Source organism: Parasteatoda tepidariorum, chromosome 7 (genome assembly GCF_982258835.1).
Source record: "Parasteatoda tepidariorum strain Cologne lab strain chromosome 7, Ptep-v5.0, whole genome shotgun sequence".
Taxonomy (NCBI): Eukaryota; Metazoa; Arthropoda; class Arachnida; order Araneae; family Theridiidae; genus Parasteatoda; species Parasteatoda tepidariorum.
This window is the reverse complement of record NC_141761.1, coordinates 61,286,619-61,349,150: the sequence shown is the minus strand read 5'-3', so window position 1 is coordinate 61,349,150 and position 62,532 is coordinate 61,286,619. Positions and strand designations below refer to the sequence as shown.

General features: G+C 29.5%; 2 protein-coding genes across 3 annotated transcripts in view; one reads left to right on the top strand and one right to left on the bottom strand.

The window, feature by feature from the left end:
- Nucleotides 1-1,819: 1,819 nt before the first annotated feature.
- On the top strand, nt 1,820-51,767 carry LOC147807178 (uncharacterized). 2 transcript variants are annotated; one of them, XM_087167905.1, is made up of 3 exons: nt 1,820-1,946; nt 50,061-50,217; nt 51,442-51,767. In XM_087167905.1, coding segments are annotated over exons 1-3 (378 nt in total). In that variant the 5' UTR covers nt 1,820-1,944; the 3' UTR covers nt 51,661-51,767. The 2 variants fall into 2 exon arrangements, with proteins under 2 accessions (XP_087024031.1, XP_087024030.1); XM_087167904.1 differs by lacking the exon at nt 1,820-1,946 and adding an exon at nt 46,864-46,923.
- An 8,603-nt stretch (nt 51,768-60,370) lies between these two features.
- Nucleotides 60,371-62,532, bottom strand: part of LOC147807177 (uncharacterized) — a 4,344-nt gene continuing 2,182 nt past the window's right edge. The window contains exons 2-4 of the mRNA XM_087168805.1: nt 62,338-62,532; nt 61,771-62,166; nt 60,371-61,671 (exon numbers count right to left, since the gene is read on the bottom strand). The exon at nt 62,338-62,532 is cut by the window's right edge and continues 780 nt beyond it. Of these exons, the coding sequence (XP_087024931.1) occupies nt 60,371-61,671; nt 61,771-62,166; nt 62,338-62,532 (1,892 nt within the window). The remainder of the gene's footprint in view (nt 61,672-61,770; nt 62,167-62,337) is intronic.

Genomic DNA, 62,532 nt, shown 5'->3' with positions numbered 1-62,532 from the left:
TTTTTTAATATTTTGACTGCTTTTTAAAATTGTACAACTATTTTACGATTCAAGATGCTTATTTTATGACTCAAGTAGTTTTGAAAAAAAAAGCAACAATTATCTCAATTTTTTCAAGTTTCGCGTCACTTACGGTCGTGGCTAATCAACATAATTTTTTAGTTTTAGTTTTAAGTTCTTATACCAGGATTTTTCTAGGGATCATTAAAGAATATCGGAAAATTTTTCCCGAAGCATTTGGAAAATTTAAATTTTTTAATTTCACACTGATTTGGGTTTTCAGTTCAAGAGTTTAATTTGAAATTGCTTAATTTGTTTTCCATTAATTTGAAATTATATTTTAGGTGATATAATCTCTGATTTTTTTACCATTTCCAAAAATCTCACAGCCTGTGTTGGTTAGTAGTGAAGTGCAATTTATATATTTGATACCTTCTTGCTTACTTTGTCCTTCATAGCAATGCAAACAAAAGTTGCTTAATCGGCCCCATAGGTAGATCCTATATATTTTTTTAGAGCAAACTACTGATGCACTAAAGTTTACTTTAATCCTGCTTTCAATAGTCATTCAAATTGCTAAAGTGAAATAAATAACAATTGCAAAGGAACTGTTTTTGAAGAAACTAGAACTGTAGACAAAACATTAAAATGGTCGTACGAAAACGCACGTATCCCTAGTCTAAAAAAACAGATTAACAAGTTATCGTTTATCAAATTTCATTTTTTGTGGTCAAAACTTCAAGCAACTGTCATAAAGACACATTAATATAGGCAAAACCAGACGTGTTATAATAACGAATTATTTTACTCTGTATGCCGCTGATTATAAATGGGTTATCGTTATAAAGTGTAATTGCAAAATAGTTATAATTTAAATTGTATGCGTGGACAGTTTCAATAAATTGCTTATTCGACAAAATAATTTTAAACTCATATGCTGTAATGCGGTCAATTGAGAGTTATAGGTCAAACCTTCATGTACTTTTAAAAAAACAACTGCATTAACTTTAAAATGATACACGCATGCATATTTTAACAAAAGAAGGAATAAATATTTTAATGACGACCAAAAGTAATGTGTACTTCAAGGTATTTGACAATTTAAACTTCAAAATGTGAAATCATTGAGCAAAATATGTTTTATTTTATTTCATTTATTTATCTTTTTTCACACTTAAAATACAAAACTTCGTAATAATATTAAAATAGACTTCTCAGTATCGAAAATTTCGTAAACGATAGAAAACATCGTAAACTCAGGTATAGGAAAATGTTTTTAGCCCGACAAGATATTTTTTAATAACCTCTGAATGAAAAGTTATAAAATACTTCTTTTCCCTTAAAATAATCTTTGATTTGCTACATATTAAACTGAAATGAGAATGTTGTTGATATTATATCATTTAATAAATCAAAAGGCTTACACTTGAGTTTGGAAGCGACAGAAGTTAAGCAGCTCTTTTTTTAAATACATTCTGGCTTCTGCTTTGATGAATTATTGTCTTTATCACAATTGTGCAACTTCCTGGGAATTACGATAAAAATATTGTTTGAGCTATTCTATAATTGCACGGTAAAAACTGTTTCGTAATATCTCTTCAAACATAATGTTGAACAATCCAAAAAATTGGTCATTCCGTAATTGTATATTGTATTCCGGGTTAACCCAAAATCGAGTTTTAATAATCAATTTAAGGAGTGAAATTTAAATCTGAGAACTTAAAATTGAATAATCTTACATCAAACTTTCAAGCTCTTATACCATGTAAAGAATATTTTCACTTCTGAGAACACCAAATTAGGCATTTGGCGTGCTTTGAGTATCAAGAAACGCCAAGTAGAATGTAGCGAGTAGTTAGTTTACTGACTGGAATAAGTTAACAAGAGTTTGTTGTTATTGTCAACGCTGATATTCATTAACAGAAACACAAATCGCTGTTTAATATGTAAGTGTGCTTTTAGCTGTGCAATAAGGATAATTATATTTCAATTTTTAAATCACTGTTAAATGATTTTATAATGTATTATTTCGATCCATTCCCGTTTAGTTAAACCTAATTCGAATCGTCTGAGGATTCTCGTTGTGTTACGCGGATGTTTGATTTGCAAGCTATTTCTTTTTTTGAGAATCAGTATGCCTACGCATTCTAAATTAATGTTTCTTATTATATTGTATTGTAAAAAAAATTAATAATTGCTATGTGTATCATGTCTTTCCGTAAGTATAAATTTTAATATTTTTGAATGAAAAAAAATGTGGTTAATTTACACCATGTCGCGTAAAGGAACTTTGGTGAGGTGTACTAGATCAAGAGTTATGCATAGAGTTTCACTACTCCACTTTGGTGCCAGGTAGTTGCCACCATTTTTGGAGCGACTTTTTTTACAGTGTAGATGCTATAGAGATGAATGCTTTTTTTTACAATAATTTTCTTTCTTTTTTTACTGTCTTGATTCATTGTCTGGTAGATGATTAACCATGATAGTACATGGCAAGAAACTGGATAAAATGAAATATTTCGCGTCACTTAAACACATCACACGACAAGTATACAGTGACGCAATGATGATATTTTATCTTATTTCACTTTATTAAAACCATAAAATAGGTAGAAAAATGCATAGCATGATGGCAGTAAAAGTTTAAGTGATAATAAAAAATTTAAGAAAAATGTTTAGTTTTGCCAGTTTTCAGTATATAACGCAACCGGATTATAGTAACCAGTTTTAAAAATTTATAAATAAATTTTTATAAGGCATCTTTTTTACTCTATAGAGTTTTGAAAATTAAAACTTTGTTTTTTTACTACCCTTGTCTATGTCCTTAATAAACTTACAATACCGCAAAAAATAAATTCTAGAGAAAAGGAAAAAAAAATTGCGGGAAATAGAAACTTCTGATCTGAAATTATATCTGCTCCATTCTGTGAAAAAGCAACTATCAAAGGCTTATTTTGAAGACTTTCAAAGACAGTTCGATTTAAAGTTTCATTATTTCTTAAGAAAGTTTGGTTCTTAATTGAAATATTTCTGTTATTGTTGGGATTTTTCTTATCGATTTCATCCCCCACAAAAAAAGTATAAAACTAATTTCAGTTATAAGAATTATTTAGTTATGTATTATTTTATATAAAAATATATAAAAATCACTTTAAGCTTATAAAAATCTTTTAAAAACTATTCAGTATAATAAATTTGTTAATACAGATAGATTTATTTTTAAATTTTGATAGACTCTAAATATTTTGCATCATTTGCAGACTTTTCAACAAATTTGATTTTACTCATTATAATTTACTATGTTAACATTAAATAACTCTCGAGTTTATTGTTAGTTACTTAATGATAAAGCAAAGTTGATTAATGAGGGTTATTTATTGATTCATTCGAAAGAACTCTTAAGGTCGTTCTTTTACGAAATGGTAACTTATATATATCTTTCACCAATAGGTCAGTTTTTTCCATTCTCAGAAAAATTAGTTTACTGCTGGACCATACTCTTGAACTATAATTTGGTAAAAATATGCTGCGATATCAATAAAAAATTCATTTGTACTATGGTTCCATACAAGCTGAACCATTTTAATGTGCATTAAAGTTATAGAAGTAGGATAATATGGTTCACCTTGGAATCATACTAAAACTTTGCATACATGAACGATATTATGGTTCAATACACTCAAAAATTTCTTACTGTGTGCAGTAAAGCAACAAAGCAGTGTACAACAAAGCACCCTGATTAAATGTTGATCTAATAGTCGGATTTTCATGATCTAGGTCTTCATTTTAATGGTTCAAGAGGGTAATATGAAATTTGCTAATTAATTAATGCAGACAATATTAAACACAACAACGACACAAAATCAGATACGAAATATACTTTCTCTGAATAAGCATACTTTTTTTGACGGATTATGATTTGTAAACTCTTCCCAAATATAGGGAGTTGCCACAATTAGGGGAATATTGTCCCAATAGTTTGGCCATGGTAGCGTTCCAAAGTTCGTACCTCTTAATAATAATTTTACTTTTTGTGTATTTCACCATTTCTCAGGAAATTTTTGAGCGAATTCGAAAATAATTGCACGAAAGTTATAAAATTTATTTATTTAACAATGCAACACCAAAAATAACTTTTAATAATTGTTTATTTTTATTTTTTAATATTTAGTTTAAAATAAGTCGAAAATATTTTGAACTGAAAGGAATAAAATTTTTTACAATATTTTAAGGAATGTAATTTTACGTGATAAAAAAAAATTTGAACATAATCGGTCAAATAGTTAAAAAATTAAATTCAAAAAAAATTTTTTCACCCTTTTTTAAAATTGCTTTTTCAGAAACTATTCTATCAATTTTGTAAAAATTTTTTCATTTAGCCATATAAAATTAAGTTATTTATGATGATGCAAAAATTTTTATGCGTCACTTTTCAAAATTTTTAAAAATATTGATAAATAATATAAAAAAATAGTAGGCATTAAAATTTAATTTTGGCGTTGAATTATATTTTGATAATAGAATTTCATAATTGGAGGCAGATAATTTTCAATTCACTTAAAAATACCTCAAGATATTCAAAAAGTAAAATTAACACTATGAGGTTCAAACTTTGGACCGTTCTCCTGACCAAGATATTGGGACCATATTTCCTAGATTGCAGCTACCCCATATTAAACTATGTTTTTCATTCACTAATTAGTACATTTGAAAACATAATTATTAGGTCCTAGTATGTAAATATCCGATCATTTGATAAAATTTTTTGAAGGTTTTTCGTTTATTTATTTGTGCTCTGTACAACTCTAAGCAAGTTATAAAAATAGGGAGTTTGCGCTTTTATATATAAAACAACATTCAACATAGTGAGTATATTTTCAGATAAAACCGTTCCGATGTTTCTCGACTTGAATCTAATTTTTGGAATCAGCCTCCCAAATTTTCACAAAACCACCATAAAAATTTTTAAAGTTTAGCAATACAACATAAATACAAACATAAATTTTTCTGTCCTATGTAAATATTAAAATGTATCACTTTATTTTACTATATGAATTCAATTCAGGTCTGAAAAATACTGTGCTGAGAATTAAATTTCTTTTTTAATACTAAATAACTTTTTTGGTTTTGACATAAAGATGGGTTTTAACGAAACCTGATCTCTACCTCTGATATCTGGCTCAGATTTTTCCTAATCATATTAAGGCCTCACATACCTTTTAATAGGTAAAAAATGAGAGAAAACGAGCAATTTTCAATCATCTGCCAATTTTATAATAATTATTCTAAAAATACCAAATTTTGAAATATGACACTATACATAGTCTACATTTTGAAAACAATGCAAAAATTTTTTTCAAAAATTAAGAAATTTCTTAATTGAAATTTTAATTCAATAAAATTTTTCTGTTTCTGGAAAAAGTTTACATAATATTTGCTTGATTTTTTTTGTGAGTATAGAAATATATGGTAAAACTAAAATGACGAAGAATGAACAAATAATTTTACTTTTTTCTCTATGCAAAAATTTTTTTAAAATTTATTAAAAAATTTTAACAAAAAAAATTGCTATTTCATTTTTTTAAATGTCAATACATTAATCCCACCTTCAAATGGCTTCGTTAATTTATAGAAACAGGTATTTGAGACCTGCTGTAAAAATTTTGTGCAATTCTAATCAATAGTTTTCGAGATATTGTGCGCGCAAGGTGTAAAAATAGCATTTTGAGATAAATGAGTTTAAACACAAAACAGGACATATTTTATTAAAGAAAATGTATGACTTATTTTTTCGATAACTTTTGATCTAATGTAAATTTTTTTATGCTTTTTTTTCCCAAATTTTCAGAAAGATCCATATAATAGAATAAAATATTATTAAAAAAATCGATTTTTTGAAGTATTAAAAGGTATGTGAGGCTTTAAAAAGCCATCCTAGTTATTTATTTTTCTATTTTTTTATGTATATATTTTCCCATTTAAATCACGGGCATTCTATTGAGTATCATGCATTTTTTTGCAAACTATGAAAATTATTATATACACCGAGGAGCCATTTCACTATGACCACCCTCCATCTATAACAATGGGCTCGCCCAGGTTTTCATGGTTTATCGCCCAGGATCAATGTTTTCATGGGACACATTAGGACCCATAATTCTCACAGAACAATGCCTGACGTCTGTTAGCTACTTGAACATAGTTGCAGACCAGGTTCACCCATTCATGGCAACAGTTTTTCCAGCGGGGGATGGTTTTTACCAACAGGATAATGCATCATGTCATAAGCACCATGTCATACGAGGTAATGCACCATGTCGAATCGTCATGGATTGGTTCGAGGAATATTCCAATGACTTTCAAGTCATGTCTTGGCTTCAAAATTCACCTGACCTTAATCCAATAGTGCATTTGTGGTCCTACTTGGAAAACCAAATTCGTGCTGCCACGCTACCCAGTTGGTGAGCGCTTGGTACCAGATACCTCAGACTACCTATCAGCACCTTGTGGAATCAATGCCAGGGTGGATGCTAGCAGTTTTGAGGGCTAAAGGTGGTCCTACATGTTATTAGCAAGGTGGTCATAATGTAATGGCTCTTCGGTGTATGTTGCTTTAGTCATAGGGTATTATCTCTATTTTTTTCTGAAAGTCATTCTATAGAATGCCTAGGGAAAAATTGCAATCTTGATTGTTTCACGCATAATTGGTTTGCCAGTAGTTAGTTTTTGTTTAGAATGCTGAAGCTATACATAAAATATTAGTCATTCCGTACTTTGCCTGCTGATTTTAGAAATTTATATCGATGGTAAGATGTACTCAGATTAATACTGCGTCTGCATAAATTGACAACAAATCTATATAAGATTGTTACTTATCATTAAATAGCATAACCGGTCAAAAGACTGGTTATTGTATTTTGCATTGTATTGTACAGTGCTGGTATGTATAGTATTAAGGGGCTTCTACCCGTGCAATCTTGGATTTAGGCTAAATTTATGAATTTACGTCTTATTTATGTTCGTTTGTACTTAATGAACTTCTAAACTTTTGATGCATCAGCATCACAATAACTTTCAAAAAAATAAAAATTAAAAGGGTCGTTTTTTTTAGGTTAAGATAAATGGAGCTTGATATTTCTTAGAGCTTCCATGAAATTCTCCTTACAACTTTAAGGCATTAAAAAACTGCGATGTGTGGTTTTAAATCAGTAACTTGAAACTGCATATTTGTTAGTCTTTAGATTCATTTAAAATGTATTTTTATTACAGTATGAACTGATGAAAACCGATTTGGGTCATTCTTAAACCGTAAATTGCTCGAAAACAAAGAAATTTATCAAAAATTTAACTGCTATTTAACTACCTTTCAAAAACTACTAATCGCAAAACTGTACTGGTATAATTTTGTCATAAATAATTAAAATGGTATCTAAATTCAAGTTAAATTCATGTATTTTACATGTATCGAAAGATACTGCTGAATAAATTAAATATTCACAATCAGTTTATTTGTGCAAATCACTAAAAACTACTGCTACTTTGAAAACTACTTCGATTAAAAGAGTACTTAAAATTTTCACTCGCAGTCTTTACCCCCTGGGCAATTTAGTTCAATCTAAAGGAAAGGCAGCTTAAATTTAAATTTTTGTCAAAGTTGACTGATTGAGAAAAACATCAACAAACATGTATTACGTGATTTTACTGTTTTTTAAATAATTGTAGTACATTATCTAGATTATAAAATGAATTTTTATGAGTGTAAGTAAAGGTATAATGATAATTAGACCAGTTTTAGTCCTTTTTCTGCAATTTTGAAAAATTTACGGTTTAACCAGATCAACTTACATTTATTTTTACCGTAGCGAGATTTCTCAACGGATGCGAGGACAAACTGCAGCTTTGCGATGACCTTTGCCATATTTTTAATCACGATTTTAATTTTTAAACACCTAAAAGCTACACATTTAATTATGTACAAATGCAGAAGTTAACGATAATTTATTGCACCACATTTTAAGCTTTATCTCCGGATTTATGGGCTTAACGCATTTAATTTAAATTATAACGGAAACAAAATAGCCGAATTCTTTGTCCTCTGAAGAATTAGTCGCTCTCGAAATAATTAAAAGATGTTGAATATTTTCCCCAGTAATATTCTTCAAGGAGACTGAAATCCCGATGGAATTTCTAATTATTGAAGTGCAAAATAAAGTTCCTGTTAATTAAAATAAATTCATGACATTTTCAATTGATTTTAACAACTGATAATCTGAAACTTTACTGGAAATATAATTTAAGAAGAATGCAAATATGGAAATATAATTACATCTTGACCAATTTAAGCTTTCATTTTATTAACTTCTTAAAAATGTAAGCTCATTTTTTTTATTCGTTGGGATTTATTTGGTGATTTGTGTTATCCTTTGAAAGGAAAATACAAAAGAAATTTTAATGTCATGGGCAATTTATAAATTATCTATCAGATAAGTATTTTGATTTTCATGATAGTAATTAAAATTCGTACGTAAAGATGGAAAAGAATGAAATATTTGAATTAGATTTTTATCCAACGAAATTTAATGTAGAAACGAAGTTTTAATTACAGTTACTAATTACCAGCCCTTCTAAAAAAAATAATTGCTTCAGAAATTACTCGTACGTTTATATTTATCAACGGACTGCTACTGAAGAAAAAATTACTTAATTAAAGAAATAATTGGAGAAAAAATTACTCATGCATACAAGTATTTTGTAGAGGTATATGTGGTGTGTAACTCTTAAAAATATGCTGTATTTTTAATTTTATAAGAAATATCCTATAACTCAAATTCAATATTTGCATATTAACTTTAATGTAGAAACTGTGAAGAAATATCTATCTGATTTGGCGTTGAAAAACTTTTAAACATTGTGTGGATGATTACTTTATTTCAAGTTTATAATAAATGAAGCATTTCTACATTCTTCAATGGGTGCAGTTACATCTTAACATCATGAATTGAAGAAGTTTGCACTGGTCTTAGATGCTTTTTTTACTCTTTTCACGGGCGACAGCTTGCTGGTAATTGTGAAATCCGTGAATTAGGAGAATAATTATTGTACTGAATTGTTCAAAAAACAATTTATTTTTTTCACCAACCGAGGGCGTAATTATATTTTCTCACCGCCAACTTTACACTTAAGTCACATAATCATTATATACTTTGACAGCTCACATAGCTTACGCTTGCTGGTGAAAATGTTCGATTGATTCTATGAAATAGTTTTTTATTGGTATTCTTTGAAATAGGAAGAGTAAAAGCAACATTTTTGACATATTTTTTTTATGCTATTAAAAAGGTAAAATTACTGATCAAGTAAGAAAAATTTTGCAGTGTATCTGTAAACCGTTTCTTTGAAGTTTTCTATTGTCTGCTATAGTCTCTGAGATCACCAAGAGTCACTGTCTTGAACAGGCAATTTGTTTTCTCTCTACTTGTTCCAAAACCAATATTTTAATACAATTTTCCTTTTACTAAACAAGGAACAGTCATGGTTAAAGCTAATGACCTACCAACAACTTCGAAATAGTCGGTAATCTGGAATAAGTATCTCAGAAGTACCATGCAATAACGGCATCTCGATTATCATCATATTATAGGTCCCGCACTTTGACATTGTTTTTGTTTCCATTTCTTACAATTGTGAGAAGATCTCATGAACAATGTAACTAACGGAACTGACAGTCATAGGCAAATAAAGGCGACATCTCAGCAACTTCTCTAAGCCCTCAGAAAGTTAGTCCTGGCTTTTTCCAAACTTTTCGTTGCAAATTTTCCTGCATCAAGAAACCGGTGTTCCTCCTGTTAAACAATGGGGCTCAGAGACTAAACATTTAGAAGACTAGAAGAGAGAAGTACTTTGCATTGGTTACCGTAAACGAAAACTCCGATCTATAGTAGTTCGAACGTTGGGACACCTTTCTTATTTTTCCTCTACTGAACAGTTTAGCAGTCGGAAAGTTGTGACATTTTCTTATTTTTCACTGACTTCACAGTTTATGTTAATTTATTTGGACTGCTAAAGCGTTCCGTGTGATGGCCTTCTCTCTTCTGGTAGGTGCTGATTCAGTTAGGCTTTTATCCTTCTTTTTCCACAGCTATTTTAAATTAATTGCGTCATTTTCTCTTTTAATATAATCCATAGTTTAAGACCGATAATTGGAGAGACTTAAAGTAAGAACTCTGTTTAGGAGAACCAAACATTCAGAGTAGTTCTGAAAGGAAAGGTACATTTAAAAAGGAAACTCCTATGTTAATCAATCTTTCAAGTCATCATCGTCATATAACTTCAATTAGTATTTTGACAAAAAAAAAAGAAATTAAAAAAGATAAGTTCTTATCTTTCATATTTTAAGTTTGTTTATTTTCTCCCTAATATCTTCTTAATCTGTTAAAGTAAATTTAACGAGATTAAAAAATAAATAACTTAATTATAAAGCATTATAAAAGCATTTTATGTAACTTAAAACTATAATTTGCTAAGTTTAAAGTTAATTAAAATGCCTTTATGTTTTAAGTGAAAGATCTCCGATATTTACGTAGTTGTCAAAATGTAGAATATTAAACATTTTCAATGCTAGCTGGGATAGTTTGCATGCTATAGTAACTTTCTTAGCTTTTTATTTCTGAAAATCATTGATTGAAAACCAAATTGTTGTCTAACCATTTTGTACGTAAGTCTATTTTTTACGCCTGTTTGACAAAAAAGGGTAAAAAATGGTTGAAAAATATATTTTTTTCTATACAAAGGGCTTTTTCCTATACAAAGTATTTTTTTCTATACAAATATGAATACTTTTCACATCTGGCATTGATCATACGATTGATATTGGTTAGAAGAGTTTTAAATTATTATCTTTAAAAAATGTGCTTCCAACGATGTTAGACGCCTGCAAACACCAGTTTCTAAGCCAGATCACTAAAAAGACTCCCCCTCTTTTTTGAGAACTAATTTTCGTCTGCCCTCTAGGCTTGTCATATGTACTTGACAGTTGTTTTCATGTAACTCTAGATGAGAGCTTCCAAACCAGCAAAACTCTTTAGGTGAATTAAATGTTTTACTACCACGATGTGCGAAAAAATATTATAAATGTCTGCAAAACATTTTATTTATTTGCGTTAAGACATTTCGAGTTATGGCTTTTCAAAATCATTACGTAGAAGGTTAAAATGACATTAAGGGGCCAAACTTTTGGCAGCCTGCCTGTCGAGACCATTCGGACCATGCATTTTAGATTGAGGTCAACTTAAAACTATAATCAAAATATAAGACTGCCAAAACAGATATAAGACTGCCAAATATAAGACTGCCAAATATAAGACTGCCAAATATAAGACTGCCAAAACAGACTGCCAAAGTATAAGACTGTCAAAAATATAAGACTGCCGAATAAAGGATTAGTTTATTCAGAGAAAGTACATTTTAGTACCTGTTTCTGTAAATTATTTAAAAATTAGCACTAATTAATTAGCATATTTGGGATCAGCTTTTCAAACCATTAAAATTGAAGTTTAGTTTGTGAAAGTCAAATCATTCAAACGAGTTATTTAAAGTGGCATCTTCTTGATTTTGCTCACTGCGCAATATCTCCCCATGTTAACCCAGAAAGAATAATATGGCCTTTTTTGCCACTCTTGTTGTATGTTGTCAACAATAAATAACTGAAAGTAGTTAATTTTCATGGCTTTTCATAGTGTGATTCAATTTAAGTGTTTATTCAATCATTTTGTGTATCAGCTACATAGGAGAGTAAATATTAAGCCTTATATCTAAATATATGGGAGGGAACAAAGTAGCCCTAGGTGCTTTTCAATAATATAGCACTATAAGAAAGTCAATTCAATGCATATTTATTCAATATATATTTTTAAATAATAAGGTATTTTTTAATAATAATGTACTGCTGCAATTGCAAAACGCTATTTATTATAGTTTGATCTTCCTCTATTTACATTCGGTTTTGAATTCCAACTGCCAGAATTCTCCTACTTCATCCTGAGTACAGACGACTGGACGTGTATTAGTGCATTAGAAAAATAAATAAATAAATTTTATATTTTATCGCAATAAGACTGCGTCGTGGTTTTGCCCCATTTACTCAATTTTTATTTAGTCTAGTGAGAAGATGCCGGACACGTTGTCTCATTCCTGAAGAAATTTTGAAACAATTTCAGTGATTTGATGAACTTAATTTAGGTGATAGTGATATAAATAATTTAGAAGAAGAAGAAGACGAATAAGTTCCGAAAAAACATTGATTCTAGTGATCAACCTGAAATATACAAAATAAAAGTGTATGTTATGAAAATTATTTCACCTAGACTAACTTTCACCTAGACTTCCTAAAACGTATTGATCGAAACTGAAGGTCCTACATGGTATGCATGAAGAAATACTTGAAAACAATGTACTATAAAGTCTAAAAATATAAGAGAGATAATTGGTTTGCAGAAGCATGAATAAAAGTAAAAATATTAAAAACTAACGGGCTGGCAAAAGCATAAATAAAATAAACACATAAAAAGATAAATTTGAATAATAAAAGCAGACGATAAAATTAGAACACCAAAAAGTTTTTTTTTTTAGAATTAATTTTGTGTGAAATTTGAGTTTTCATATATCCCGTTACGGGCACTTTATCTAGTTGTTTTATAATATTTTATCTATCCCGCTACGGGTGAGTTTCCTTATATCCCGTTACGGGTTTTTCTTGCTGTTTTATGATCTTTTCACTATCCCGTTACAGGTAATTCACATTTGTTATTGTTTGTGTTGTTTGTAAATAAAAGTTTTTATAAAAAAACTGAACAGTTCTTTAATATAGCTTGATACGCTACAGTACATAGTGCTTGCCAACTAATTATTAGCAATCAAATAACGTGCTACATAGAAGAAAGCACTGAAGAAGACGCTTGCTGTCTTCCAGCTAACAACACATGAATTTTTTATCTTTCTTTTTTTATGAGCTCGAACCTTTTTTTTTTCAATTTCATAAGCACGACATACTTTTGCATTGAAGAACACTTCTTTGAATTATTTATAGTCAAACTGTTTGAGACCTGTCATTTTTCCACAAACCATTGCTTGCTGGAGATTATTTCAAGGAAATCTTGTGTTTTCTGCTCTTCAAAAAACTGAACTGATCTTAAAACTGAAGTATCAGGGTGACTGAAAAGAGATAATTTTGCTCTAGCGTCGGTTATAAGGAGCTGTTTAGTTGAAAACAGTGCAATTTGTTAAAAACCTGGAGTTAATTTTACTGTGGATGAGCAACTTCTTCTAAGGCTAAATGCCCTTGAACTAGATATATTTCCATTAGGCCTGAAAGTTTGAGATAAAATTTTGGCTGTTCGTTTGCGTAGATTCTAAATGTGTTTAAAATAAAATTCCTTTACTGGTGCAAGTAACGAACGGCCAGCTGACCAAGCTGTTTATGAACATGGTGTTATGAAGGCCTGATTTGCAAAAGGAAAAAATGGGGCAACTGAATGCTAGTTTACTACTGTAAAGTTGAGAGAAGTTATATTATTGTTTTCTATAAAATATATAAATATAGCATCAGATAGATCCAGATGGCGGAAACTGACTGAGACGGTCTTAGCCGGCAAACGGCTGTGGAGCCTAAGGAGAAGAAAAAAGTTGGGGGGCAAATCGAAGTTTCAGTCAAAATTTCAAAAATGAAGTAGAAAAGCTTGGTTGGAACATTAAGAAGAGATCGTAGAAAACATAGAGATATAACATTAACTATATCTGAAATATAGAAAAATAAAAATACATTATTGCTTAGCTCGCTTTATAACACTTTGAATTTTGAAGACGATGAAACTAAAAAACTTGAAATTGTAACATATTACAATAAAAAAAAATTACAAAGTACATCGTAGGAGAAATGATACGTCTTTATGCACTAAAATAGGAACGTCTGCGTTTACGCGTATTTTTTTATTGCTTCAGGTATATCTGCAATAAATTCTTGAATTTTATATAAAGATGTAACCAGAAGGAAAGAACTTGGTCGCAGAAGTTTCATATTGCAGTTAGGTGAAGAGGTTTTATATGTGTCATCAAGAAATGTAGCTAATGAATGGAAATCAATGCAACTATGTTTAAAAAGAGATTGGATCACTCTAAAAAAACGAATCAAATATAGGGTAAAAACGTCTTGTAAAGGAAGCCATACGCAAAATACATCTTCCAATTGCAAAGAGTGGTTTGCTGCAAATGTGATATAAGAGAAGTGCGGTGCATTGAGTGGTTTGGCAACTGTAAGAAATTAGGATGAATCAGGTTAGTGTCATAAATTTTCAGTTTTATTACTCGAACTAAATTAGTACAGCTTATTATTTTAATATCCTTAATTAGTATATATATACAGTGGAAACTCAATACTATAATATAAGCAAATGTAAAATAAATATCAATAAAAAATAGTCATTATGTTAAATTAGATCAGCTGTTTTTCCTATCCAAATATGATAAAATACCTTAAAAATTTAAAAACTGAGTTCTTAGTTACATATTTATTCTTCAGTTTTTAAAATATTTTAACATTTTAAATGTATAATTGGTCTAATATCGAAAATTTTAGGAAGGGCATCATCCGACATTCCAGATAAACAGCAATTTTTTGTCTTTCTAGAATTAAAATGGTCATTTTCGATACATCTCTTCTTCGAAAGCGCAGAAAAAATTTAAAGAGCAGTTATTTTTATTCTTCTTAGTACAATGCACATTTTAAAACAAAAGGGTTTCAAAACTTGGAAAGTCTGACTTTTGAAAATTTAATTTTTGGCATCATTTCTATAAATATTGCAATTGCTTATAGTTTATATTTTTCTATGCTTAATTCTTCTATGCTTTAACTTTAGAAGAGTGCAATTTTTTAATGTTGATAAATTACCATAGATGTGGGATTATTATGAAAAAAAAATATAACTTGCAAGAATTATGAGTTTAAAAGCATGCATTATCATAACATAATGCATTAATTTGAAATTGATTAAATTATTTAGTATAATTGGTTAAAAAGTTAAAACCTGAAAAATCAAAGCAATGGTTTTCTAATTATGTTTTTAATAAAAACTCGACGCATAAATCACCAAAATGATGTGAGTTACTTTAAAATTTATTGCATACTGCTCATCTACTTGTAATAAGAACTGTCACAGAACTTGATTTATTTTCTACAGGCTAAATTTCAATACTTACTTGGATCAGATACTGATTGATACGTGATTTATATTAAATTGCTTTTACAAATATTTCATTGTAATTTGTAATTAGTATCAATTGAGTAATAATTTGATTTTGAGAATGTCGAAGAAGACCTACTAGTTCAGTATTATGATCTAAGCTTAAGAGTTGTTTTTAACGTACGAATCATGTAATTTAATATAAGTGACAGTAGAAGTGAAAAATAAAAGTAAATTAACGTTTGTTCATATGGATAATGTCTGGCTGAAACAATAAAAGATATGTTTTCTCAGTACACTAGTTTTTAACCATTGTAAAAGACATTTATAAATAGTAACACATCAATACAAATGCTTATGTAGTACAAAAAAAAAAGCTATTCAAGTAACGAAATTGAAAAACAAGTTTTTAATTTCTTTATTTGAGTTCTAACTAACAGACATGTTTAAATACTTTAAAAAGAATCTTTAACTAAATTAGTTCAAGCTATTAAATTGTTTTAAACTATTGATATTAAAAATTTTGTCCAACTACAAAATCAAATATGCACGATGTGCTTGAAAACTTATCTATAACTGTATCTAAATTTTGTTTATTTTTAATAATAAATTAGGAGGAGTTCCTTTATTGTATACGCAAATGGAGATTTTTAATTTCTTCTAATTTGTCATTCAATACATATCTGTGAAATTTAAATCATGATCTTCTATTTTTCATTTGGCTTTGGCATCATCACTCATTTCTGCAATTTATATATATATATATATATATATATATATATATATATATATATATATATATATATATATATATATATATATATATATATATATATATATATATATATATATATATATATATATATATATATATATATATATATATATATATATATATATATATATATATATATATATATATATATATATATATATATATATATATATATATATATATATATATATATATATATATATATATATATATATATATGCACAAAGTTACTTTAAAAATCTAAAGTAAGTTTAACAAACAGAGGAAAACTAGCTGGAAACTTCAGTTCAAATAAAATCTTTTGATCTTAGTTCAGGGCTAAATCTCTTTCATCTCTTTGATAGAAACTTTTAAAAGTATCTTCGAGAATGATTTGGACTTTTGTTCTTCCGAAATAGAAGTTCCTGATTGCATTGAGAATAGTCATTTTTCTCGGAACATTTATATGCTATAACATCATTTAAAATATACGTTTTTGAATCTGTTTGAAATAGGGTAAGAGAAATTAAACTGTCTCTAGTGATTACAAAATGAAACATGCTAATAATACTTGACTTTTTCTTAAATTTGCAAAAATAACCTACTGTATTAAAAAAATATTGTAATTAACATTCTGATTTCTAATATGTGGCAATTACAGCAGCTACAGGATAGCTACTGAAAGAAGTATAGTGCTGTTTAAAGTAGGGTAAATTGAGAAATTAAATTTTCACTAGTGCTTACAAAATTAAACATTCTAATAACGTTTGCTGTTTTCTTAAATTTGTGAGAAAGAAACTAAAAAAATGCATTATAAAATATAATTGGGTTTCTGTTTTCCAATGTTGTTGTTGTTGACGTATGCCTGTTTAAGCAGAGGGGGTGTTATTGTTCTTGTTTTCCAGTGGCGCCATCTAGGGCCAAGAATTCGACTTCTGCCACACTATAGGTCACACCCGTTTATAGGGCGGACCCATTCATACATCCATTTATTCATCCACAGATCGTAATTTTGTCCTGAACCAGAGGTATTGATTTGTTATGGGAACATGGAGGACTTTTGTGACTCGACAGATTTAACGTGTATCTATCACTCTACTACACGGGGAGTCTTCGACTGGTGGACCCCGCCGACCGAAGACCCACGAACTCTCGGACATGGGCCCAGAGCCCTTCCGACCAGGCTATCCCTGCCCCCGTTTTGCAATAACTGGTAATTATAGCAGGTATAGGATAGCTGCGGAAGTAGGTAGGTCTGTTTAAAGACGGGTAAATTGAGATATTAAATTTTCTCCATTACAAAATTAAACATGCTAATGATATTTGACGCTCTCTTAAATTTGGGAAAAAACGTATTGTATTGAAAAAATATAAGTTGGTTGTTGATTTCTAATAATTGGCAATCATAGCAGCTGTGGTACAGAAAATCTGGAAATCCACAATAAACTGATTAATTAAAAACAAAAATCATTATTTATCCCGTATTCATTTGATAAATTGATTTATTGTACTAATATATTGTGGTAAATAAATTTTTTTATTAGCTGCGACTGTCATAAAAATATTGCACGTATATTAAAATCATATTTTGTAATAACCTTTTGCATTAAAATTTAAAGTCTCTTAATATTTTCAAACATACATGCGCTCTAATATTGAAAGCAAAATAATAAAAATTTGCCGTTCCTCATTTCAGGTTTTTCACCGCTCACAATTTATGTCTCAAACATGATTATTTTATTTAAAAAAAATTCTTACATCTTAAATGTATAATTTATTCAAAACAAAAAAATTAAATTAAAAATATAAACGATTCCGAAATCCCGGCATTTTTAGAATATGATGTAAGAAAAATTAAGTTTTTTCTTTCGTATCACGAAATATGGTATAGTAATACAATATTAATAGTTTTAATGTATGTGAGATTCAACTTGATAATTTATTATTATAGTAAATTGCTCATATATGAATAAAAAATTTTTGCAAGCAAATTCTGTTCAAGATTAAATAAGTTCAAAAAATCTTTTTTTTTTAATGCGGTGGGTTAAAAATGGCTTAAAACTATCGGGAAAATGTCGATGATTTACATATGTTGACCGTATCATGGCTAAATAATGGCTATAAAATATAGGCTTAGTCAGATAAAATTATACAGGCTCTCTTCTGGCTGAAAAAATATAGGCTGAATTAGTGAAATCTATAACTCAATATTGACTGAATAATGATTATAAAATCTGCAGTCAATTGTGTAATTCCATATTGGCTATAATATTGGCAAAATACTAGAAAAATGGCTCCAATCCATTTAGCTCTAATTAAGTCATGATCCATGAATATAAGTCCAATAAAGGATTGAAATAATTTGCTACAACAGCTTTATGTTTTGGTTTAGTTACAAATTATTTATCTTTAGATTTCAAGTTGTGAACAATTTTAACACTTTTTTTTGTTGTGTAGAAAATATAGATGTTTTCAAATATGAGAGAAGCAATTATAATCTTACTTTGCTGATAAGTTCGACGCTTGTTAAATAATAATAACGTTCCTATTTGCAAAAAATGTAGGACTGAACAACACTTTCGTACCCCTTAAACTTGATTAAAAAATAGTAGAGTTCAAGTGAAACGGAATTTTTTTTTTCAAATCAACACTTCATTAAGGTTGCAGCAAAATTGAACTATACAGGGTTATTCATAATTCCCTCCGCCTGTGAAAGCCATTTTTCTTTACTACAATTGTCTTCAGTGGTACATGTTACTGCCATTTACTGGCAACTGCTTAAATTAAAGCTTGAATACTTTCGGAATAATTTCATATCTTGTTTTTTGCCATATTTGTCTTCGTTTTTTTACTATAACGCATCGAAACCCCGGAGGGAATTATGAATAACCATGTATTATGGTTTAAGACACCGTTATCATTGTTCAACGTTTAACCTATCTTTCTGAGATTGTGTTTTTTATTTCAATGTTCAACCCCATAGCCTTGTAAGTTTGAACCCAACCCAGAACATCAAGGGAAGCTCTGGATCAAGTATTGGAAGAAACTAACCTTCGTGGAGGACGTTTTGATGAAACTTACCCGAATTTGCGTTACATTAGATGAAAAATAACGAAAACCTCCCATTTTTTTGTCCAACGACAAGAGTGCTAATGGAATAAATGTTAGTGGTGAAAAATTTCAAATTAGCTGTTGAAGCAATAAAATAATATATGATAAGTATCCAAAATATATAATTAAAAATATAAGCTGCTTTTCCTGAAAATTTAATAAGTTCATTTTTGAAAAAAAGAACGAGATAATAGTAATTCAACGCCAAGTCCTATAACATGCGAGAAGTACAGCAATTTAAGAGTTTATTACCTTTCGTACTACCTATTTATCATGAATACTTAATTGTTATCATTAATAAAAATGATTATTCGTATATTTACATGTTATATTTGTTTTATTTTTACGCTAAGAAAAATACATTTTAATAAAGTAAATATCTATAAAAATATGAACTTAACTTTCCACTTTTATTTCTTATAAAATGCTGTAATTGTTAGGTTCAAGTTATAATGGTTGAGTGTAAATATTATAATTGTTGAAATAAGTTCATTGGAGCTAAACACAATCTTTAATTTTAATAATCATTATTGCATTTTAAAATTTGATCATATCACAGTACCAATAACATTACCCAAATTGATTCACTTTTTTTTCTCCATATTTTAAAATGTTTCCAAACAATAACCCCTAAGTATCTCGAAATAGGAAGAAAGTGGACTTTCTATATTTCGAAAATAATGGATCAAGAGCAATGGAACATGTAGTTTCGTTCGATTTTAAATTGGGTTGTTAAAGCATTAAATAGTTTAATGCAAACATTAAGAATCGTTTTGAAATTAATGTAAAATATTAAAGTACCCTCTTTAAACCACTTTACTCTCAGAACATAAAATTTTAATATATTGAACTAATTAATTATACATTCTGATAATAAGCACGCTGCTTAGTTTTCCTAACTACTATTAATCTTATTATGCCTTCTTCTTTAAGAATCTGTATTTCGGAGGGAATGATACCGTGAAATATGAGAGAATCTTCAACTGGGATCATGTACTTCCATTAAGAACTGCCAAAATGCATGATTTATTTCTAAACGGAAGGATTATTTTAACACGTAAAAATGCCATTAGTTCAGTTAATAGGGTGCTTGATTTATATTTATATCTTTTATCAGAATTTCTAACATTTTTTGGATAAATTCAAAAATGTCATGGAATGTCTTTTTGAAGTATCTTTCTTTTTTTTAGTTAATTTTTTTAATATTCAAAAGTCATAAAATTTTCGTTAGCTGAATGAATGACTCGAATTTCTAATTAGCTCACGCGTTTAAATACAAATTATTCTAATTTATTCATAAGTTGCTAACACCTGAGACTGGCTACCTGAATATTTGATTCCTACTGTCCATAAAAATCATCTGTTCGTTATTCAATATATGATGCTCCTCGCGATTTTATTGACTGAATCTATGATGAATATTTTTATTTAAACTACGTGTGACGAAACAAACAAAGAGGTAGAGTTTATTTCGTCTAAATTAAAAAAAACTGTTACTATTATTGTAAAAATATATGAAAACGTATCTGGAAAATCTTACTGTTTTAACGTTTAAGTGCTCAAATTAAATATTTCTATGAGATTATATATATACAAGAAAACACGAAGAAAGACAATAAGTTTCATTTATTGCGCTTAAGCTGCAAGTAAACAGAACTCATTAGATAAGTTCAAAATGAAGATAAAAGAAAGAAAAATTATAGACATATGAAAAAAAGGGGGGGGGATAATAAGTAAAAAAATAGCAAACAAAAGTTTAAAGAAAAAAAATGATGAAATTTAATTGAAAAAACCGGAAAAAAAGATATAATCTTTTCTTAAGCATACACGATTATATCCGCAAAACAGAGTGTTTTCTGATATTGTATCAATAAAGCCAAAGCAAAATATATATTGATACAATATCAGAAAGCACTCTGTTTTGCGGATATAATCGTGTGGGCTGATGAAAAGATTATATCTTTTTTTCCGTTTTTTTTTTAAATATGTCTATAATTTTTCTTTGTTTTATCTTCATTTTGAACTCACACACGCACACACACACACACACGCCCGCACGCACGCACTCACATATATATATATATATGCCTTTAAAGACTAGATAATTGAAGGGACTTAGGCTGCTACTTTTTAAAAGGCATTTTATGACGTTATATGGAGTATGGAAAACAGTGTTCGTGGGATATTTACATTGATGGTTTCCCAATTTCAGGGATGTTTGGCTTTTGGCCTAGATTTATCTAGCCATGGAAATATGAAAAAAACACGCATTTTTGGCTGTCCCGAGAATTTAAAGGGAGGTTCTGAGAGAGAGTGGTTGCAAGAATCTTGTTATCTTCATGAAACGTCATTCAATTGATAAAATTTAGAGATTTTGATTCGCTAAAAGGATAGCGCCGTTCTGGTTCTGGGAAGTTTTTGGGACTTTCTTAATGTGTATTTCATCGACGAATTATTGCCCATTAACTTCAGAAAATAATCTTTTATTTGGCCTTATCTTGTTCATCTTGACTTTTTATGGCTCTTTGTGAGAGACCGACTTCTACTTCTTAAACTTGATGAGAAATATATGTTTTAAGCTTATCAGTTAATATAGAAAGACTCGCATGAGAAATTCTCTCTCTTTCTCTTTGTTTCATGGCTACCGGGGCCGGTACCCCCTGAAGACGTCGGCTTCGGTGGTCATATTTTTATTTTAATTTCCTTCGTTTCCTTTATATATTCGTAAGTTTGAAATCCGACATTGTATATAATATCTCAAAATTTAGCGTGCGCTTAGGCTCAGAATATGTCAGTTACACGGGATGGTCACATGCTTGTGTTTCATACTTTGCCGGTAACATACATAACAGCCTTATAAGGACCTTTTTTTATACTTTGCCTAAAAAGCAATTGTCATTCTACAGAATGCCAAGGTATTATATTTAGTGATTATATGTCCTGATTCTCATTCGCATAAAAAAGTCTCGCATTACATGCAATGCCAGGGCATACTATAGAATGACGGCGTGTAGTACTTTGTCGGTATCATATTTATAACTCAGTGGGTTCATTTCTCTAAACAAAGTCAATGATTTGATCAGATCCATAAATTGTTTCTGTGAAACAATGAAATAAATAAGTCTATTGAAAAACACGAAGATAAAATAAACATACAGATTTTTACTTATGTTTGAACTATATATATATATATATATATATATATATATATATATATATATATATATATATATATATATATATATATATATATATATATATATTTATTTTATGTGGCACCATAAACTCGGGTATTTCCTGATCCACTGGCAGCATAGTTATTTTTCTCCTTGTTAGGTTGTCTTAAGTATTCAATTAAGTGGTGTTAAAAAAACTTAGTGAGGCATTGACTACACAGGTTATCATAACATATGAAAAATTCACAAAAATGACAATAACTCAAAAAAGGTATGAATGGAATTTAATAATTGTAATTCATAATAGTGCACGAATCAATGAATGAAATAACATAAAAATTAACTACCAGATAATTATGGTGTAGCAGAGATGATCAACATAGAATAAAAAATATTAAAAATATTTTTATAATCGAGTAAGTATATAAAAGGAATTAAAATTATTTTTTCATTATTAAAAAAAATAGCCAGTATTTCTGAAAATATCTGCATAAACCGCAAAGTTTCATTATAAATAGTTTTAAAATTTTAAAAAGTAAACTGACTTTTCACCAAGTATTTACTAATATGCTTCTTTTATTCGATTTTCACAGAGCAAACATTTGAGTTCAATAAATATTTATTTAAAAGCAGTACTTAATTGTTTTGAAACCAAAACATCATTATATTTAACGTATAATTTATTCATTGTTTATTCAATTTAAATACGTTAAAGAGACGTATATTTGAAAAAATGAAACAAAAGGAGAAAATCAGTTACAAGTTGTCTGGAAGAGATATTGTTATTTCTCCTCTGAGGGTTCTTATTTAGCATATTGATCATTAATGAATAAATGAATTCGTTAAACAAATAATAAAATTGCAGCCTACAATACAATAAAAGTATGCAAATAGATAAAATGAATGCCTGAAGACACCAGTAAAGTCCATGTTATATGGCTTTTAATAGTTTTTAACGATCACCAATTCATTATATATGCTGTTTTTTTTATTTTATAACATTTATTATATCGCGAAAACTCGCTCTTTTTACGAATGATTTTCTGATCCGTGAAATAACTTGTAAAGTAATAAATAATCTGTAAATGAAATTTTTTTCTCTGCTTTTTGAATATTTTAGGGAGAAAAAAATATTGCTTCCAATATTTTATTAAAATATTTTATTTTATAACAGTCGTTGAACAGCCGACCCAAAATTTGAGTATACGACTATTAATTTTTAACTCGATAGCCTTGTAATTTTGTTTTGGGAGATAATTGTATTTGCCTTCGTGGTGAACTGTATTTGCCTTCGTGGTTATAGGAACTTCACCCACATTTGCGTCAAATGGAGAGGTTGATTATGATATTTTGTTTTTCTTACGCAGATACTAATACTGGGTTCAAGTCAAGTGATTTTGCCGATCAGTGTAATTAAGGTGCGTCAGCGTAATATTTTAGAGAAACAGTTCTCTCTACTTGTTGCAATTGTTCTTTATAAACCTTATTGTTTATTTTTATTGAAAGCGTAGGAAAAATATTTTTATGAAATTAGTACAAAATATGCAAAATAAGTTAAAGTTACTTATTTTTTATCGTCATTTATTGTAATTCTTCAAGACAATTCGATTTTAGTCCGCTTAAGCAAATTAAATTTATATAATTAATATGGAGCAACATTTAATGAGCTATGTGAATTAAAAATCGGACTTTTAGGAACCACTGATTTCAAGATTGTTGCTCGAATTTCAAAAGGTACTATATACAATCAGTTCCATTATAATAATAGCTAAATGCCCGTTCTTTTTAAAGCTGAAAAAATCAATAAATCGGTATTAATCACAAATATGAAGCACTTATTTAGACACAAAATTGAGCATAAATAAATCTAATTTTACTTAAATGTATTATTATTTTTTACCCTTCCCGGTGTCTTAACGTTATTAGATAAAGCGAAACATATTTTTGGAAATTTATCCCATCAAAATAATGATCAACTATATTCAGTATCATTTCGCATAATGATATTGCTCGAGGATAACTTTTGATAGTCAGATATTACCGAAATCAACAGTTTTATCCAGTATATTTGATGGACCATAAAAAATTATTTCCACAGTACTTGAAGTAGGTGTCTTGGAACCAATAACAGTATATTTAGCACCTTCTGAAATTCACCATTTAACATAATACTAGTAGTACCTATTCCAAAAATTATTGACCATCGGTGTCAATAATAGTATTTGATCTTTTAAAGTTCTCTCATACAAATAAGTTTGAGTTCTCTCATACCTCATTCCATGAGAGCTCTCATACAAATAAGTACGAGTTCTCTCATATCTTTTCTCCATCAATTTAGCTTTATAGGAAAAAAAAAACTTTTCTTTTAATTTCAATTTCTGTCTATTATCGAAGTTAATGAAGCATCATTGGCGGCAATAATAGTGTAGAGATGTTTGCAGTTCTCATGCAAAAATAAATACTTTTCAAACGGCACAACGGTCAACAAAATTCGTCCAGACAGAATTTTAATTTCTAAGGCTTTTAAGTTTATTAAATTTTAATGCTAAGACATATTATTATATTATTACCAACTATTAAAATAATAATTACGTAATCTAATTTTTTAATACGAATTTTTATAATCTTAAGCTTTATATTATTATTCTTAAAATGGAAATATCACAAACGTTATTAAGGAAATGGTACTTATCTGTTATTTTGTACCATGGTGCCAAATTCGCCAACCAGTGTCAGTTTCTTAGTAACACAGATCGATAAAACACATAGGTTCATCAAATATGTCTAAGTTGTTAATATTATAATAATTTATAATTATTGAATACGCTATTGTGAATGTTGCTAAATATTCTTTGGATAAGAAAAATATTGACAACAATGTAGAAATTAGATTAATTTGGACAATATAGTGATATATTTTTGACAATGCAATGCATTTATGATTTTGCAAATCTTTTGCATCATCTGTTAGTGAAATTTTTTCATTAAATCATAAAATGCATGCTGATATTATGTAGAGTTATTATTATTTCCTTTATTTTTAATTAAAACTGCTGGTTTTGATTAAAACAAAAATGTCTTAATTAATTTTACAGAAAACGAACTGACTCTATTACAGATTGTGAATACAAAGCACTTTAATTAACTTTTAAAAATAATTCACCTTTGGACAACAGCTTCCTTTAACGAAACGTAACTTGATTGAAACACTCTTTGTGTCCTTCATTTTGATGAAAAGTTTTGCTCGGTTGATAGGCGACTTTTCTTTAAAGTTGAAAGTCACGCGGCTATTTCATGACTTCAATGAAATCACGTTAAGCAATCTAATAAAGGGTTGCGCTTTAGAAAGAATATCTACTTTACTATTCTTCTCAGGTGTTTAAAATTTTCAGAACCTAATATAAATCCTTCTTTTTTCGTAACTTCGTTTATCGCTCATTACTAATGAACTGTTTGCTGACATCGTGGTGTTTTTAAAAAGAAAGAAATTAGTGTAAAAAGACGGTAAAGTTAAAGTGATATACCTTAAATGCTAGTGGTTCGGTATGACTGTTCAATAATTGATCGTGATCTACAACAACAACACAATCAAATTAACAGTTTTCATCAACTGTTATTTTCATTTAATTTTAAATAATTGTATTGACTAAATTAATACCGTTTTCTGCGTTTTAGCATGACGGTGAAAAAAAGGCATTATTAATCAGCGAAAAAAGCAAGAGAGAATCTCATCATTTTATAAAAATTATAATTACTTAATATCTTCCGGCTGGATTGATTTTCACCTCGAAATTTAATCAAATAAAACAATATCAAATGATAATATATGGTAATGGTAATGTTACAAAATATCAAAAGAATTCTGGTAAAATTACCGTTCTAGGTGGTAATTATATTTCTGGTAAAAAGACATAATTCTGGTTACCGAAATTACCGAGTTTTGAATAAAAAGTGCCGAGCTTTTTGGAGTTTCTATAGAGCCAAAACACGGTACATTTTACCATAATCTGGTAGTTTTGACCACACTTTTTTTCTGGTGTGCGATTAGTGAGATGACGTATGATGTTTATGAGGGTGTATGATGATGAGTAGGGGAGAGTGGTGTCAATTGTAACATTTTTTACTTAACTATTTTTAACTAACAAAAAATCCAATATATTATTGGTATTAATTGACAGACGAGTAAAGTAGACTATCCTCTACTAGAAAAAAAATTAAATACCTGATTTTAAATATTATTATATTAGTTATTAACAATTTTTGACAGTCGTGCACTTGTTACAATTGTCCCCACTTACGGGGTCAATTGTAACAGTTCATAAATTCAACTAAAACATAGTTAATTATACATATTATCATAGTTGTGATATATTTTTTTATTGTTCAAAATAGTAGTGATATTTTAGGAGTAAAAATAATAATGAGCAGAGACCTAAAGGGTTAAACTTTTAACTTTAAGGGGTTAAAAATTTTAATTTATGCTGTGAAAGGTGACAAATAAAATAATGCACATGCAACATAATATAAATGCTATAGGAAACTATTGGTGGTTCTTAAAGAGTTAAGTAATGGTTTGTAAACATAAGATTATTTATTTTCAGCTGTTACAATCGTCCCTTTACTTGTTGTTACAATTGTCCCCAAGACGCCATTTCAGCTTGATTTGTTAAAAACAGTGCTAGTTAATTAGCAAAACTAATCTTTTTTTTATTGAAATGTTAATTAAGGTGTCCACTTACATATTCGGTTACTAATTTTTATTTGTTTAAACAAAATTACTTTGTTACAATAAAATATTCTAATACCAAAAAAAGTACTTGCGTGACGTGAAAATATCTTTTGTGATGTAACTCTTTCAAAAGTACATAAAAATGGTTGCCATCAGGGGTGTACATGTAGATTTGTTAAGTACACCTTGTGCACCACCTAGGAACCAAATCTAGAACCCGACACTCGAAATTTTTGCTCCCTTACAATCTTACCCTGTTACAATTGACCCCACTCTCCCCTATGATTTAAAACTTGATATTTACTGCTAACCAAACATTGTATACTGGTATTTCAGCGTTTAGTGATTTAAGGCACAGAAGGCTTGTAAAGTAGAACTTTTTTTAGCAATTCTAATTAAACTAAGTATGAAATCAGACTAGTTCATGCTTAATTTAATATTCTCACTAAATTAATGTTAAATGTTAATTAAGTATGAAATAGTAAAATTTCATACCTAATTCAATTAATTGGAATGGCCAAAACTATCAGAATATCATTAGAAAACTACTAAAATTTACCATGTTTCTGGCTATATGGGAATACCACTGTAATTTTTATTTAAGTAGTGAATTTGATCAAATTAACTATGAAATATGGTATAATATGTGATAAATTTGATGAAGATGGTAAAATTTGGTAATTTTTATCTTGATACAGTACAGCATGGCATAAAAACCATTCGTTTGGTTTAATTTACATTTCAGTTTAGTATTTTTCAGTAAATGTGGGGTAATAAGAGTCATAGTTTTGAAAATTTGAATTTCCGGTAAACCGTTACCATAAAGACGTAAAAATTACCGAATGAATTATATAATTGGCTTTATTAATTAAAATTAGTTTCATTATTTACGAGAAATATGATTACCGTACAATATGGTAATTTTACCAGATTTTTTTTCTCTATGTAGATTAAAAAATAACTTGTTTTAAAAGGTTGAATAAACAGAAAAAGAATTCAATTTGTAGGAATTGTTCCTGCAACCATAGAGCAACAGAACAATTATCTGTTAACAGTTTATTAAAAAAAACTGCAATGTTGGTAGCATAAACAGTTTAGATAATGCTTAAGTTTGGCTATGGTCAAAAATAAATATAGCAATAGTTTGTCTTCAGCATAGTTTGTTATGTTCATTAATTACTAAAGATTACGTAATAAATTAAGAATATTAAAAGTTTTGGAAAATGTATATACTGTATAAATAAAAAAAGTTAAAAATAAAACAAGTAAGTAGCATCTTTTTGCAAAAAAAAAATTGATATGAAAATTGAGTTTTAAATCAAATTTAAAATGCTTGAATAAAAATATTTAAAAAACACATTTTTTACTCAAGTTGGTAAAAATTTATTTACAGTCGAATTGAAATTTATTTGAAATTTTTAATACTTGCACTATGTATTGTTACAGAGTTATAAATGGATTTTTTGAATTTTTCTATAGTAAAAATGAAATTTAAATTATCAAAACTTGTTTAATGAAAAGGAAAATGTTTTTTCATAAATTTCCTAGAGAGGATATTTTTCTAGCATAGTTAATGTTCGTGAAAATTAACACTAATGCCCAGAGAGAAAGGAATTTACGAATTTTAAACCTGAAGCTATACAATGTTTATTTTTAAGTATTGGCATATATGATGCAATAGTCTGAAATAAAAAATCCAAAATTAAATTTGGTGTTTTAGTTTAGTTTTTAGATGTATCCAAGATAAATAAAGATTATTCTGATTGATTACTTCTAAAGCTACGTAAGTTGCTTTAGCTGTCTAGATAATCTATAACAAAACGCTTATACATACGTTGTTATAAAATCGATAAAATTTCTTTTCACTCATTGGTATAAGTATAAAACAACGCCGGTAAACACTGTTTCATTATGTAATTATTTTAAGTAAAATTTTGTTTTATTTTAAGTTAAATTATGCTTCGTTGAAAGTTAAATTTTAATAATATTCAATAATTTACGTAAGAAGTATAATAAATTAAAAATAAATATTGAAATGTATAGATTGAAAATTTTGTACGTATAATTGTTTTTTGAATGATTTATTCTAAACTTTAGGCTTCAAAAAATTATGCAAAGTTAGACGGAAATAACTTATAAAATGAGCAACCAAAAAAAATATGAAGGGAACAATATTAACTGTACCAGGGATTGGCATGCGATCAATCGGCCCTCGTAATCATATTTTGCTCTTCATATTTTGCGTATGAAAGAAATAGATATAAAGGAAAAATATAATGTCTTATATATGAGTATCTAGTATTTTCTTATATATCTTCCATATAATTGCTGCAACTCAAAATGCGTAGTAACTATAATTTCCTACAATGTTAATAAATTTTTGTTATATTTAAGATGGCATGATTATGCCTTGAATTTTGAAGAATTTTTTTTTTCCTTAATATTTTCTTTTTATTTCAAAAATCATTTTCTGGCATGTTATAATAATTTGTTTAACAAGTTTAATATAAGGATAAAATTAAAAATTTAAAGTAAATTATTACACGAATGCTATTTGATGATTGCTGCAAATGATGAATAATTGAGAACATTACTTTATAGAATTTCTAATCGGCAAAGCCATCTGATTACAAAGTTACAAACAAAAAGTTGTGGAATTTCTTACGAACGAATCATATTTTTCCCTTTGTAGAACGTATCAAACAGTTAATTTCTATTTTTCTATAGTCTTCTATTTTTCTTCTATACTTTCATTTTTCAAATCATCGGGCATTATTAAGTCACCTGTAAAATCACCTTAATTTTTTTTACGCAGTTCTTACTTATATGTAAAGGACACATTTAGGAATTTTTTTTTTCCTCTTGCTTGACATTTTTTTAATAAATAGTATCGTTGATCCTCTTCTCTCTCCATGTTGCTGTTTTCTTTTTAAATGACACTTTTAGTCTATTTTTTGTCGAAATCATTAAGTTTAAAAACGTTACATATAATAAGGGGTAGCATAAATATTGTGACAAACTTCTCGGGGAATTAGAGCATATCATCAGGATTAAAATTGCAAAGGATCCTATGTCCGGAAATTCTGTTATACACCCCTAGGGGTGCTTCCCTATTATGAACTGCTTCTTTGTGCTCTTCTGAACAGGTCATAACAAAGATGCGCCTATGATGTCATTTCGGGCATGGGTTTCTGCGCAATTCTCTTGATGAACAATTTTATCATTTTAACGAACGCTTTTTGACTTTTACATTTTGACGAAAAATAGACTAAAAATATTATTTTAAAGAAAATTAGTTGCTATAGGAAGAAAATTAGTCAAGATTCACACCTGAATTAGGCAAGTTTAAGTGTTTGTATAAATAAAACAAAAAATAATGTTTACTTGTGTTCTAATTTGTATTAATGACAATATTTTAATGTTGCAAACAAAATACCGTCAAGTTCTTAATGTTCTTTTTCTGTCATAGATTCTTATTATACGTATCGAATATAGAGGTTAGAATTACCTGATAAATCTGTTTCAGATATTCTTCTACCCTTTTTTTTAACATTGTATAAAAACGAATAACATTGTTAATGGAGGACTTAAATAACTATGTTTAATGTGCGTGGCGGCCAATAGTTTATCTTTGCAAAAGAGTGATAATTTATTCCAGGAAGAAAACAGTAGATAAATCGCTTTTGCTTCCTAATACGCCACAGTTTCATTTCTTTGAATATGCAAGGTTGGAAAAATACAATATTTTAATCCTCGTTTCCGTTAAGCCAACGCCTCGTACTTAATCTCATGTTTAAATTGAGTCTCCTTATAATGTGTTTTGTCTAACTAAGTTAAGAACACTCCATGATGGGCGTAAAATGGCTTAGATACGTGCTGTTTCATAAAAAGAACTTTAAAAACTGATAATGACGGCAGCTTTTAAACTGTAAAGCTTTTTTTTCTTTTTCTCATAAAGATTTTATTATTTCTTTAGCAAGGAAACATAATTTTAACAAAAATTTGGCTGTAAATAAATTTTTGGTAATTTATAATGATAAATTCCATAACATTTAATGATTTTTTTTCCTTCTTCGGTAAGGGATCATTTTAAATTTTTATTTTATGTAACTTTGAGTGAAATTCATGCTGTCTTAAGGTCTGGTTTCTTAGGACAAGCTCCTTATCTGGGCGTCAGCGGGACGTCAACGTCACGCTGACGCCAACAAAATACTGGTTTGTTAGCTCAAGGCCTGGTTTCTTAGAACTAACGCCTTATCTGGGCGTCAGCGGAAAGTTGACGTAGATCTGACGCCAAAAAAATACTTTTTTGTTAGCTCAGCGTGAGCAGTCGGTCCAACGCAGACATTATCTCTCATTGCGCATGCGTTAATAACGTAAACAAATATTTATTTCGAATTTGTATTGATTTTGTTATTGTCGACCAGTGTTTTAGAGAACAAATAATGACTTTGTCCAAGAAAAAACACATTATAGCTGAGCTAAATGAAGAGTGCTATGTTTAATGAAGAAGCTATGTTTAATGTCAAAATCAAAATCTTGGCTGATTTCAATGTGCAACAGGATGTTGTCCGCCATTGCTTCTGTGGGTAACGTCACGTTGTAATCAAACTGCAGTTGAGCTGGACGGTAATTGTAGTTCAAGATGAGCGTTCGATGACGTATACTATCAAACTCACAAATGGACCAATCAGAGGTTAGCGCTGATTTCCAGCTGACGGCGTCCTGTCCTAAGAAACCAGGCCTTTACTTATTAGGACTTCTTTTGTTGTAAGTTCCAAATGGTTCTTTCAAATATAGTCTGAAATTTATTTATTTTTTTGTTAAAAAAATATTATTCAGAAAAAGCTTAAATAAATTTCATCTTTTAAAGAAAAACATTAATCATGAAAATCTAGAAATATCTTCGTTATTTAGATTAACTCGTATGGTAAGATATGTACGAGATGATAGAAATATTTAAATTTTCTAAATATCAGTAGGATAAAATCTATAAACAAGTTCTTCCAGCATTTCGAAGCTTTAAAATTTTAATGATTTTCGATTAGGTATTTCATAGATATATTATGTTATTTGTTTCTTATTTAAAAAAAAAAGTATTAACGAAGTAGGATTTTTTAATTTTTGAAGTTATACTTCTTATGCGACTTCCAACAAGGTTGCGTTAAACGTTTAACGCTTCATTTTTATTGGCCGGGAAATCACGTGGTAGGATTCAGTTTTCCCTCATTCATTTCCATATTGTTTTGGTTATCTCTAGCATAAAAATAATAAGTCATAAAAGTGTTGTTTTTCTATAAATATTTTTTTAGTTTGGTTTGATACACATATAATTTAATAGGGTAGTATTTTTTATTTTCAAATTTAGTGGATAACAATTGTAAAAAATGAGTGAAAACAATCCCACGGACAATGCGACGGATTTAAGGTTATGTCAAGGTACGTCTCTTGTGAATAGCAATTGATTGTTAGGTTTTCTCTTCTGAAATTACATTATGACGCATTCACATACATTATTAATACAAATACATTTTTTATGGCGAGACGATGAGGCAACCACAAGCACTTCCACTGGTCCACGAGGGAAAAATGCACAATATTACCGTTATTACAGAGTACGGAAGCGAGTGGAGCAGGAAAAAGAGTCGTTGAATAGAACTAGTGATCCTTCTACGACTGCTGATTCTTCTGCAATTAACATCGCAGGTTGCGAAGTTTAACTTCTTCCGCGCGGAGGGACTCCACGCACTATTTTTTTCCTATTATATACTAGGTGTAAATTTCCAAGCTATCTCCGACTGAAAAAAAACAGTGTTTTAAATTTATGAAATCAAGACTAGAAGTGCAGCCATACAGTCCCTACTCTTTATGTCTAAATAAGGCACAAAGCTTTAAATAAAGCTGTAAAGCTGCGCAATGAACTAACTTTGATTACGCAGAGCAGTAAACTAACAAGCATCATTTGTATTACCTTTTTACTTACCTTATCACTTAAGAAAAAAAAATGCATGAAGTTTAATTTTCAACAAGGCCTAATGCTAAACCTAAGAGAAGAATTACTTTTTATGTTTCCATTTAAACAGACCAATATACATTTTTAATCGGTTTTTAAGAATCGAGTGCTAAAATTGATCCTAAAACCTGTAGTCGGAGTTCCAGGACATTAGTGAAAATGGTTTAGGATTAAACACAGCCACATTAACTCTTCTTTTTGTTATTATGGACTATATTTGCAATAAAACTAACTTTTAAGCATAACCGAGACTAAGTCGGCCTATTTACATAGTTTTCAAATAGTTTTACAAAGTAATGCTTTTAATTGCATAATTTGGTGAATTTGAATTGCGAAATTCGACGAATTTTTCGAATTTGAATATGCTTAACACATATGCCAAATAATGGGAAAATGGATTGGTTTGTTTAGTAAGTAATTTCGTTTTTTACTTATGGAAATGAAATAGAATTTTCTTTCACTGAATTAATATTTCATTGAATTATGTCTTGTAAATTCAGGACCAATACCTTTTGCCATATATCAACCGGTAGCATGAATCCAAGATCAGGAAATTTTTATTCTTTATTAGCAAAAAACTTGACTTTTGCCCACCTAATTTGCAGCAAAGATATTATGATCTAAAAACTTTTGTATAGACCCGAACAAATATTCTAGACAACCTAATTCTAGTTCGGCGCAACATGGCGGTGGCACAACATACGGAAACGTAGGAACAAAAGGAACCCAAAATGGCGAGTTTAGAGAATAAACCTACAGGTTTCAAACTATCATGTACCGTCAAATTTGATAAATTTAATCTCTCACCGACTTAATTAGTCATTAATTATCAATTTACAGCAATTAATGCCTTTATTCTGTCTTCAACCGTCTAAACTGGTCTAGTGTATCTCAATTGAAAATTTGTGCAAGATCCTAATTTTGCATACCGATTTCGGCTGTGGCTTTCAAATATCTTTTTCGTACACACCGGATTTTTTTCTTGCTCCAGCCGCATTTTCACCTTCTCGATTATAAAAAATGAAATGTAACAAAAATACAGCATTTTACTTTCCATATTTGAAAGGAAGCCAACAAAAAACTACTGTGTAAAATCAATCGAACCTTATCACGTTTAAGCATTATAATCAGTTTTCAAAATTGATAATGGTTATGCGATATAAGTGTGAAGTTAACTGCGTTAAATATAATGAAGTCTTTTGATGAAAAAAAAACGAACTTTTTCAACAACAAATAAATCTATATTTACTTTTAACACTTATTCTGATTCCTTAGATGCTACTCTTTTAATAGCTTTTCCAGATGCATGGGTAGTAAAATTTTAAGTAGTTTTTTAAGATTACTATGAGTAGCATAAACATCCATCACAACAACCAAATAAAGCAATATCTACACAGGGCTAGTTCACTCCGCTCTTAGAGCTGAAGCTACGATTTCCCTCCTCATGACGTCACTGTGTCCACAGATCTCGGAGATCGCAAGCAAAGATATGATAACTTTGCATCTTTCTCTTTGTAAAAATAAGTTAGACTTTTTCTGGCTATTAGCCTTCAAACTTTACGTAATTAACACATTATTTCCGTTCATTAACATAGTTCAAAAAAAAACTTTCTTGGTTATTATATTAAAAAAATACCATTTTAAACTTATAAAAATATTTTGTTAGTTGGTGAAAATGACACGATAAATACTTTATTTTAAAAAGTTCAGTTTTAACTTTAACTATTTAGAAAAATGAAGGCATATATCGACACTTTTTTTATCTACATATTCTTTTATAAGGATAAGTTAAGTTAAATTTAGAATCCCTGATTTTAAAATATGTCGTTAATAGCAATTTGTTCATACTTAATCATTAGGAAACATCAACCTTAAACGCTAATTACTGAAACAAAATAATAATTTAGGTTCATAATGACATCAGAAATTTTACAATTGTTTATAGACATTTAAATTTACGATGATATAATATATAGATATTTAAATTGAAGAGAATATAATTTTAAAAAAAATCATAAATATTTAGAATAACTACATTAAAAAATATGTTATGAAATTAGGAGAATTTCAACTATATACTATATATTTTATTTATACTTTTTACTTACATTTTAATTTTCTTTGACTTTATCTATTTTTTAATTCTTTTCACCTGCCTTTCTTTATGAAGTAACGAGGCGGTTTCTATTTAGATAATGAATTTTTATAAAAGTTCTTTGCGACAGAATAAACGTATTGCTGTTTTATATTAACTTTGTCATTTCGGAATCCATTCTTTACATAGTTGTTCATTTACTTTAGGGAACACGCGAAAAATTATACTTTTTCCTCTTGTTTTTATATCAGAATTTTTGCAAGTTGCAATCGCGCAAACTGGCATTTCGATAATAGTTTTCTCTTTAGCCTTGATATCTACATATATTCCTATTCACTAGAAGCTGCCCTTTTAATAGATTTTTCAGAAAAAAGAGAAGTAAAATTATAAGTGGTTATAATTTATATGGTATTACTATATACTATTATTATTCACAGAGATGCCAACTGCACTGGATTCGGGAAAATGCTTAAAAAAATGATATTGGTGAATTTTGCCCCCATTTTACAAGAATCAGCATAGTTTAGTAACAAAATGGCGTATCGCATTAGTTTTAGAATTATTAGTGGAGAGTAAAAACACTATGAATCTTATTTACTAAACCACAAATCACATACATTAAAAGACTATTACTCGCTACTAATTATCCGCTGTCTGGATCAAGTTGGTATCTCTGTATACATAGCAATAACATTCATCCCCAAAATAACTTTTTGAACAACTCAATAAAACAATATTTATTATTTACATTTATTCTGATGCACGATAAGCTGCACTTTTAATAGATTTTACAGATGAATGTGAAGTAAAATTTTATGTAGTTTTATACAATTGCAATTCTTAGCAATAAAATCTATCCCCAAAACAACTTTTTAAACAATCTAATAACGCAATATTTAGTATTTACATTTGTTCCCAATCATTGAAAGCTGCAGGTTTAATAGATTTTGAAGATGAATGATAATTAAAACTTTATGTTGTTTTATACAATTACTATCCTTAGCAATAAAATCCTTACCAGAAGCAACTTTTTGAACAAGCTAATAACGCAATTCCGAATCATTGAAGGCTGAAAGTTTCTCCATTGAAAGCTCTAATTATTTTCCATATATATAGCAATAATATGCTTCAGAAAAAGAACTTTCTGGACAATCCTATTAAACAATATTTATTATTTACATTTATTTTGCTTCACTGGAAGTTGGAGTTTTAATAGATTTTACAGATGAATGAAAAGTGAAATTTGAAGTGGTTTTATCACAATCGGTTCTGATGGTATGAGAGAGACACACAAACTTTTAATTTCATTATTATAGATGTAAGTACTTTGGCCCTTAGAAAGCTTGAAAAAATTAAATTTTTTAGTTTCAAATTTTTATAAATTTCAGATAAATCTGAAAGAACATCTTGGAATAAGTAGGCAAAGCATATTAAGTAACTCACAGAAAACAGATAACAAAATATCGTGACTTGCTTGTAAAGTCCATGACAGAGAAAGGAAACTTTGACTTTATTCCGCATAAACAGCGCTGGCTAGGAATTTAATAAGAAAAGCTGATTTAATTTCTATGTCCTTTCAAATTCGAATTGAAATCATGTAATCGCGATACATATTCAAAGATATGAAACCACAAAACATTATTTGTTTACATTTGAGTGTCACATACGAAACGCAATGCCATAGTTAAAAGTTGTAAGCGCTTTAAAATTTTAAGCAAATTCCCTTTGTTTAATATTCTCTGATCAATCAAAATACCGAGCATAAAAGAACTTATGTATTTGACTTATTCCCTTCATTTGTATAACATGAAACCTGGCAATGAAGAATCCTCACAAATCTCAGTTGGAAGTTATCTCACACGAACCCTTCTCTCTGTAAATACAGCCATTCTTAACTTAAAAGTTTCAACACGATCCACTTCTTAAAATGTTGTTGCATGAAACTTTTTGTGGGCAGTCATTATTATGTTAATGTAACACCTTAGAATAGATTTGAATACATAAATTTGAAATAGGCAAGAATAGATTAGAAGAACTGTTGTGGAGGAAAGAAATTGGGAGTTTGAAAGTGGGCATCGTGTTTAGGATGAAAGCGCTGTGCCCGCGGTATAAATTTCTGCTGCAAAGAGATTTATGCGGAGAGGTTTTTCCTTTGAATATTGAATGTTTTCTGGTGAAGTCTTATTCGGAGATTTGGCTCAAAATAATGAGATTTATTTCATTTTTTAAGAGTCGAAAAAGTTTAGTACGAATGTGTAAGAGAAACAGTTATTTATCATTGAAATGACTTTAATAATAAAATTCATTTGCTGGTAATTTTTTTGATATAGGATAGAAAAAAATTTTATTTTTTGAAACTTCTTTTTTTTTCTTCATATTCGAGGTCAAATATAATTCTGATAATTTAACAGTGTTTTAGTAACTACTAGACCATGTCTTATAATTAGTATTACCTTTACAATTATGTACAGTCCGCAAAAAAAAAAAGATATCACCCTGAATAACTTTTGTTCTAATGATCGGATTTTCACGATCTAAGTGTCAATCTTAATGGTTCCCGGGGGTGACCTCAAATATGCTAATTAATTAGTGCTAACTATTAATTAAGTTACGAAATCAGACACAAAAACGTACTTTCTCTGAATAAACATGTATTTTTTTTTACATATTTGGAATCCTGACCCTTAAAATAGGGGGGGGGGGTAGACAAAATTTCGAAAAAAATGGGTTGTAAATTAGGTCGCAATAGGGATTTATATATCTGGCGATGGTTTAAAAATATGCCAAATTACTTCGCCATAGAAGGGGAAATAATTTATAACAACCATAAAGAAACTGAATGAATGACAAGATGGGAAAAGATAGTGCTTCTCGTTGCTAAGCAATCAAAAGAATTTTTCACGTTGCTTTCTGGGCTTTTTTTTTTTTTTTTTTTAAATCTCCTTTAAAAAGGAAATTTAAATAAATTAATAAATTATTTTTGATTCTCCAGGATTATAGAATCTTTGAATTTTTATCTGACATTATTTATTTTTGTAAAGCTGTTTTAACGTAATTTGTATGACAGTTTTGAATTAAAACCAAATTTTCATAAGTTATCATAAATTTATGAAGAGTTGTAGGGTTAAATGCTTTTGCCCCGCACTTCGAGTTTCTTAGGAAAGGAAAAAAAAAGTGATCAAGCAAAGGTGGACCTGAAAAAAGATAGCTATTCTGATGCATAATCGCAAAATTTTATAGAAATCACGGTATTTATTTTCGATAAAATTGTAAAACTTAATAAATGTTATAAGGCATTTTAAAAGCATTTTGATATATATATCATAATAAATAAAAACAAAAAAACACGAAGAAAATTACGAAAAATAATAAGTTTTATTTATTGCGCATAAGCTGCAAGTAAATAGAACTCATAAAATAAGTAAATAAGTTCAAAATGCAGAAAAAACTTGGGAAAAATTACGGAACAATAAAAAAGGGGGGAAGTAAAATAATAATAAAAAATAAAACAGCAAGAAACCGGAAAAAAAATTCTAAAAATATCCGGAAAATAAAAGATATAATCTTTTCATCAGCTTACACGATTATATCAGCAAAAAAATAGTACTTTCTATTATTGTATCAATATAGCCAAAGTAAAATATATCAATGCAATAGTTTGAGAAGCACTCAAAAAAATTTTACAAAAAAATTACAAACATAATGGAACACAATAAGTAAAAATATCAAGCGAAATCAGAAAATTAAGTATAAAGAAGAAACAGAATAAAACATGAAACAAAATCTATAAAGCGAGCTGCGAATTCAAATGAACTTATTACATGAACGTGAAATTTTTAAAGAATTATTTAAAATATTTTCGAAAAAGATTGCCACATTACAAAATATGAAACCAAAAGCGGAAATTAAGCTAAAAGCTTAAATAGAGGGGTTTTGTATTAAAGTGCGTTCTTACTGCAGTGTTTTGGTTATACCTATTTTATATAATGTGATTATAATGCTTTTTGAATTTATTATTCTGTTTTTATCGGAGAAAATAGTAACTTCGTTAAATCTTGAAAATTCTTGGAATTAGACATGAAAAGTTATGAATTTGAAAATCTAAAATGTAACAGATACCCTGCATATAGGAAAATAAAATATTTCATTTGAAATCTATTTTTTTATTCAACATTATTTCATTTTATGCTTTACAGAATATTAAAACGGTGTGGAGATCAAGGAGGTATGTAAATAGGAAAATATACTAAAATCCATATCTTAAGTTCAGAACCTTTTTTCATGGCACTTGTTAACCAAAATGCTGTAATGATATTGCCAGCATTTCAATTAAAAGAACTAATTCGTTCTGTTTAAAACTATCTCTATCACACGACTTTTTTTTTCCGAATGTCGCATACCTCCCTTAACTATATCCGTACTTCTTCAACTACGATAAAAATAAAACTTTATTTTAGGGAGCAAGTCAAGAATTTGTACTTCTTAATATTTGCAAATGATATTAAGTAAACTTAGTTTGCAGTAAAAAGAGTTGATGTTATTTACACACTCCTTTCGTTAGTTCTTTAAAAACATGTTTAAACGAAAATTAGGTTTATAATACCCTTAATTAAACAAGAGTAACAATTGTTACAGTTTTTACAATAATTTTTCAACTCTGACACTCTTTTCATGAGATAACTTCTTTTGCCAACGATTTTGTCCCTTTTTTTTGTTAGTTGAAACCAGCTTACGCATTCTTGTAATTTTTACATTTTATCTTTGAAATTTCAATCTCGAAAGACATGCATGAAGTGACGCCTAGTCCAAAGAATCTAAGTTAAATAGTTGTAAGGCCGATTATTACGAAAACAATTAACTACTCTGGTTCAATGAAACAATTACAGTAAAACTTGGGTAAGTTGACCACTTCATGTGCATTGTTTTAGTGGCCAACGTAGACAAGTGGTCAACTTATAGAAGGGGTGGGACATTGTTTACTTTTTCGTTTCCTACATGTTGCTATACATTAAAAATTTTTTTTTTACTTGACTTAAAAATTTGATTTAGCAAATGGCCAAATGAATATCTCAAGAAATGTGTTTAAACCTAAACGAACTTCAATTTGTTACACATAAATAATTTTAATATTTAACTAACTTTTAAAAAAAAATTATTTTGTTAGTTATGCATGTGAAGTGTTTAATAAAAATAATTTCTTAAAATATCAGAACACGAAAACATTGAAAACTTTAACAAAACAAAATTATTTTAACACTTTAAAATTTATTCTGTTATTACTACGCATACAAGCCTATTTGCTCACTATTGCAACTGGAAGAGCAACTTTTCAACTAACACACCTGTTTTCAATGAATGAATGAAAGAAATGGTCAAAAGCTGTCTCCCTACAGTTTCCCCAGATGGTCAACTCACAAAAAGGTTTAGATTAGCTTTTTACACTATTTCACCAAACAAGTGAAATATTAACATACATTGCGAAATGACAGAAAATTTTTTGAATTTTTTTTTTGGTCAATTTATGAGGGTTTTAGAATAGAATTTCATAATACTCCTAGACAAAATTAACTTATTTCAGTGGTCAACATACAAGATAGACAGGTGGTCAAGTTACAAAGGTTTTGCTTCTTTATTATGTAGGAAAATTTCCGTTCTTGATAATTGAGGTCAACTTATTCAGGTGTAAAACTTACAAGTGTGGTCAACTTGGCAGGTTTCACTGTATAAATAAATCATTAATATTCTTGTTTTCTTATTACGAAATATTAGGAGAAATTTGTATACATAATTTCTTCAAAACGTGTGTTAAAACTATGATTATAAGTTATTTAAGAAGAAAAAAGTCAAATGGAGTAAAAGAACAATTTTTGAGATGATGATTCTAAAAATAGCACATTTTTCAAATCTTTTTGCAATTTTTTATTTTAGTAGTTGTTTAACAAAACAAGGCATATCGAACATTTTCCTGATATAGCAATATTTTTTTGAACTGTGCAAAAGTTGAGAAATTATACAAACAACTTTTAAAGAAAATATTTTCAACTTTTTAAGACAAAAGGGTAACTTAAAAGGGTTAGCGCACAAGATTAACTTTGAATGTTGAATTAAAATTGCATGCCCATAGTTTTTTGTTCATTTAAAAAACAAAACAATCTGTTATATTTTTCCTCTGTGCGCACATACGCATTTACTTTTCATTACTCGAATAAATAAGAAGTAATAAAAAAAATAAAATTAATAATTTATCTTCATTTTTCGTAAACAATAGTATTTTTAGTAAATAGTCAGCTGTTCTGCTTCGAATGATATTGAGTGTTATCAGTAGAATATTTTTAATTTCTTAACAAGATTTAATTCTCAGATAGCTGGCAATAATTTTAAGTTTTCTTTCAATAAGAACTTAGCAATAATTTAAAAAGTAATTTTATTTTAAAGAAAAACATAAATTAAAGTACTTAAACAATTGATTAGTATATTATTGGAAAAAAATATACATAATAGAATTTTAAAAAAAAATTGCATTAAAATTCAATAAAAAAGTTAGAAAAATAATTCTGCGAAACACGCATAGACAGGTAATTTACAAACTTATTTTAAGATTAAGGCGATATATAAGATGTAAAGAAGTTTTAAAAAACTCTACTCTAAACTCAGCTGCACGACAGCCCATGGAGGGCCAAGGCCTACTATGCCCATCTCAGTTTTCTGGACCTAGGGCTCTGGGGTGCAGGAGCAGATGTTCCGGTCAGGTGGTCAGCCGAACGCGGAACCCCCAGTGTTTAGTTCCCAATCATGCTTGGTACTTATTTATCGACCCACTGAAGGGATGAAAGGCTGAGTCAGCCTTGCCCGGCCCGAGGAACGACAGGGCGAAGCGCTACCGCTCAGCCACCGGGGGAAGTTTTAAGATGATTAAAAATGTTGACTACGCATTCGTATTAATAATTATAAAATATATATTCAAGAAATTGATAAATATATTATTCCAAATCTATGCATACGTGTGTATATTATTGAAATTGTATCAGTTATTGAAAAAGAAAATCAAAAATTAAAAAAATCACATTAAGTAAGCACAATCTGGTGCATAATCATATTCTATCAGAAGCACGCCTTTATAAAACTAGACATTCGTTGAATAAAGTGTTTTTTATTCAAAATGTTCTATTCATAATTTCTTTACTAAATTACAAATACATTATTAAATGACTAAAAAGAAACATCGTATTTTATAGTTTGAAAGAAATAAAAATAAAAAGATTAGCAAACGATTATTAGCGAAAAAAATATGAATGAAATTTTACACTACGCGCGCGAAGTCAAGTTCCTCGCAAGTTTATCACATTTTAATATTAATCGCCCCATTTAATCATTTTTTTATTGTCGCCAAATTATTTTTTTAAAAATAATTAATTTTAATTTTTTTCAGCTTCTAATAAATAAAAACAGTTGAAACTTTAGATTTTTCTATTGAAACATATATAGATTATTATGGTATAAAAAATTCATACCTCATAATTCAAAATTTTTTCATCTTCAATTTAATTAAATAATAAAAAATAATTAATAATTATTAAAAATTATTTTTTTTATGAAATTATCTTTGGGTAAATGAGTTTTATGAGTGGGTGCAATTTTTTTTGAATTGCTTCATTAGTTTTGAAAATATGACTGAAAACGCAAAAAGCGAAATTAACATTAAGGGGTACGAACTTTGGATCGCTCTCCTGACCAAACTATGGGGACCACATTTCCCAGATTGCGGCTACCCCCTATATTTTGAAGGTTAGGAATCCAAATATGTAAAAAAAAAAACATGTTTATTCAGAGAAAGTACGTTTTTGTGTCAGATTTCGTAACTTAATTAATAGTTAGCACTAATTAATTAGCATATTTGAGGTCACCCCCGAGAACCATTAAGATTGACACTTAGATCGTGAAAATCCGATCATTATAACAAAAGTTATTCAGGGTGATATCTTTTTTTTTTGCTGACTGTACATTATAGTTTAATGTTGAACTTATTTTTCTGAATATCTAGGAATAATTTCAGACATTTAATTCAAACCCACAAATATTTCTATTTTTTATTTTCTTTTACATTTCTTTAACATCAAGACTAGGTAAACATAACTTCAAGCATAATTTTTCGCAAATTTACTGAAACGAAATATAATATTGTGTTAAGGAGGTATCACATTAAAAGAGGCATAACAAGATTTGTATTATTTAACAATAAAACAAATATTTCATCTAATTCTTTCTCAATAAATATGTATTACGTCTTTTTCTCAAGAGAGTCAAAGTAGTCATGTTTAAGTCTAAATCATATCCGATTAATCGATTATATTTCTTTAATCGTCTAAAATAATAACATAAATATTATAAATATATAATAATATTAAATGTTATAAATATGTACAAAATATATACCATTATAATAGTATTTTAATATATAAATAACATATTAACAAAAATATATACCTTTAAGGAAATTATAGCAATATTTTTGAATTTTTCACTCTTTTGTATTGTTTGTATAAAACGGAAAAAATTTATCATTATTTTTCTCATTTACCATTTCATTATTCTTAGAGAACTTAGGGATATATGTTTTCGTGCTTTGCATTCCAGTCTGATTTCATCTAAAAATAGTGTTTCTCATTCAATATTTTCAAAGAGCACGCTATCACTTAGAGAGTAGAAAGAATATTTACGCAATTCGAAGAACTTTTACTCGACGATTATACTTTTCTTTTAATTGTTGTTGGAAATAAATAGGAGGTTACAAATTGAGAGGTGTTTTAGGTAAAATATTTAAAATAAATAATTTCTTTTGTTTTGGCAAACTTCATTGATTTTACTAAGAAAAGAAAATAGGTTTGCGAGATTATTTGTTCCAAAAAATTAAGACAGGGTCAAATATAATATTTTATAGTAATGTAGTTGTTATCTGACGAGATCAGAAATGTATAATATGTATTATAGGTGAAGGTATTAAAAGGTATTTAGTGAATTTAAATTTTCAAATAATTAATTTTCAATTTAATTTCATTTATTTATAAATGAATTAACTGAATAAAGAAATAAATTGGCTTTTAGAGCTTACCAAAATCAAATATGGATTTAAAAAGATATCGAGTAAAAATATATAGAGTATCTAAATGGGAAGAAAATTTAATAATCTCTGAAATCATAAAACAAAACGGAATTGCATCAAAAGTTGAAGATCTTTCACTTTGTTGATTGATAATAGAACCTACAGATGGTGCTGTAAGTGCCTTAAAAAAAAGCTGGAACTTTTAATTTACTGAATCTTAAAATTTGATATTTTAAGAACTATAGACGGATGAAAACTGTGTTGTTTCAAACTTAAAATTTAAGCTATCATATCAAAACTTATTTAGAGTTGTTGAATCTTGTTATTGTTTTTCATTAAATATTGTAATTGTTATGAATGCGAATACAACATTTTAACGAACCAAAACCATTGAACCACCGATTTGGGATTATGAACTACAATAAAATTATTTGCGTACGATATTGGACAAGGTTAAAAATGAGTTTCAATACAAGTACTCTAAGGGAAAGGCTATTTTTGCCTTGATTATGAAAATAAAGTACTTAAATACTTAATAACAAAGATAATCAAGTTTGAAACACAAAAGGTCTCTTCGGTACTCCAAGCAAGAATCACAATTGATATAAGTCTCGAGTCAAGTACTGAACACAGAGTGTACTAACTTGCAGTATGATATATCTCGTCAATATTTCCACTTTTTTCTGAGCCTGCTACGTTACTTACTTAAATCAAGTTAGTTGCTCAAATCATTTTAGTTTCTTAAATCAAAACGGCTGCACGACATTTGGTTTCAATTTTTTGTTCTTTATTTTTAAGGTAAAATCTACGTTTAAGTTTATAATTCACCACTACTTTATAGTTCATCAGTTTATAGTTCATCACTTCTGCTTTCAAAAAATTAAAAAAAAGCGATGTCTTTTTTAATTTACATTAAACGTTTTTCGAGAGTTATGTGAATTAGCTACAGAGCACAATAGGCTTACATTTTTAACTCTCTGGTAAAGTACAAAAGTCAGCTCGGATATTAAACTGAAATAAGTTTGGACAAAACTACTAGAATATGGTAGAATTTAACTTGTTTCTGACTCTATGGAAACACTTAAAAAATGCTCGATATTTTACACAAAAGCGCCATGGTGATGATTTTGGTAAAATTAATACTAAAACGTGCTTTTATAATAAGTTATAAATTTGTTAAATGTGTTGAAATGTATAATTTTCTCTTGAAACCATCTTTGCATGGTATAAAAACCATTTATTCAGTTAAATTTACTTTTTACTTATGTATTTTTATTAAATATGTGGTAATAAGAGATATAATTTTGGAAATCAAAATTTCCGGTGCACCTTTACCATATGAACAGAAACAAACTAATAGGTAAAATACAGAATATTTTGGTTTTATTAAGTGGGATTATGTTTTTTATTCAACCAGAAATATCATAACGATACATTACTGAAATTTTTCCAGACGTTTTTCCGTGTGTTTCTACGTCTGGCATCTTGGTTAGTGTCAGTCTTATTTTTCTTTTCCTTGGGAATGGAATACGAAACACTTAAGTGCACGAACAAAAATACTTAAATTCGATTCAACAAGAGTAAAAAAACGAACATCATTTTTTTCTCATTAAAATTCATATATTTATGACATTTTAGACGTATAATTTTCTCTTGAAACCATCTTTGCATGGTATAAAAACCATTTATTCAGTTAAATTTACTTTTTACTTATGTATTTTTATTAAATATGTGGTAATAAGAGATATAATTTTGGAAATCAAAATTTCCGGTGCACCTTTACCATATGAACAGAAACAAACTAATAGGTAAAATACAGAATATTTTGGTTTTATTAAGTGGGATTATGTTTTTTATTCAACCAGAAATATCATAACGATACATTACTGAAATTTTTCCAGACGTTTTTCCGTGTGTTTCTACGTCTGGCATCTTGGTTAGTGTCAGTCTTATTTTTCTTTTCCTTGGGAATGGAATACGAAACACTTAAGTGCACGAACAAAAATACTTAAATTCGATTCAACAAGAGTAAAAAAACGAACATCATTTTTTTCTCATTAAAATTCATATATTTATGACATTTTAGCTGTCATGTTAACAATTAGAAATTTTGAAGTACGTTAAGCTGTAAAATGGTTCTAATTGGTTGTAAAGTACAAAGGTAAATTGAGCCATATTATCGTACTTCTCAAACTTGATTACGCGATATTACGGTTCAACTTGAAGCAAAAAACGGTTCATTTAAACAAATTATTAAAATTTCGGCAAAAAGTTGTACGATGTTATTGTTCAAAGTTCTATTATATCTCGATACATATTTCACAAATAGAAATTTCACAAAGTGTAGCAATAAAGAGTGCAAGGTATTTTGGAAATACAAAAGAAGCGATTATACCATTTTTTTTTAAATTATAGGAGATAATACCTAGAAACTTATCAAATTGATAATGATAAGCTGAAGAATATGAATACTAAGAATTGGAATTTATCTTTAAATGGCATTGTATTCTTTGGAATTTTCCAGATGCGCAGAATGTCTTATCAAGAATTTGAATAACAATTTTGAGAAATTATCACCTGTGTGTGAAATATTTGCTTTGTACATTGCATATATAAGTTCAAATTATTTATTTTCATTTACTGGATTTCAATTACTGAAATAAAAATGAATTCCTACTTCATCTGTGCAAGCATTCTACTTCTTTGCTTTGGGTAATTTACCTCATATTATTTTATGAAATTCAATCTCATTTGTGTTAGTAACAATGATAAGCAAACATATTTTAATACGATATAAATAGCAACTATGTAAATTAATATATATATATATATATATCGATCAGAAAACTTTGAATATTGTGAGTTATAGATAGTTTTGTCTCAAGAAAATAAATACGCAGCATTAAAAGAAGCATTTGTTGCTCATTTGAGTGACTATAAAAGTGTTCGGATGAGTACACTCTTCTTCGAATAAGATCATGGTAATAAGCGTCCAAATCAATTGTTACGTGGAATGCAAAATTTTGGCGAAGTGCAAAATCTATTATATATAATTCTCTTACGTGGCTCCCAAATTTTGGCTGTATTTCTTTTCCGCCGGTGGCAACGTTTGCTTTGTTTTGAAAACACCAAAGCATTCTGCCTTTTAAGGATGTGTTTCTGATCTAATATATATAATTCTCTTACGTGGCTCCCAAATTTTGGCTGAAGTACTTTGTACAACTAAATAAGATTCTTTCCACAACAGTTAAATATTTACTTTATTTTCTTCATTCATAGAGAAAACAGTCGGCAAAGAATTCTGTTAGGTTAAAAAACATTTCGCTAAAAAAATAACGAATTCTAAAGGAAATAAAAATAAACAACTTAAAAAATAAAAATGCTGTTGCCAGCCATAGAATTTTTTTAAAGTTAACTTAGCTACATAAATCAAAATGACATAGAAGCGCAACTAGATCAAAATTATGATACCTGAGCGCTTGACGTAACAAATCCTTCAATAATAAAAGTTTTGTATCGCCAAATGCCCAAATTAACAATTGTGTTCTTAAAGAAATTCTATAAAAAGTTTTAAATAAACAACCTACTTCTACAACTGCTTCTTGAAGAACTTGGCTCATTGATTAAAAATATTGTTTTAATTTTACAGTACTAACTTTACTTCTACTTTCATTAGTGCTTTGACCCTCTTTCATTACATTTTACAACTTCATGCTAAATTTCAGGACTTTAAGTTGTTTTGTGGTTGAATACTGACATTTAGAAATGTGTACATTAAAAAAATATTATTTAGAGGTTAAGAGTTGCCTCAGAAAAATTTGAATTGTTGACATTGAACTTAAAAATGGAAACAATCGTTTTTGTGAAAAATTGAATTGTATTGTTGACATCAAAACTAAAAATATTGTGTTTCAACTTAACAATACTACCTTAATTTATACTTTAGAATTGCCTCGGAGAAATTTGAATTGTTAGCAATGACTTAAACAAAAAGTTTTATTTTAACTGACAAATACTATATTATAATTTTAACTTTTTCTATGACTATACTCATTTTCTTACTCTTTTCTTTGTTTTTCATGCATTTTATATTTTTGTGATAAAATAAAACACTTATAGTTGCTCTGCTTCTGAACACTGATGAAAACATAAAATGATGGGCTTCCTCAACAATCAAAAATATATACATTTATTTTACAAATTCCATATTATTAAGGTGGCGCTCTTCAGAGAATTAAAAATACAAAATTATCTTCATCATAGCCGATGCTTTACATCCGGCGTTCAGTGGCAGACTACTATTTCATATTGTTTTACTACGCATGGCCTTAGCCCTTTGGTGGTAAAGACTTTAAAACAAAACTTACAACAGTTACTTTTCTCAACAACTGAAATTTAGAATAGTGTGATTAAGAAAAATATGTGAACTGTTTGCAATTTCAAATTAATATTGAAATGTACAGGTTTAGAATTTTCTACAGTGAAAAGTTTTCGGGTCTTCAGTATTCGAAAAAGTATACAAAAACTAGACGTTAAGAACGTATCCAATGAGCGAGCTAAGCGAGCATTGGATTGCGAAGCAAACCGAAATGAACTGCGAAAGCAGTACCGGGGGTTGGTGAGCGCCAGCGAGCAGGGGGCGAAGTCTCCTAGTAAATAATAATGCTTTCAAACAACTTTGGTTGCAACAATTGCTGTATCAGGTTCAAACTTTTTTAGCTGCCAGCACTGATTCTCTCGATAAACTGGCTAAAATGGGTGATAAAATCTTAGAAATTGCGGCTGGTGTTAGTGTATTGGCAAATTCTCTGCCAAAAGCAACACAGAAGTGGTATATATCAGAGACAACTATCAACAATATTGGAGAAAATTAAGGAATTTTCTAAGAAAGTTAGAGAGCTGCAAAGATCACGCACCGATTCTAGAAGTCAGTCTTGTTTTATTCACCGAAATTCCAATTGTAGGATATGATTGAGATCTAAAGAAAGTATTTGTTGGTATCGTCGTCGTTTCGGTAAAACGTACACCAGATGCACTAAACAGTTTACATTTGTTGCTGATATCCGAAAAATCGGACATCTAATTAGGCCATCGTTGACTGGCTGATAATTTTAAAAAATTAAGCTTTTTTCATTGAGAAGGTAGGTATTATATAATTTTAATTAAAATATATTAATATATTTCAATTAATTTCAATGATACTTATGATACTTTCAATGATATAATGATACTTATGATACTTACGATACAATGACACTTTCACGTAACTTGCATTTATTTGGAAAAATAAGCATGTATCGTTATCATAAGCTGTTACACATTTTAATACCTACATATATATATGTTTATAATTTTTTCTAGAATTCGTTATTGCACCTTCCAAAACTGATATTAGTTTGATATTCGTTTTCAAATAATGAATTAATTTTCATAAATTAAAAATTTCCATTAATGATATATACTTTCATCTCAATATGTCATTAAAAGAATGGTTTAAATGAAAAAAATATTTTTTTTACTAAAGCTCTCAGAGGAATTATACCTGTTACTTGTTTACCAAATTAGCATTATTGATATAAATTTTTTAGGGATGTGAGTATGGCGTTTGCTGAAAAATCAGGAAGCATCGAAACAAATTATCATTATCGTGAAATATTTTTAAAAAAATTACAGAACTTACACATTACTTATTTACGTTTTTTCATAAAGGTACATTTTAAATTATTTCAAAAAGGTAGTTTACTTGAGAGAGGATTATTTCTTTTTAAAGGAATTCATAAATTAGTTCTTTAAGAACGTAAATACTAAGGGACAGTTTATATAATAAAATACTCCATTTTCTAATTTAGGTCGACCATAGCTGAAAATTGTACGTGCACCACCTTTCTTATGGGAGAAGATGGTTTTACAAGAGATACCAAAACCATGTCATTTGTATTTGATATAGAGAATACCAACTGTGATTTTGATCTTACCTTAAAGTGCCAGCGTGCCTGCATTTATAAGGTAACAGAAATTGAATAGTTATTTCTGTACATAATTTACTTAAAATAATTCATTGCGTATTCTTTCTTTTTTCAAAATATGTTTGTTTTGAAGAGAAAACTAATCAAGCGGGAAATATTATATGAAAAAAATTGTGCTTTGCTGTAAAATATTTCATAACAGAGTTCCTTTATCTAAAAATATTCAAACATGCAACATACACAGATTTAATAATACAGATATGTAAATAGTAATTAGAATCTATCAATAATTAAAATCGTGTTTAAGGATATTTTCATAATCATAGTAACAAAAAAACATCTACAAAATAAAATCTTTTAGTTTCGAAAGGGGAGTGCTATTAAAGAGATCTTGGAAATATAAAATCGTAATGGATTTAGTTTTATTTTGATTCATAAATTCTTAAAAAGGTTGATTAGTAGTGGTAATCAAAGAAGAACCTTCTTTAATAATATTGTTTATAATTTTATTTAAGTAGTTAGAGAAAATAGTGCCAGGTTTAATTAGGTAAGTATTTGACCCACATGATTTTTTTCTAAATTTATAAATTAATAAGATAATTAAGTATTTCTATTGTATATTATTAATTTTAATTTTTAACCTTGCATGAAAAATTAAAATTTTTTAATGAAAACATCATTTAAATTACAAGCTTAAAATTGTTTATTATTTTTTAACTCTTATTTTAAAGTACACACAACATAGAAATCTGTACAAAATTTCTTACAAAATTTCAATGTTGCTTACAATGCAAAATTTCAAAAAAAAAAAAATACTTCAGTAGTCGTTCAATTTTAAGTTATGATTCAATTTTAAGTTATTGATAATTTAGTTACTGTGTATAGCTGAATTATGTAAATTATTTCTAATGTTAAGAGAGCTACTAGTTTGTCCAACATATTTAGATTGCAAAAACCTCGGGTTAACATATAAATGACATTATTAATTTTACAACAGATTTATATCTATCGTTATTTCAAATAACAGTCTTTTTGTCAATATTAGATCAAGTTTTATATCCTTTATCGCCCCATGCTTGACAAGAAGGAGTAAATTCTGCTATTGAATCAAATAAAAAAAATATTGTTTTCAAAGTTGCAGATTCTCTCTGAATTAAGCTCCTTGAACCGGGTTTAACATATTTTTTTGCCCGACTCTGATTTTTTTTTAGTTTTATATATATATATATATATATATATATATATTGTTTACCTTTTCTTACAGTTTGATCTGCTGTCAGATGAGGGCAAATTATGCTCTGTAATAGAGGGAGGTAAAAAAAAAGTTGGAGATCTGATGTGTGAAGCTATCAACAGGGACGTATGTAATAGACAAATAGGTATCCTGCTGAAGGACTGTGGCAGTGGTTTTCCATTTGTTGATTCAGGTTACCGATTTGAAGATGAAATATGCTGTAAATCAGGAAAAAACACAAATTGTTAAAAAACGCATAGCTTTCTGAATAAGCACACGCGTTTGCTGAAACATTTATGATACATGTTGGAAATATTTCGATTAAAAGAAAAATCAAAATTTAAAAGAAAAGAAAACTCGTGTGGTCATTTCATTGTCAACTTTGTTGTTTTGTGCTTAGTTTATTTTGTTTGATTTGTAAAAACAATTCCAGTGAAAACGCATAAGAATCTAATCTGTTTGAAATCAGTTAGCAGGAATCACATTTAAAATTAAAGCAAATAAAAAGCAAAATTATTCTGAAAATAATCATAAAAAATATTATGCAAGGCTTTGTACATTATCAGATAGAAAACTTTGAAGATTTCGTACAGTTACGGAAATAAAGTATGTAGATTTCAATAAATTTATGGAGTCTGCAAAATAAATTACGGAAAGAATTACAAATATCTATATTGCAAAATTACAATTGCTCCAAAATGCTTATGCAAATTCATCAGCATTTAAAATTTAAGAATATCCATTTATGTATTTAATACAGAAGCAGTAAGTAAAAGATAAGAAAGACTTTACTTGATTAAAAAAACTTCATTAGCTTCAAAAATATGCTGAGGAAATATAAGTCGACACGTTTCAAACGCAAAAAACAGGCATCCACTCGCAAGATTTGAAAAAAAAAAAAAAAAAAAAAAAAAAAAAAAAAAAACTAGAAAAAATGCAGTTTTTCTAGTTTTGTTTTACACATATATTTCAGATTTTTCGTTCGCAACTTTTCTCTCTTCTCAATCGCGTCTGTCAAGTCTTGAGAATAAGAGCTTGTTTGAGTTTGAACCAAATCGTCTTTCGATTTTATCTGCATATTTTTGTAGCCAGTTAAGTTTTTTGATCACTTAAGCATAAATATTATTAGTAGCTTGGAATTAACCTGGAAGAAATGCACTAGTCTTTTTCTGGTATACACTTCTCTGATATTCTTGACAGTCTTTACAGATATATTGTCCGGCTACGCCCGGTTTTTCTACACTGACAATTTTGAAGTTATACTTCTTATGCGACTTCCAACAAGGTTGAGTTAAACGTTTAACGCTACATTTTTATTGGCCGTGAAATCACGTGGAAGGATTTAGTTTTCCCTCATTCATTTCCATATTGTTTTGGTTCTCACTAGCATAAAAATAATAAAAGTCATAAAAGTGTTGCTTTTCTATAAATATTTTTTTAGTTTGGTTTGATACACATATAATTTAATAGGGTAGTATTTTTTATTTTCAAATTTAGTGGATAACAATTATAAAAAATGAGTGAAAACAATCCCACGGACAATGCGACGGATTTAAGGTTATGTCAAGGTACGTCACTTGTGAATAATCAATTGATTGTTAGGTTTTCTCTTCTGAAATTACATTATGACGCATTCACATACATTATTAATACAAATACATTTTCCATGGCGAGATGATGAGGCAACCACAAGCACTTCCACTGGTCCACGAGGGAAAAATGCACAATATTACCGTTATTACAGAGCACGGAAGCGAGTGGTACAGGAGAAAGAGTCGTTGAATAGAACTAGTGATCCTTCTACGACTGCTGATTCTTCTACAATTAACGTCGCAGGTTGCGAAGTTTAACTGCTTCCGCGCGGAGGGACTCCACGCACTATTTTTTTTAACTTTTAACTAATAAATTGATTTCATTCAAATTTTGTATTTGTCTCTTAAAATCATCTAACGAAATAAGCAATCTAATTTTCAAGTGGTGCTTCTCTAGAACCTACTGGTGCTTAAATTATTAGGATCATAAATCTGAAAAAACCATTTTTATTCTGAGAAAATACGTTGATTATCATTTTCTTAAATTAAATTGAATTTTTAAAATGTTGCAATTCTTGAATGTTATATTACATTTACTTTATATTTTAGTCATAAATTCATTTATTCTCTAAATTTAGTTATAAGCTTATAACAAGTATTTATTTCAAGTATAACCATTTTCCTGCTTGACGCAACTAATTATCAGTTTATTCTCTGTAATTATCAGTTTTGATGATCTCATATTAATCTTGTTAATTTCAGCTTTCATGATCAACTCTCATCTCACTCAAGTATTAGGTCAAGAGCTATGGTTTGTATATTTTATTTTTTGAAAATTTCTTGAATAAAACATATATGACTTCATGTAATTACTGAACACCTTGTTCATTAATTTAATTTTGATAGTCACTATTTATTTTGATACTTGTTTTCACTAGGAGCTATACTCGGTTTTGATTCATACACCCGAAAGATAAAATAATTATTTGAACTTTCAGATCCACAAATGGTCAGGAAAATGGAGGAAAAGATCATCAAAATCAGCTTCATAATCAGGAGAAATTTGATGAAGGGTCTGACACCCGCCTGTCACCTATTTTCGGTTATCTCCTATCGTTAAAGACATTAATTTGACAAATATTTACTGTTTCCTTGCTTAAATATTAATTTCTGAACCCTAACGTATATGAAATGTTGTCCTTATAATTTACAAGGAATCTAAAAATGTACATTACGAGTGGTTATTGCGAAACACTCTTATACATATAAGGATGAGACGTAGTGCCTCAGAAAATAGAGCGTTCGATTTCCCATGAGGCGAACCGGGTTCGAATACCAGCGATGGCTGGTCGATACGAATTCCGTCCCCGGATCACATAGTGCTGATAAATACACAAGTGACCTTTGTGCTAAAATACAAACTAAGGTAAACAACGTTAAAGAGCACAAAAATATTATTAAAAGCAGACAGCTGTCTCGGATGCTCAATGGGCAACCTTCATCAGTGCAACAGAAAGAAATGAGAGAAAATAGGGTAAATATATAGAGAAAGGTGACGTCACAACACTGAATAGGTCAATGACCTATCCAGGGTTCCTTATCCTTCTCCTGTTTGGAAATCTATGATTAAACCTAACTACCCCCCCCTCATCTTTTTGTTCCTTGATTCCCATTCGTCGTCATCCTTTCACTCGTCATCCTTCTACCCTATTTTCTCTCATTTCTTTCCGTTGCACTGATGAAGGTTGCCCTTTGAGCATCCGAAACAGCTGTCTGCTTTTAATAATATTTTTGCACTCTTTAACGTTGTTTACCAGTTTGCATAGTGCTGATGTTAAATATCCTCAATGGTAGATTTATCATGGGTTAGAGTTCCCTTGCCATTGGGTTCACCGTGGGAGGTTTTCGTGCTTTTCCTTACGTTTACAATTATTCTTTTTTAGTTATTTGAAAGTTTAATTTAATAAGAATTTACAAATAATTATTTAGAAACATACTTTTTTAATTATAGGCTTTTCTCCTCATTTTATATGGACTTTGGAAAGTATCAAAGAAACGTTTATTTAGAAGTAAAAATATATAAATTTACATTTAAAAAGATGAATCAAATTTCGATCGATCATTTTCTCATCTAACATTCTTGAGATTCAAGCGAAATAAAATACCCTTTCTTTTTTTTCAAATTCCATGTGTTTATCACTAAAAAAACTCATTTATGAGGGAAATATATTTCGATGCCTTTTGAAATTGATCTTTGTTTTTTTTGAATTTTATGAGACTTTGCATTCTATAAATATGTTTTATTTTTTTATATTTTCTCTTTTTAAAGATTTATTTGCATCCTTACTGCTACAAAATACAGTGTAATATTTAAAACCAATTTAACACTTAATAGAAACATGGCTACTGACCCAGTGGAACTATTCGCAGTAAACTTGCATTTTAATAATAGAGATACTGATATAATAAAATTAAATCTTTCTATTAGACTTAATCTTTCCCTGGAAAGTTACTCTTTCTAGTGGAGCATAATTATATTTATACCAGACAGTCCAAAAAACACTGGACGTATCACTTTCAAAAGACGTGAGGAAATTTATGCTGTCGAAGGTAGTTATTGTTAATTTACGTCGCACTAGAGCTGCACAACGGGCTATTGGCGACGGTCTGGGAAACATCCCGGAGGATGATCCGAAGACATGCCATCACAATTTTGATCCTCTGCAGAGGGGATGGCACCCCCGCTTCGGTAGCTCAACGACCTGCGCGAAGTCGAGCACTTTATGGTAGAACAGTTTAACGAGGACCAATACCGCACACCCTCGGTCCCTACGCAGACTGACCCAAGTGGTCACCCACCCACACACTAACCGTAGCCAGTGATACTTGACTTCGGTGATCTGCTGGGAACCGTGTTTTAACAATCAGTCCACTGCGGGACCGAAGGTAGTTAATTAAGAAAGTGATTCATACAACATTTTTCGTTTCTAACGTGAATAAAAAAATTTCTCTCTCTTCGTTTGCATGAAAAAAGTGTTTTTTGAATTCCATTTTATTACCTTCTTCATAGTTTTGTCTATATGTGTGTGTTTGTGTTGGAAAGTTGTCAAAACTGCTATTGGTGATATTGTTCTTGTACTAGTCAGTAAATCACTCTAACTTGGATTGACATCAAACATGGATTTTCAGGAGAAATTTGAGCTCCATATTGAGTCGGAAAGGGGTCTATAGTTTATTGAAGTTTATTTCTTACTGGCTATAAAGTGACAATAATTCCTGCCTGTAGTGAACAGAAAATTATTGAACCTTATATTGTCATCAAGCATAGTGATCAAGTAGATATCTAAGCACTCTAGTTAGGTATATATTTGGTTGCAGAGTTTTACAAACTTTAGGTCAGGAAGTGCCTGAAATTTGTATTCATGTTAGAGATTTGAGTGTTTGAAAAGTAATTGAAATTTTTATTGAAGGATTCTATAATCACGACTCGAAAAATAAGTAATAATAATAAAATAATTGAATCTAAATTAAAGATTTCTCTGCGGATTAAAAGAACAACCGTATTTTTTAGAATTTTGATATTACAAATATTACAGCACCAGTTAAGAATGACACGCCCTCACATTACACTTAAGCGTCTAAATTCATTTATCTATCTTTTCTGAATAATTATTCCAGACAAAATTTCAAGCGTTTTATGTGTATTATCAATGTTACTGGCCCTCAGTGTAATTATGTATTTGTCGCATTGCCTTTTGTGTTTAAGTCAACATGTTCTTCAGCTGACATGCCAAGCTTTTCAGCAATATTGATGCAATACAGCAGTGATACGAAATTGTTCGCCAATAATAATGTAGTCGTATTGTGTTTAGGGCAGCATGTTCTTCAGCTGAACTGTCTAGTTTTTCAAGAAGCTGAATGAAATACTCAAGTTGTACGAAATTGTTCACCAGAATAATGTAATCGGATTGTGTTTAGGTCAACATATTCTTCAGCTGATAAATCAAGCTTTTCAGCAAAATAGATGAGATACAGAAGTTGTACGAAATTGTTCACCACAATAATACAGTCGTGTTGTGTTTAGGTCAACATGTTATTCAGCTGACATGCCAAGCTTTTCAGCAAGATGGAGGAATTACAGAAGTGTTACTAAATTGTTCACCACAACAATGTAGTCACGTTGTATTTAGATTAACATGTTCTTCAACTGGCATGCCACGTTTTTCAACAAGATGGATTAAATCCAGAAGTGTTATAAAATTTTTTAACCTAATAATGTAGTCGAGTAGTGTTTAGGTCGACATGTTCTTCAGCTGGCATACTAAGTTTTTCAAACAAATGGATGAAATACAAAAGTGTTAGGAAATTGTTCACCACAATAATGTAGTCGTTTTTTACTATTATCATTAGCAGAAATGCTAAACACCTTAACTCGTTCCAATGCTTCATAGAACAATAGAAGTAGAGCTCAGCTGAACAAAAGAATTTTATTATAGGAAATTAGGATATTATTCGATGCCATTCTTCGTTGAAAGGTACTTGAAGCTCCAAATATACATGGTGTACATACACAAAGGTACACATGGGAGTACACACAGGCAGTTGTATAGTGCAAACACTACTTGTTATAGAAACGGAGAAAATATGTTGATCGTAAGTTCCCATCATAACCCATAAAACCTTTGTTTATGGGTTATGCCATGAAACCTTTGTATTCTTTGTTTATGTTTCTCTTATGTGATACCGTAAACTCGGGTATTTTTCTATCTATTGGCAACACTGTAGTTATTATTCCTCTTGTTAAATTATATTAAGTAATAATTTATGCAGTTTTAAAAAATTAGTTATACGTTAAGTATTAGATACATTTTGTTGTGTAGTCGCAAATAATAGTTTAAGTTGTGTTAAATTGTTAGTTTTACGCAAAGTATTTATTTGGAATAATTTTGTTATTTTAAGGAATTAAAAACTTGGTTACGAAGTATTTATTTAGATTTGATTTTGACCCTTTCTAAAATGGTTAAAAAGTTTTAAACATAAACAGTGCTATGCTGTCATTCAAATTATAGGGGTCAGAACTTGCCTTTTTCGAGCAAATAGAAATACATATATTAAAGAATGCTCATCCTCGAGTTATGGCTCTAGGGGTGCGAGAAGAAGTAGTGCATCACGCTATTGAGCATTTGGTTGAAGTTTATTATTTTTTTCTTATCTTACCTTGCGACTGAGAGGGAAATAGCTTAATAATATTAATAATTTTGCTCCCTGCTATTCTGCAATATCACGAACTCATATTTAACGTGGTATGTGTGATTTAATAGCTGCCTAGTAGATATTAAATTATCTCAGAAATTTAATGCATAGAGAACTGTCAAAATATCGCAGACATCTCTTGAAAATAGTTAAAATTAAAATCTAGATACTTCCGGCGGGAAACAGTTAGACGGTGAAAAAATTTGGTTAATATATTGTTCAAAACTAATAAAGATGTTAGTATTAAAAGACGTGTTGAAGGATTAGAATATTGAAAAACATTTGGATGCATTCGACTTGGATACCACTTAAGTTTATATGTTGTTCAAGATTATTTTGAAAGATGACCAATCAGGTGGCCAAAGGCGGCCGCGATTTTTAGTCTATGAGTATGAATTCTATTGTCTTCTGAATGAATATGAATTCCGTATGAATATGAATTCTATTGTCTACGAATATATAAGAGCCGCGATGGCTCAGGCAACAGAGCGTTTGCCTTGCAATGAGGCGAACCGGGTTCGAATCCCAGTCGATACGAATTCTGCATCCGCTTTGAACCGACCACAGTGCTGATGTGAAATATCCTCAGTGGTAGACAGATCATGGGTTAGAGTCCCCTTGCTGTGAGGTTAACCGTGGGAGGTTTTTATGAAGGTTAGTTCTATTAAAAAGTCTTCCACTGAGGCAAATTTCCCCAATACTCGATCCACTAGTTCCTTTGTCTTCTGGATCGGGTTCAAAATTACAAGGCTACGGAGTTGAACATTAGTAGCCGTAAACCCATAAAATTGAGTCGGCTGTTTAACGACGGTTGTAATTAAATAAATAACTATGAATATATAAAATTTCTGTAATTACCTATGAAAAAAATCAGTTAAGTAAACATTGTTTTTATTCTTTATTAGCAGAAGTTTTCTATCCAGAAGTTTGTTTTTCCATGTAAGGGGCCAAAAAACTTAAAAAAGTAAAATTAAAAAGATATGTACGTAAAGTAAATGTTTCAAAAGACAAAGGAATAAATATAGAAAAGAAATGGCTCAACTTAATGTGGTCTCCAAGAGGATAGATTTCTACAGCGTGAAAAAGCTACATTATTTAAAACTCGTTGCTTTTGTTAAATGTTTAATTAAAATTAGAATTTATTGTCAGACATACATTTATAAAGAAAAAAAACATTCAGAAAAATATTTTTGGAACTCCTTCTTTCTTTCCCTTAAACATTAGATAACAATGAGAAAATAATAATTCCTGAATTCCAATTTAAGAGTAAAAGCTATATGTGAGAAATGAAAATGAATCTAGAATTGAAATGAGCTTGAACTTGAATTTTAATTTGAATTCAAATAGATCATTAAATTAACTTCAATTTAAAAATTGATTTTGGCAATACTTTTTTTTAAAACGTAGCACATTTTCTTCCGAAAATTTATTTTCCGAAGAAGATGTGCTGCGTTTTAAAAAAAAAGTATTGTCAAAATCAAGCTATTTTCAGCTATTTTTTATTTATCTTGTACTTCATGAAGAAACGCAATTATTCAATTATTAGTTCTACTGATACAATCTATATATATATTTCTCTTACACGGCCACAAAAAAAGCCTCATTACAACTCCCCGAATGGCAACGCTAGAAAATCGACCAGTGATTGCCGCTAAAAATGACACATGCCAAATCTAGTTGAGATAGCTCAACATATAGTGCTTTTAAAAACGGAAACTGAAATAACCAGAGAGAGCATAAGCTAGGCAGAAGTGAGTAGTCTTTGTCGATAGATCTCTATTTTAGTATTTTGTCGAAAGAGCTTTTTTTTCTCACGAATTTATTCATTATATATTACGAATTTATTTGACGATTTTTGATTTATATCACGAATTTATTTGCTTTACTAGAATTTATTTGTTTATGCAGGTTTTTCCATTGCAATTCCCGAATTTCATTTTTAATAGACTTAATTATAGCCAAAATTTTAACCTTTTTAAGGAGATATCAGTTTTGGAAATTTCATCTCAACATTTTATACTATAGCACATTTCTAATAGGTTTAACGAATTACATGCTGTTGGACTTTGTTGAGAGCAAATCAGACTGAAAGTCACGTAGAATAAACTGAAAACTTAACTTTTATTTACATAAAAAGAATATAAAAACAAGAAGATGTTGCCAGCTCAGGAAACTCAAACCTCAACATCCTCCCCACCCTGGTCGACCTCGAGAGGGATGACCAGAGCTACCGGACGGGTTATATTGTGACCATTAGCTCTCAGCTCACAGGATCTTATTTTTCCATCTCGTCCTTCATACAAGTTCACCACTCTAGCTTTCTTCCACATGTGACGTGGTCGGACGTCTTCTTGTAGAAGTACAATATCGCCAATTCGGATGTCAATGATATTGTCCTGATTACGAACTTGATGAAATGACCGCAATTGAAGCAAATATTCCTTAGACCATTTTTTCCAGAAGCAGTCGAGTAAGTTCTGCTGCTGCTTGTAGATTTTTCTTAGCTTTGTGTTGTTATTTGGGCTGGATGGAATGGCAGTTAGTTTTCGTCCTGTCAAGAAATGACTTGGTGTTAAGGCTGTGGAACTGTCATCTTTTCCATCTTTGTATACCAAAGGTCGGCTGTTCAGAGCGGCTTCTATTCCAATGAGGGCCGTGGACAGACCTTCCTCGTCAAGAAGTGCTCGTCCGAGTACCTTTCGTAGACATCGCTTGACAACTCCTATTAGGCGTTCCCACCAGCCTCCCCACCAATCCGCTCGTGGGGCGATAAATTTGCAAGTTATGCCATTTTGGGCATAATATTGCTGAGTTTTAGCTGATGACAGAACTTGCCATAACAGAATCAAGTCCTTATTTGCTGCATGAAAAGTGGTAGCATTGTCGGTATAGATTGTGTGTGGGAGTCCTCTGCGGCCAACAAAACGTTGTAGTGCCAAAAGAAATTTGTCTGTGATAAGATCCGACACAAGTTCGATGTGTAATGCACGTGTTGTTGCACAAGTAAATAGTGTTATGTAGGCTGTGTCTCTTGATTTCAAACATCGAATATTCACGGGTCCAGCAAAATCAATTCTTGTGATAGTAAATGGAGCAGAAGGTACAACTCTTTCAGGAGGTAAAGGAGCTCCGATTTGTTTTCCGTATTTTGCTTTGTACAGCTTGCAAGGTAGGCATTTGTGAATAACTTGCTTTATAGCTTGACGTCCTCTTAAAATCCAGAAGGTTGAACGTAACTCGGACAGGATTATACGCACACCTAAATGGTGAAGTCGTATGTGTGTATGCTGGATCAAAAGGTGGACAAAATAGTGTTTACCATCGAGCAATAAAGGGTGTCGAGTGTCAGAAGAAATGTTTGAAAATTGCAGCCTTCCCCCAAGGCGTAAATAATTATCTTCGAGAAAGGGATTGAAACAGGAAATTTTGGATTTTTTCGGCAGGGGACGTTCCGCTTTTAAGGCATTTATTTCAGCTGAGAAACATTGATTCTGTACAGTCTGTATCCAATAGTTTTTAGCTTTCTCTATTTCATTACAATTCAGTTCATGAGTTATGCGTTGCTGTGTCTTACAGTTGTATACAAAACGTAGAATCCAGGCAGTCACACGAAGAAGTTTTGTGTAAGAACTATAACGAGATATATCTATGATGAGTTCTGTAGTTGCAACGTAGGAGGATTGAAATTTGGTTTTTCGTGATTCAGCTTCAACTAAAGGCTGTGTACGTGTAGACACAACTTTGATAGGCCAAGTTTCTGGATCATGTTTTAGCCATTTCGGACCGTGCCACCAAGATTCTAAAATCGATAACTGTGATGGAAAGGTACCACGAGTAAGATGATCCGCAGGGTTATCTGTACCGGGACAGTGGCGCCATTGTGCTGAAGTAGTGTTTTGAGGGATTTGTGTTGTTCTGTTGCAGACAAATGCTTTCCAAAGGTTGGGATTTCCCTTTATCCAACTTAAAGCTACGGGAATTCATGTTTGTTTCCCTGCAAAAGTATCGGAGTAGGCGAGCTCCTAGTAGTGCAGCTAACAATTCAAGTCTCGGAAGGGTGACCCTTTTGATTGGGGCTAGTTTATTTAGACTGCAAATGAGATGGATCTTTGTAGAAATATCATCTGCGTGACGAGCGTACAAGCAACACCATATGCACATTCCGAAGAATCGCAAAACACATGTATGGTAACGTCGGAATTTTCGGAAAAGCCAATCCATCTTGGGATGCATATTTCATTCAGATAGTGTAATTCATTTATCCACTTGTGCCACTGCTGTGCTACAGATGGAGGTAATAGTTCATCCCACAGAATACCACTGAGCCATGTATCTT

Excerpts from the sequence above, each read along its gene's own strand:
- LOC147807178 (XM_087167904.1), top strand. The coding sequence starts at position 46,877 with ATGAATTCCTACTTCATCTGTGCAAGCATTCTACTTCTTTGCTTTGG. Across the intron at positions 46,924-50,060 it reads ATTCTACTTCTTTGCTTTGG|GTCGACCATAGCTGAAAATT; the intron begins GTAATTTACCTC and ends TTTCTAATTTAG. Across the intron at positions 50,218-51,441 it reads AGCGTGCCTGCATTTATAAG|TTTGATCTGCTGTCAGATGA; the intron begins GTAACAGAAATT and ends CTTTTCTTACAG.